Source organism: Neolamprologus multifasciatus, chromosome 23 (assembly GCF_963576455.1).
Source record: "Neolamprologus multifasciatus chromosome 23, fNeoMul1.2, whole genome shotgun sequence".
In the NCBI taxonomy this organism is placed as follows: Eukaryota; Metazoa; Chordata; class Actinopteri; order Cichliformes; family Cichlidae; genus Neolamprologus; species Neolamprologus multifasciatus.
In genome coordinates this window covers 31,328,414-31,400,502 of record NC_140460.1, presented here as the reverse complement: position 1 = coordinate 31,400,502, position 72,089 = coordinate 31,328,414, and the positions used below count along the sequence as shown (strand labels likewise).

The following is a 72,089-nucleotide window of genomic DNA, read 5'->3' as shown; positions in this document are numbered from 1 at the left end:
AAAAATAGTCCTCTACTACAATAGACCCACCAACAGTGGTGCCATGCAAACACCCCCACCCACTCATGGGTTATTTTCCATGCCCTACTATATAGAGAACTAGTATAAAGAAGTTAATCAGTAAAATTATCTATAAATTAATAAATGGTTTGGGACAGTTTATATGATTATGCACTGTTCCCACTTCTCTCCTCCATCAATATATTTTTTCAGCATTCGTACACAAACCTTGGGTACACACCACTGGTTGTACATTAGTCTTCATGAGGTATTTTGGGAGAATTTGAGTGAACTAGACGCTCGACTTTGGAAGTATTTCTACAAGGACACAGTTTTTGGAACTTTGCCTGTGTACACCAACACAGACCAAAGAAGATGTGAGTGAAGTGCCATATTTCGGCCGTAATTCAAGCAGAATCCTAATTAATGGTTACTGCTTAGGAATTACAAAAATTATTCCCTTTTTTCAGTGGCTCAAAATTAATTACACAATTTACAGGAAAGCGGTTTCTGTGGTCAGGTGAGGGCCGCTTCTTTTCACTCATGACGAAGCGACATGATTAAAAAAAAGTCTGCAGTTTTGAACTTGCATTTGGTAACTTTACCTTTACCTGGTACTCTCAGTTGTTGATGCAAGGAACAGAGGCCATCATTACACTGAAAAAACAAACTCAATCAGTCAGCAAAATAGCAAAAATTCAGCAATTTGGTGGATTTTTTGAAAGAAGGAATGCACTGGCTAACTCAGCAAGGTCTGAAATACCACAGAAGGCAACTGAACTGCTTCTTTCAATTGCTAAGTGTACAGTACAGTCTTGAGATGCTTTCATGAATGCAATGAGATTCCAGTTTACAACAAAGTACAAACCAATGGATGCACTGAAGAACAAGGAGGCCAGATTTTAAAAAGACAGAAAACATCAAAAAGAGTCTGCAGAAAAAGAAAGAAAGAAGATACAGAAAGATGGGAAGAGTTTTCGTCCCATCGTTATTTATCAAACAGTCCTGGCAATATGGGCATGGGCTGACATGGCTGCCAGTGGAACCAGGTAACTGGTCTTTGGAGTTTCTCAAGGCAAAGAAAAGAGATACTGATTAATGGTAAAATGGCCTGTATTTGTATAGCGCTTTATTAGTCCCTAAGGACCCCAAAGCGCTTTACACATTCAGTCATCCACCCATCCACACACACAGTCACACACACACACTGGTGATGGCAAGCTACATTGTAGCCACAGCCGCCTTGGGGCGCACTGACAGAGGCGAGGCTGCCGGACACTGGCGCCACCGGGCCCTCTGACCAAATTATTGTCCAGATTGGTCATTTTATGTGAACCCATTGGCAGAAAGATCCACAAACAAACAACAACTGAAGTTGGCTGCAAAAAAGGCCTAACATAGCATGTCAAAGGAGAAATCAGATCCTGGTGATGTCCATGGGATCTATACGGGAAAGTTATTGACTAGCACTCATGCTATTAGTTTAGGATTAGCTTACTGCATAGAAGCTTACTTCTATGTGTCCGCTCATATTTACATGAATCCTAATTAATAGTAACCCCCGCTGATGTTGCTGTATGACTGCGTTGTGTATAAAAAAAATAGTGATTCAGTGTTAGATATTATATCTGTATATTAGTTTCACAGTGCTTCAAATAGGAATGCTAAATTTACTTGCCATCTCTTCTATATTGTGATTCATCTTTCGCGGCCTCACTGTTTCGCAGATTTTTTTGTGTTAAATTTTGCATGTTTTTTTTGTTTGTTTGTTTTGTTTTTTTACAGCGCATTGTGTTCTGCGTCCTGATTGGCTGTAGACCATTGTCAGTCAATCTTGTGCCCTGTCTCCTGTGCAGTACAGAATGCGTTCAGCTTGTCAAATTTACATAAATCTTCGATTGGTAGCAGTGTGACTCTGAAGTGCTGTACTGTGTGTCGTCATCTGCGGGTGCCTTTGGTTTCATTCTATAATACTGGACTTGTTTTTCTACATGGTTTGAATTTTGAGAGTGTTTAAACAAGAGAGAAAAGTGTGAAAATGTCCATGCCTGTCTGAGAAAAGTGTATAAAGTGTTTAGTTAGGGGTTTTACAGCCTTAAAACATCTATAATAATTTATTAAGAGTTGGCTACTTCGTGGATTTCGGTTATCGCGGGTTATTTTTAGAACGTAACTCCCGCGATAAACAAGGGACCACTGTACCTAAAGTTGGATAGCTGGCATCACAGCTCATTATCATCACTCCATCAGACTCCATCCAAACTTCAGTGCTAACTTAACTACTTTACCTAACACGGTAAAATATCCTTTATTACTATTCTCCATTGTGTTACTGTTATTAAATGAAAATATGAGCTATCTGACAGTGCCACAATGGGGTGCAGCAATTATTATGTATTTTGGAGCCAATCTCCTTTATGTGCCTGAAGGCCAAAGTAGTTCATGATTGATCTGAGGTCAAATTAATTTTAGCACTGGAAGGAAATTAAGATTACATCAAGATTAATAATGTACCACCAGTGTTCCTTAGGAGAAATCTTACAATTGTAAGGACTGAAGAGTTTCAGTGAATGCACAGAAACACACTTCTATTAAAATACACAATAGATACACTGCCTTCATTTTCTACCAAAAAAACACAGCATTGAGGTTATGATTCATAAGAGCTGCTTGAGTCATAGATATGCAGAGAAGCTTTGTTTTTTTCATGCAGTCCTGGATTTTGTTCTTGTCTCTCTACAACAAACACTTCCATCTGCTCGCCGTGTTTCAGCTCACTGATTACAATCAATGTGTGTGGGTGCTGTGGGTTTTAAGTGTTTGCGCCCCCTCATTTCTCCATCCCTTGCAGGTAACTGGGTAGCTGACAGCCTCGGCTCGCCTTGGGCTTCCCACTTCTCACCAACCTTTATGCCGTCACACTGGCTGTGTGGGAAGAACACATTGATGTTGAAAAAGGTGCGTTGCTATAATTATGTGCCACAAAACAGCAAAAAAAATTCACATATTTCAAGCATGTCTCTGAACTTTTCAAACCTATTCCTCTGCTTTTTTGGAGACTTAATAGCAGTTGAGTTCTTGTTTTTTTCTTTACATTTTTTCCAGTTTACTCCAAGGAGTATAAAGTGACAGTAATTACCTGTGAGTAACAGCCAGTTTACATATTTTTATACAACCTTACATACACAACCTTTAGTTTCCTTTTCTTATCACATTTGACCTGTGATTTTACTTTTACAAGTATTGTCCAACAAAAGAGAGAATGATCTGCTTAGTTAGTTAGAAATATACTTAAGTAAATATATGATCGTGATCGTGGAATTCTTGCTGTGCTGCAACAGTGTTAAGCACCGTGCACCGTGCTCAATCCAGTTTAAATCAATTTTATTTACATAGCACCAAATTCAATTCAATTCAATTCAATTTTATTTATATAGCGCCAAATCCAGTGTTGGGAAGGTTACTTTTAAAATGTATTCCATTACAGATTACAGATTACATGCCCCAAAATGTATTCTGTAACGTATTCCGTTACGTTACTCAATGAGAGTAACGTATTCTGAATACTTTGGATTACTTAATGTATTATCATGCTGTTTACAACTACATGAATGTACTATTGCTGTGATTTATTACTGTTACTGAAGGTCCGCGGCTCCGAACCGTAGTAAAGGGACCTCTGACTAATACGGTGGGTTCTGTGTCGGCTCGTAGCTGAAAACTAGCTTAACTTTGTTGTCTGGGTCAACTTTGCTAGCGAGAGACAGAGAGAGGCGTTGAAAAGCTGCTCCAACGGGACTTATTGTTTTTGGAGGAAAACACGAACACGGTGTACAGTCGAGTCTTAATAGCTTACTTACAACTGGGCTCGTCAGGCACTCTTCTTGGCTGCAGTGGTTATTATTATATTAACATGCTTCCAGCTCCCGTTTTTGCTTGATGACAGCTCGTACTTTTCCTTTTTCTCCCTCCCTCGCTCACAGACACATAACGTGTATGACAGTCCATTCTCCCTGCAGCACGGACTACACTGCCTATGATGCTACATTCTTTAGAGCTATGCCGGTAACATTCTGCCTATTAGCTTAGCACAACAACAACAAAAAGGCCTCTCTCACCCAGGAAACACGCAGAGAGAGCGTCACCCTGTAACCATGGCAACCGTAACGCTGCCACCTGGAACAACAGAACGTAGCTGTCAAACAAAACCCAAACAGTCCTGGCTCGCCACAATATGAAACAGGGAAGTACCGCCGTGTAATCCATTTATTTCAACAAAGTAACTGTATTCTAAATACCACTTTTTTAAACGGTAACTGTAACGGAATACAGTTACTCATATTTTGTATTTTAAATACGTAACGGCGGTACATGTATTCCGTTACTCCCCAACACTGGCCAAATCACAACAACAGTTGCCTCAAGGTGCTTTATATTATTATAAAAACTCCCTCTTAACAGGAAGAAACCTCCAGAATCAGGGTGAGCGAGAGCCCATGTTTTATATTATGGTTTAAAGGGGATGTGGGTCAGACTTCTGTGCTCACAGATAGAGCTTTGTGTCTTGTGTCTTATGAGTGTATTTTTGAATCTAGTGACATTTCCACTCTATCTATCATTTGCTACTTTAAGAAAAACATTTGTACATTTAGAGGCAGAAACCTGCACCCTAGAAGACTTAATAATATATTGATTATCAAATACTGACTGATATGATATGCATGCGCATTTGGTTTGCTGCCATGCTAGTTTCTTGAAACAACATGTTGGCATATTTGGAAAAGAGGATGAAATTATCAGCCAAGGCTAGGACGCTTGACTAGCGAGCTGCATTCAGTTCACTTTGCTGAATAATCACAGCACAGTCTTCTCTGCCTGTAATGAATCCAGAGCTTTAGCAGATTTAAACTGCCTGATTCCCCGATGAAGGTTGTGTGTATGCTTCCTACTCAGCAGCTTTTTTTTGATCACTTAGAAAAAGTCGAGCTTCTGTGTTAAACTGGCTTGACTTTTGTGCCAAAGATCATCTGGGGTCTCTGGTTATGACTGACTCTAACTGAGAGGCCAAAACATACATTTTTACTAAAAGACCTCTTAAAAAAGAAAAAAAGGTAACTCAACTTGGTGGGTTTTTGTACATCCTGCCTCCTGCAAGCCAAACTAATGTCACACTGAAAAATCATCACTAGAACAAATTAAGTACAGCTTGTCATTTCAGCCTCCATCTGAGTGACCTTTACAGTGCATTTCTTGTTGAGCATCTTGATTGTGATTATACTGTTCTGCTTCTTAATGCAGAGATTTGCTTTCCCTGAGTAGGAGTTAGATGATGATGATGATAATATCTGATTTTAATTAACCAAGATGTCAAAGGCCTTCATTATGTGTCCACTCCGGGATTTTCAAGTGTCACTTTGCACAGTGTGTTGCTGTCCACACTAGCATATAGTTAGGGCTGGACCAGGTGACCCTGAATCCTCCCTTAGTTATGCTGCAATAGATGTAGGCTGCCGGGTGATTCCCATGATGCATTGAGTTTTTCCTTTCCAGTCACCTTTCTCACTCACTATGTATTAACAGACCTCTCTGCATTGAATCATATCTGTTATTAATCTCTGTCTCTCTTCCACAGCATGTCTTTATCCTGTCTTCCTTCTCTCACCCCAACCGGTCGCAGCAGATGGCCCCGCCCCTCCCTGAGCCTGGTTCTGCCGGAGGTTTCTTCCTGTTAAAAGGGAGTTTTTCCTTCCCACTGTCGCCAAAGTGCTTGCTCATAGGGGGTCACATGATTGTTGGGTTTTTCTCTGTATCTATGAAGCGCCTTGAGGCAACTTTTGTTGTGATTTGGCGCTATGTAAATAAAATTGAATTGAATTGAACTCCCAGTGTTAGGTGCACTGACCTCAGACGCATGTCAGAATCAGAGCTCCAAAGTCTGTGGAATGAGAAGCAAGGGAGATGTTGGGTGTGCATCAGGCCGTGAAACAATGTGGTTAGTATGTACTGAAGGAAAACAGGCCCCTGATAACAGTCCCCTATAGCTCAGCTATACGGCTTAATGTTTATGAATGATTCATGCAGTGAGAGGATCTAATAGCACAAAGGCAAGAAGCTAGAGGAGGTTTACGAAAAGTGATATCTGCTCAATGCTGGTTCAGCCGGGAACGTCTCACAAGCCATCTGGCAATTGTGACTTTTTACAGATTCTTGGACACAGGGGGGAAAAAAGAAGTGTGTGTGTGTGTGTGTGTGTGTGTGTGTGTGTGTGTGTGTGTGTGTTTTGGGTTTTGGGTTTATTTATGTCCATCCTACATTACTCACCTCTAATACTGTCAGTTTATTGAATGGAGATTCTTTGCATTGATCAGTTTGCTTCAGTAGCTTCTGCCAACACCTTAAAAAATATTTGTTTTCTGCTAAGGAAAGGCATCAGTTTGTGTGCCTTCTTTTTCCCAATGAAAGACAATTAATCACAGCCTGATTCCGTTTTTTTTTCTTTCCCCATGGTCAAAGAGCGTGACTATCAATAAGTGCAATAAATCCCACAGAAACCGCAGTAGCCTGAGTGTGAGAGTCTGTGAGACCCTGCAGCTGAGCCACAAACCACACCCTGCCACACTGAGATTACATAGACGAGATATTAACAAAACAAAACCCCTTTTTTGAATCAATTTTGGTAATATTGACTTACCTCTACTCCTTTTCCTACTTGTTTAAAATAAATAATCTGCACACTAATAGAATACTTGTGCAATGGTAAATTCAAAGCCTCACAGGACTGTTTAACTTAACATCTTCGATTAAGCATGTTATTCAGTAACATTGTGTTCAGAGTTTGATTCTTGCGAGAGTATAAAGTGGCTTTCAGGGTTTGTGTGGCCAAAAACAGTGTAAATATTTAGCTAGCAGCAGACCACCACAGCAAGGACTTCTGTGGAGACGAATGACTCCCAGCGTTCATGTTCAGGATTGTTGTTGAATTAAAACCAGTGTTTCTTTAACGAAATGTAACAGTTTCTGGTAAGCGCTACACACCACAACAGAAAACGTTCAACAAAATCCAGCCTGACTCTCCCCACATTTTCCAAAGCGTATGCATGAGAACAGCTTCATTCATGTCACTCTTTTGGTTGATGGCCAGGATGTTCGTTTGCGCCTTCCTACAGAGAGTGAGTACTCATGTGAGCAACAGGATACTGCCTGCAGTTCACTAATGACCATCTGTGGCATTTTTAACAAGAAGTTTCTGAACATTACTCTTAGATATTTTGCATTTATGTAGCTGCTTGCTGACAAGATTCAGAGATTAGAAGAAGACTTTTATGTGCTTTCATACAAGGAAACCAGCCAAGACAAAATGTGAAACACTTTTCTATGACCAAATGGTGGAGAGTCCCAGGTGTTTAAGCCCTAGTGGAAGTTATCTCTTAAGAGGGTTGTCGACCCAATATTGATCGTGTGCTGCATCACACGAGTCAAGGTGTGGAAAAGGGTTTGGGTCATTATCAGCAGAGGTTTCAGATCAAACCATTGTGAGACATTGCATCACCCTATCATGTAACCAATTGAGATCAACAGACTGTCAAGATGTGAGTGGGCGTTAAGGCGTCTGGGAATTCAATTTAGTTCAATTCAATTTTATTTAAACAGCGCCAAATCACAACAACTGTCGCCTCAAGGCGCTTTATACTGTAAGGTAGACCGTACAATAATACAGTCAGAGAAAAACCCATGACCTCCTATGAGCAAGGAAGAAACCTCCAGCAGAACCAGGCTCAGGGAGGGGCGGCCATCTGCCGCAACCGGGAAGAGATCTCAAAGGTGGATTTTAGCTGACAGAGAGTTGATGTCGTAATCTCTGTCCAAAATGTGGACATTGGTGTCCTCGAACGAGTGAGCTTTGTCCTTTAGATGAAGATGGACAGCCGGGTCTTGTCCCATCAAGGTGGCTCTTCTATGTTGTACCATGCGCTTATGAAGTGGTTGTTTGGTCTCTCCAATGTAGAGGTCTGAGTACTGAATGCAGCATACACTACGTTGTTTAGTTTGTGTTTGTGTTTTTAGTCCCTGGGATTCTGAGAGTATGATTGGATCTAAAGTACACTGGGATGCCGCGCTTGGAGAAGACTCTCCTGAGTTTTTCTGATAACTTGCCTAAGTGATGACAATGCTGCTTCATCTCTTATCCTGTTTCTTACTAGTTGGTGTCTGACCTTCTTTACTCCCTCCCACTAGGGCTTAAACACGTGGGACTCTCCACCATTTAGTCTTAGAACTGAAGAAGCTTCTCAGATGAGAGGTTTAGGAAACTTTAACAAGTCCAGTCGCTTTTCTTTCCATGACGTGGATGACTGAGAACCTACACAGACAAAAAAAATCACTAAACACTAAAGTGAAACACCAAAAACATTGACTATTTAACCTACATGAATTACTGATTGTTTTGTGGCAGTCCTTAAAAATAATGTACTGTAATTCAACAGTAAGAATGTGTCTTCAACACATGTTGAAAACTGTCAAACTTTGTGCATCAGCACGGATAAGTAGATACGAGTCTGGTCTACTGAACACTCGTGTTCTTGTAAACAGAAATAAAATTAACGTCAGGAAGCACAAACTATTAGATCACATGTCGCAACTTTTTAATAAACTCCCCTTCGCCTTTGCTGAAGACACATGAGCACCACAAGGCAATTCTTTAAACACAACAAAACACATGAAGAAACTCATATGACGGCATTAAAATTTAATGTGCTGTACAAGATAGAGTAGCTGCTCTTTCAACCAAGATTGAAAACACAATGGCTCCGGGAGCTTGTTCGACAAGAGTGCACAAGACAGATGGGATGTGACACGTGTGTCCCGAGGGCACGACGCGAGACTACAGAATCGGCAGACGTCAGCATTGCTGTGTTTGTGTAGCACCTTTTTTCCTTTGCTTTCCTTTCAGACAAAAAGATCATGTAAACACATTATTCTCTTTCACTCTGATGTCAAACTGACTAACTCCTCAAAGGAGAGCATGGCAGTCGTAGCACCAGCTGTTCTCCCTCAGGCACCTGCAGTAACAAATCCAGGAGTTTTTTAGTAACCTCGCCAACTTGCAGTCGCAGTGAGGCCTTTGATGCAGATGAGCCCAGGCGCTGGGCAGTCTATTGGGCACCGGCAGCTGAGGTGTCACGTTATTGAAGCGGCTAGGAATGAGCCTGGATGCCAGTTTCTTAAGTGAATAAACTGCGATTGGAAAAATGAGTGGGCAGCAAGAGGACAAGATGTGGGAGGGAGGCTGGCATCTCCGATTCATTTTGAGCATGTGACAGCGAGAACACAGACTGGGTTTTTTAGCGTTAGTGATGAGCTGCTCAAGAAAAACACACGTGCTCTATCTACTCACACAGAAAAGAGAAAGAACAATATTTGACTTACTATTTGTTCTTGTGTCTTCCACATGCACGTCTGTCAACTGTAGTGTTGAGATGAAAGGTATTTTTGAAATGCGCTTAGTAGTACAAAAGAGATATTATACTTGTGTAGATGAAAAGTCCCGCTTCAGTGAGAATCCACGGAAACAGTATTTGATATCAAAGAAAGGTTCTTTTACATGGGATTGTTTTTCTACAGGTGTATATTCCTCATACAGTTTTTGAGTAAATGAGACAATTTGAAAAAAGTGCCAGACTTCAACATACCAATAAGCATTTAACAATATGTAAATCACAATACAGAGTGCAATGTCACAACCCCGACCATATCTAGTGGTTGTGGAACTCTCACTTGGGTTAATGGTACTTCTTAAACACATATTTTTATCTACAAAAAAAGAAAAGGAATATTGTTGTAATTAACACTATAAGGTGGGACTGTAGTTACATTTTTATTTAGAAACAGCAGCCTGACAGTATTAGTGCAGAGTTTTTGTATCCCATGTTGTACCTAGAAGTAATTTAATGAAGTAGAGATCATGGGATATTGAACTATAACATCTGATCAAATAAATTTGGGGCATAATGCAGGAGAAATCAAAGCAAAGCAATGGTGTGAACAGTTAGCAAAGATAACTAAAAGGAAAAGAAAAAGTAATTTTTTTGACCCCTTAAATAGTATCAGAGGCTGTTTGAAAAAGTTTAAATTGTCTTAAATAGCTTAAATATATCTAAATATAGTTGCCTAATAAACGCATTAGCTAGTTAGCCAAAAAAAAAAGAGAAGAGGTTCTAATAGTTTTAGCCCAAATTGTCTATCGATGTACGCCATTGAACGCCTTCTCAAAATCAATGAAGTTGATCGAGAGCTTCTTTGGTGTTCCAGCGTCTGTTCGACGATGGTGCTCAGAGTAACGATCTGCTCCACGCCTGATCAACCACATCAAAATCCGCCCTGCTCGTCATGTAACATTTCGTTGACTGCCCGCTGTAATTGGTTCAGGAGGACTAGACAGAATACTTTCTCCAGGAACTGAAAGCATTGTGATTCCTCGTCACTTGCTATAGTCGCCTAGATCACCCTTCCTCGGGAGCTTAATTAATCCTAATTGAAATAGCTAAAAACAATTGGAGATGGTTTAAATATATATCAAAACAACAACAGTTAGAATGATAGTAAGAATATTTACAATGGTCTGCAACAGTTAGCTAAAGGATCTGTAAATAAGCTCCTGAGATAGCTAATAAATTATAGTTAGAAAAATCTAGCTGCATATTGGCTTAAGAGATTAAATATGTTATATAATCAGAACATTCATGTTATTTATGCAGTAGGTAAAAGACTTATCTGTCAAGCAAAACATAGAACAAAACATAGAATCCCCCCTTTGTTTTAAACTCAGCTCTCTGTCTTTTATGATGTCTCTAATAGCATTAAATTAACCTAAAATGACCAATGTTGTTGATCAAAGGGTGCTTGTCATAGATTTGGAGAGACTTCCTCCTGAGGTCTCGTGCCATACCACCATAAACATGCCTGACTTTGTCCTATCTTGGAAGCTAAGTAGGGTTGGGCCTGGTTAGTCCTTGGATGAGAGATAGCCTGGGAATACCAGGTGCACTAAGCTTTCCTCCCTGAATCTGTTTTGGCCAGAGGCTTCGTTGTGTTAAAAGGGAGTTTTCATCATTAAGTGCTTTCTTATAGGGGAATATCTGATTGTTGGGATTTTCTTTCTATTATTGTAGAGTCATACACTCTTCTAACCTGTAATACTGTCCAGAGTTCATGCATGAACAGTTCACTTTTTTATCTGCAGCTTTTTGCAGATTAGGCTCTGAACAGCAGGCAAACCAGAAGAATTTCTCTGTGTAGCCAACGTTAGCTGAGATGTAACAGATGGATTTAAAATTATTTTTAACTTTATTATGCAAAATCCTTGACTTTAATAGAAACACTTGCTTGGCAAGCAAGTGTTGGGGTCAGTCACTCGATTCAGGTCATACTGCATTACTTTAAGCCCATTTACCAGATTTGGTCATTCTAACTGCCAGAGACGAGGATTATCCAGGGTTGGTGGCTAATGACTTGTGAAAAGTCATTAGCCACCGAGCGTGCGGATCAGAGGAAGTGAGATCCCTTCCTTCACCTATCTCATCTGGTTTCAAAACACTAAAGATGGCGATGGTGAAAATGCTCATCACAGGCCAATGGATAATCTCATGGTGGCTAAGTCCACAGCAGCTGTAGTATTTATGACTTTAGCAACCTATTTTGAATTGCATCAATTATGCATTTTATACATTGAAGAAACAAGTACACAAATTTCTTGATAAGATTCAACAGGAGCTCAAAGCTCAAGAAGTCTATCCTCTTTTCCCCCGCTTCTGTATGAATGTCTTCCTACCTGGGCAGTAGATCTGACCCCATGAGAAGGGGAAATGTCAGTTGACATGTGGTTCAGAGGGAAAAAATGAGTGGGAGTTAAGAGCATTGCTGTGGGAGAACACATGAAAAGGCTAAGGAAGAAAAATGGCCTGAAACGTCAACAACAGTCAGACCTGCTGCTGGAATCATCTGTTTGAATAAGGAAGTGAGCTACAGTAAAGATGAAGTAGCAGCTTTTATATCATGTCGTTATGTACAGTATGTACAGTAGATACTTGATGTAGACACACTATTCCTTGTGTTTCCTTTTTTTATGTGGGATGCTTTATCTTACATCTTCAAATTCTGTGATGCATCACTTGGATTCTTTTGGATTCTAGTTTTTCACCTATTTCATAATATTTAACACATATTTCATTATTCTGTTACAGTATTTTTCCAATTTCACACATTGCAATGCTTGATAATGACTAAACTCTGCTAAGCAGTTCACTGACAGCTGCTCATTTAACTTGGTGCTATGGTTCCCCCTTGTGGCTAATACAGGGTAATACATGCATAATGCAATGTGAATCTCCCAGTGCTTTCTCAAAGTGACTCTTGGACTGGTGTTGAATTACCAGTGAGACTGTGTACTCTTCCGTTCCATCCCTCTTTAAAATGTCTGTATGACCCAAACACAGAGAGCTGAGAGAGTTCATTTAAGTTCTTTATTGTTTCTTTTCTCAGTGGGCTGTTTTTTTGTTGTTGTTGTTTTGTTTGTTTTTTTTTGGGGGGGGGGGGGGCAGGGCGGTGTTTTTTTGTAAAGCCTGCCAATATCATGACGTAATTTAAATTTATCTCAGATATTTTGCCTGTGAATAATGGCTTCATTAAATTTAATAAAACCCACAAGTGAGAAACCTGTTTCTGACACTCTAGTGGAAAAATTGGAATTTTACACTTGATGTTACACTGAGGGGGAGAAAATGCCCCCGTACTCAAAGGTAGACTGAAGAATAGAAAATTTCATCAGAACAAGTGGAAGTAAAACGTAACTGATGCTCAGGTTGAGGTGTGACGAGGCATACAGTAGGTTCAAGATGGCGTTCACTGTGGCGTGATACTTCCAAATGTGAAGCTGTACTCCCCTCTACTGATCAGTCTGAGAAACTGTCCCAGTTATCCCTGCAACCATATTATCAATAAAGCAACATTTTTATACAACACAAAACAATACAGGAAATTACTGAATCTCAATTAGTTTTATTGTATAACCCTTGGTCACAAACTCCCTACTTGGCAACTACTTTGAGCCAGTTTGTGACAAATATTACATGCTCAACATGTCCAGGTGCTACCACAATTAACCCGTAAGCTACTTCCACTCAGTTAGTTAACAGCCTTCTGTTTCTGACTCCATCAACTAGAGGCTGCTGTAACTAAACATGGAAGCTTAGCAAGGCTCACATAATACCACCATGCTAGGCAGGACAAAAACTTTTTATTTCATTCGGGGTAAGAGTTTTAGTAAAAGTATGCATGATCTGGTTACACTTTTTTACACTTTGATTCCAAAGATGCTTTTCAGAGAAAAGCAGAAAACCCATTGTAACCCAGTTCCTAAAATCACCTCAAACAAAAAAGAAGAAAAAGTAAAACATTTTATATTCATTGTTTCTGTTCTTACTGTCCTGAAAGTGAAATTAATATATTTACTTAAACAAAAAAAGGGACACATATTTATATATTTGTTCTGGTTAAACAAGGGTTAGGTTTCTCCGAGGATTGATGAGCTCTGATGAGAGCCTATTGTTTTACTCCGCTCCTCGCGTGTCAGCCAATCGGTGAAGCTCTAGGCAGCTCTTGTCCCTCCTTAGTACCAGCTCCCAAGTTTTCAGTCTCTTGCTTTTACAGCCGAACAGAGCAGCCGGGCTAAAACTTTGTTATTAATCTCTTGTTAAATTAATCTCTAACAAGTTTTTTTTTTTTTTTTTTTTTTTTTTTTTAAAAACACCTTTAAACTGATATTGTTCACAAAGTATGGTTTTGCACTTGTAGAGGACAGAGCGAAGCCGGAAGGTTTACTGAGCTGTGCTTCACGTAAACGCTGAGCATCCACTCGACAGCGGTAAGCTAAACGTGGTTAATTAGACACGTGATGTATCGAGTGCGGTTACAGTTGTTGTCTCTGAAACGCACTGTTGTTGTGCTAGTTATATCGTTAACCAAGTCATTAACATGTGAAAAGCTGTAAATGGTTAAAGCAGCTGAAAATAAGTTTATGAGAGATATTGTAAGCAGACTTCATGCTGCTTCCTGCTTAATTTTTTGATGTCAATCAGTTATATTACAATGCTCAGTATTGAATACTTGGAGGTAATTTTTAGTGTATTCCCACTTGTACTAGTAGGCCTATGGTACAAGCGGGATTAAACACATCTATTTTAATACTCCTATTCGTGGACTGAGTCCTTGTGTTTACATGTTATTGAAATTATTTGCACTTTGTTCAGTTCTGATAAGCATTTGTGTATTGCTCTATCTCTTAAAAGGGGTAATATACTTATTTATTTGTGATTTTATATATATGCAGTGAGTTTATATCTGATGGATGTAATGAATGTTTACCATGAAAAGTGAATTATATGGTGACTATAATTCCTGAATGTTTGAAGCCTTGTAGATAATTTTTAATGTTACTGCAGGTTACAAATAAGTATTGAACCTTGATACAGAGAAATTTTGAACATTGATACTTTGAACCTTGATATTTTAATGTTGCACAACATGACTGAACTGATGATGATGATTGAATTGATGACAGCTGATCTGAATAGTACTCACTGCAATGTGACACTACTTTAGTTTAATTTGTGAGAGTTGCTCTTAAATTGTTCGTGACATATATTTGACCATTGTTTATAGGTCAGATTTTTATATGGGACGAATCCAAAGACCAGGTCAGCGATTCCAGATCCCAGAGTGTTCCAGTGTTCACTGGACGGCGAGCCAACCCAAGATCCTAGGAGACGATATACATACACACGCACATTCATTCGCACATTGATGGACTACAATCATCTACTGTACAAGTAGTGCGGCAGGACAGACAATCACACACACACACTCCTCATTGGACGGACTCTATTGCAATACACCCGTTTGTCATGGGCCCCACCGGTACCATTTGGACCAAGACTAATTCTTTACTAGTGCACAATTTTCTTTTATTTTATTCTTCTTTTTTTTTTGCTACTTTGGGGCAACATTTTTTACTTGAAGTTCTGTTAAAACCTGTTGCAATTCTGTGTTGTTTAGTGATGTTAAACCTTTTAAAATAATTTTTTAAAGTACTTTTAAGCCACACAACTGTGTTTGTCTGGTTCCTCTGCCATTCATGTACCAGAGCTCTAAGAGTCGTTCTTAATCTTCTGATACTAGCCCAAATTACTCATTACCTTGGTTATTATCCATTGGTACTGTAAAAACATTCAACATAAATATATAAAATATAACTATTTACAGAGAGACTGTAGACGCGATACGTGCAAATGCACAAAATGCACCACATAAAGTTTGTGTGGTGCATTTTTTTTTTTTTTTTTTTTTTTTAACTTGATAAAAAAAACCTCTTTTTATCAATAACTTACCAGAAGTCTGTCCAAATATATTTGCTCAAATGTATGCAGATGATGCAGTTATATATACGCAAGCAAATAGTGTCCAGCAGGTGGCAAAAGATCTTACAGCTGCTTTAGCATTAATGCATAGCTGGCTGGAGGACTCATGCCTAATGTTGAACACCTCAAAAACTGTCTGCATGTATTTTTCAAAACGCCCCTTAAACTTGAAGCAATCAAACATATTCCTGGATGGAGTAGAGCTTGAATTAGCTCCAGAATTTAAATATCTTGGGGTCATTCTAGACCCAACATTATCCTTTAAGAGTCACATAAATAAAGTGTCCCAGGTACTTAAATTTAATAATCAAAATTTTAATCATATACGTAATAATGTTAATATGAATGTTGCAAAAACGTATTTTTACTCAATGATCGTCTCTCATATGGACTATTGTTTGGCGTCCTGGTCACTTGCTTGTCCAACAACACTTAAAACTATTGAAAACATTTATAAAAGAAGTTTAAAAGTACTTGACAAAAAACCGACTTCCCACCACCACTGTCATGCATTAAAAAAACGTAAATTACTGAACTTCAATAACTTAGTGAAACTTAAAAAAGTGTGTTTAATATATAAAGTCTTACACTCCCTTGCTCCACCACCACTAAAGCAGTTCATTAGGCATAAAGAAAGCTCAGACAGGACCAGTCGAGCTACAACCCGAGGAGACTTGTTTATACCCCACAAACGGACAGCATTTGGGCAGAACGTCCTTTCTGTCCAGGGTGGCTATCTGTGGAATAGTCGTCCTCAATCCATTAGAGAATGCTCGACAACTTGTTTAAGGCACAGGTTAAAAACTGGTTATGGACAAATCAAGTGTGTGATCATGTATGAGTTGTATAGTTTTAATGTTTTATTTGGAAATAGAATGGTGTGTGTGTGAGTTTGGTGATGGAGTTTTTATTATAAATGAATTATGAATTTTTTTTATGAATTATTATGTCTATTTTTTAATGTTTTATGGACAACAGATGGAAATTAGCCCTTGGCTATAATCTGGAATGTTTACATTCATGTAATTTATTTTACATTTATGTTCATTAACATGCACTGTCCTAAAATAAATAAATAAATAAACACGCCAGACGCGCTACTTTGACGCGTTTTCGTGACGCAAATCTGCTTCTGAATTTTCGCGGGACCCGCAATCGCGCGTCATCGCGCTTCTCCATTGACTGTACATGTAAACCTGATGCTCTGGTCGTGTCTATCGCGTTCGGTGTGAACACACTGTAAGAGTCGTTCTTAATCTTCTGATACTAGCCCAAATTACTCATTACCTTGGTAATTATCCGCTGGTACTGTATATAACTCCACGTAAGTGCTACACCATAATGGGCAGAGTCCCGTTATCAACAATTTATACTTGGCCTAGCCAACGAGCACTGATATCAGTGATGTTGCAGTATCAAAGCGGCTAAACGTAGCCGTTACACCCATACCCAGAGGGCATGGGTACCTTTGGTATCTTCAAAAGTTTGATGAGCTGATCCAGTGTTCCCTTACCAAGGGGAAAAACATCTTGCATGGTTTCTCCTGAATCTGAGATTAAAGGGCAGATCTCCTCTCCAGTACTTGCCCAGCTAAAATGAGGAGTGCGATTTCCCTTGTTGTCAGTCACCATCCAGTCCCTCTTCTGAACTTCACAACTAGCAGATGTGTTATTTATTTTTGACATATCAAAATGAAAATATTCAACAGAAAACCTACAAACTATAAGGCCCATTAAAATCGAGGGTGAGGAGGTGGAAACACTGGACAGCTACAGGATCACCTGAATGACAGCCGGGACTGGAGGACCAACAGTCATGAGCTTTTTGAGAAAGTTCAGATCCTTTAATGCATGCAGCAAAAAGTTAGAGATTTTCTAACAGTCTGTGATAGCGAGATCATCCAAGTTGCTGTCGTCTACTGGGAGAGGCAGCATCAGTGCCAGAGATGCCTGCAGGATCAACTAACTGATTCACAAGGCGGGAACCATCATTGGCCAGAATTTGGAGGCGTTGGAGTCATCAAGAGGCAGGAAGTCAAACTGAACAAACTACTCTCCATCACAACCCATCTAACCCTGCTCCAACAGAGCAACAGAGCTCCTTCTCTCTCAGACTGATCCAACCTTGGTGCCATAAAGAACACTAGAGCCTATCCCAGCTATGATAGGGCGATAGTCAGGGAACAACCTGGTCAGGTTGCCAGTCATGTCTTTAGACTGTGCAGTTAGTGGGCGGAAACCAGAGTACCTGGAAAGAATCCAAACTCCACACAGAAGGGCCCAGCCAAGTGGTGGAATTGAACTCAGGACCTTCCTGCTATGAGGCAACAGTGATAATCACCGTAACGTAAACTCTGTAAACTCTTTGCACTGTCTCACAGTCCTCACTCTGAGCCTGTGGCACTTTACTTTACGTCTGTTGTTTACTTATTGGTAATAAAGGTAGTATTGTGACTCTATAATTTCCCTCTTGGGATCAATAAAGAATCTATTTATCCGACCAAAATACATGAAAACACTTATTTTGAAAGGTAACAACTTCTAGTTTGTTAAAGGCATAGTGGACGTTAAAAGGGGGAACCACGGCCCCAATTTACAGTCCAGAGGCACTGTACCCAACCTTGGTTTGATGTTGCAGAGGTACGTCAGCTGGGACCACCACACAACATCCAGAACCTTGAGGGACTCAGGACAAATCCATCAATCCAGAGGGCTTTGGGCATCAAGGAGTGTTTTTTTTAACTACCTCAGTGACCTCTGCTCCACTGATAGGCAAGCTGCTTCCGTTGTCGGATGCAGCACTTCATCCCCACCGTATACAGTTTGTACAAAGCATTGCTTCACTGTCCTACCAAACATCTCCCATACCCCAGTTTTTGCTTAAACCACTCCTCTTGGTTCCTCTCATTACTAAATGCTTTGCAGCTCTTCAATAATCAATGATACAGACACTGGAAAAAAGCACAAACAGCAGTAATGTTTAACATAATTTATATTTATTTTCTTTTGAACAAAATGTTAATAAATGTATTTGTTTTACGTCCAAAAAAGGTCATGACTCGTGGGACGCATTTTATAAATAATTTCATCCAAGTCTTTTGTAGAAAAAAAAGAAAGTAAATTAGCAAACTAAAGCATCTCTAGTATGACAATATGACAACTTTATCAGATTTTTTTCCTCTATATTTGAACCCTTTCTCAATCCAAGCTTCATTTTTTGTATATTTTCCTTTAAGACCTCTTTCATCTCCTCAACTCACACCACAGCTTTAGACAACAGAAAAATGCAGCAAAGGTCTCAAAAAACAGACAAAAACCAAGGAGCCAAACAGAAAACACAGTGAGATTCCAACAGTGGGGGAAGTAGGGAGAGGTTAGAGAAGATATTTGGGATTCCACATCCTCAGGACATATTTACAACATAAAGGACAAGGAGCCGGTGGATGGGTTGGTGTGGGGGCGGTGCTGGAAGGTGGTATGTTGATTCGGGGTGGGGTTCATCTGCATAGATCCACAGGACTCATATCATGAACAGCTAGAGATTGAAGGAAGGAGGGAGCACAAAGTGTGGGTCTATTACATCCACTGCTGTCTTCAAGGGAATGTAAGTTCTTGTCAACAGAGTTTGTCAAGGAAATCAAAACAAATCTCAAAAAAATAAATAAAAAATAGAGCCAATGTGGAATGGTTGTGGCGGTGGTAGACGTAGGGGCAAAACTATGGACATCTTAAAAACCTGACTTACTTTTGGACTTTATCGTTTCGCTCTGACATGTGAGCGAAGAGCAAATCGATGGGTGGTAAATAATGTGAGGCTGTAAATGAGGAAAAAGCCAATCTGGAAACAAAGTTCACCATCAGCAAGACAAGAATGTCTTCATTTAGATTTGGTGTACTTAGTGTAAGTTTTTTGTCAGTATTTGCTCACGGGTGGTTCAAATCCCTATTTCTGCTGCCTAATAGGCGAGTTCAAACTAATCTTAATCCCTGCATGATCCATCCTCATGTAAATGTGCACTTTACTAGCAGCAGCCATGCAAAAAAAAAAAAAAGGAAAAAAACAAAAACAAAAAAAATCACACGGATCAGCCCTTGAAAACTCCTCACACTCCTCACACGCTGACAGTAACACAGCCCTTTGCTAGTCTGTGAAAGATAGCGGTTGATCAGCTTGTCTAAGGGTGATGTAAGAGTCAACGGTTTGATAGATTGGGTGGCTGGCTAGTCACATGCACCAACTCTGTGATACTGACAAGCTGAGCCATCAGTAGTGAAGATGTCACAAAGTAGGACACTAACCCCAGCTGTTTGTTTTTTCCCTCCTATATTGCACTTTTGCCTCATTAGATTTATGCAGCAGAGGCACTCAAAGATCTCGGGGCCTCATTTATCAGAACTAAAAATGACGTTGTGTGGGATGCATGGAATGGGGCCTGCAGCACTGAGAGTTGTAGGCACGTTAGTGTTTTCTGTAGTAATTTAATAGACAACTAACTTGAAAATCAGAAAGGAGACATTTGCTCACTCGCCATATTGTTGTTGGTTAATACTGACAATGATCAATAATGCAATGTGTTTAAATGCTTTCAGCGCTTCCATTTTTTCAACATCTTTCTTGCACATTGAAGTCTGAAGAATGATATCAGATCTAAATTACTCGGACCATCCGAGGACCATGTCAATGTGGAGAAAAAAGATTTTAGAACCAATTGACTGAAGATTTTTGTGAACATTTTGGGGCATTTGACACTGTTGAACTTTTGTACACTTTGCTTGTCATTTTAATTTTCTGTTTTCCAGCTAGCTAGTAACATCAGTGCCATTCTCCTTGATTTTTAGCTAGTATTTATTAAGACGGTTGCCATCCTCAGTCGTCTGGTGAAGTGAACACTGACTTGTTATAAAAACGGTAATCTTTTTTCCCACAATGGGTGTCGCAATAACCATGAACTGTTTACACCGATATTTCACAAGTAAACGTTGGTATTGTACGGTGGCCCTGCAACTTAAGGAAACAGCATAACAGAAAAATTATGTGTCAGGAATTTACTTTTTATCTTTAAATTACACATTTGTGCTTTGTGTAGGGTGTGGCGCAGGACCCACATGCATGTGAAGTCATTGTGAGGCTGCCGTGGAAAGTTACTAGACTGCATAGCAACAGGGAGATAGGAAGGAGTTTTCCTTTACAGGAAGAAGACCTGTGATTGGAGCAGAGATGAAGCATGAGCCGGACACCAGACCAAATACAGGAAAGAGGGATGCCTATGGCGCCATCTGTAACTTGAACCTTCAACCATTTAATAAATTTTAAAAACTTATCATTTGAATTTGTTCATGTTCTCTCAAAAAAAGAACACAGCAGCTGCAAAATCTCACAAAAACCAATGAAGTTAAATTAAAAAAACAATGTAAATAGAAAAAAAGAGACGGAACAGTGGCGGAAGTGACAAGCTAACATTAAACAGCAAAAATGTAGCTACAGCATTATATGACTCACGATTAAAATGCTTCATCTGCATCTTTTTCTTCCTCACAACACTGATGAACCCTCAACATCTTTGAAGTGTATCTCTTTTTTAAAGTGTTATTTTTGTACTTTAGTTGTACTTTGTGTGCCTCTGCAGTGTCTCTCTATTTCTATTTCTCTCAAAAGTTGATTTGCATTTGACCACTCGGGGCCACCGTAGTGTTTGTGTCCACAATGCACGTATAATATTACTGTAGCTACCTGTCATAACTGTAACTGTAAGTGCAATGGCAGAAATAATGCTACATAACAATTCTGACAGTGAAATTTCTGTTTCTATTTTTTTAATGACTTTTTAGGAGGTACTGAGATAAAACGGAACTTTTTTGGGGTCATGATTAATGACAAGAAACCCAAACATCCTGGAGAAAAGCTTGATGCCTATTAGAATAGAGCCTGCTGCTGGCCTCACAAACAACCGTGTGCAGTAAAAGTGACATCAAAACTGCCGGCGTGCGCTACACTTTGGTGTTTCAGATTGTCGTGTACTTCTTGATTTTTGTAACCTGCTGTACGAGCGGGTCGCTTCCATGATATATCAGTGGAATAGTGCTGTGATTCCGAGATTACAAAGACGGAGACTACTACAGCTGGAAACGGCGAGACTTTCCACAAAACAAAGTCTGCAATCTTTTTGATTCCAGTTTGAATTTCTTGTAATCTCACCAGCACTGATATGCTTTCTTTGTTTTTCCCTGAGAGGCAACATCTGCCGCTCAGGAGAATATTACAGTGAGTCTGGCGTGCCTTGAGCATCAGTAAATGGATACAGGGCAGTTTATGATGTCCATAGGCTAAGCTTAAGTGCAGTCATGTTGTTATGTAGTCCCTCATTAAGGTTAGCACTAAGGTCTTGACAAGTGTAACTGATAATTTGATAGCTTACGCGTGGCTGATAAATGAGGCCCCTGGTGTTTTGGCTTCATGCAACTGTCCTCTAGTGTCCCTGGGTTGTCCCTGCAAGTCTAAGTACTCGCCGTGCTGCCTGTCTGCAACACCAACACCACTGTATGAGGTAAACTGAACACTTTAGAAACCAGAAAACACCATTTCCCCCCGCCCAGGAGCGCTACACGGTGACTAATCTGAGCTTACTGTTCCTGCAACACCATGCAATCGTGAGCTGAGTTGTCACTACCTTTTCTTTTTTTTTTTGTAACCACTCCACCTCTCCTAACTTGCTTAACAACCCAACAAGCTAGAGGAGAAAGTGAGCCAGTCTCAGAGCACTTAAGGTCCTAAAATATGTAGGCATGTACTGTCATAAGGGGTTGAGGAAAGGTCCGGTCTGACAGAAACACAAGCTGAACATCAGAATACAGAATCACATACATTTTGTTTTCTGGGAAACAAGATCCACAAGTGATAGATGGAGCTGGTCCCAGCAGGCCCTCGAGCAACATCACATACAAGGTAGTAAAGAAGATCCGTCTAAGGTGATGGAGAGCAGGAAGTGGGAAACAGCTGATATGTCAAAAACATTCTGGCACCTGAAAGAAAGTGCAGCAAAAATCTAAAAGTAACGAATGAGAGTGCACACCTCATCGATGTCCATTTTTTCCTCTGACATGCTATCCGTACACACACATCGAAAACAGACGGAGGAGGGCGGAGAGAAGGGGGGGGGGACAATATGCTAGAAAACATTTGGATGGAATAGAAACAATGAGCAGGTTTCAAGTGGCAAGAGGTCAGTTCTTTTAGGGGTGGTGGTTCTCAAACATCTCTCTTCAGTTGATGTCCAATTCCAGCACCCTCCGCTCCAATTAAAACCTTCCCACTTCCTGTGGTTGGCGGTTCATCGGCAGCAAGCTTGTGGAGGCATTTCCAGCACATCTCACCAGCTGTGTCCCTGGCAGCCATGACAAGCCTTCGTCTTCCTCCCTGTCAACAATCGCTCTACGCAAGCTCCAGCCCTGATTCAACCCCAAGGTTCACTCCTCATTAGAAGCACTTTCCTCTGGCGAGAAAATGGCAGCCACGCCCACCAACGAAGAATTATGGGAGGCTGAAATGATAATGACAGTGTGTAGGAGGACAAGGGCCAGCAGGCAGATCTTCAGTCGCCCGCTGCACAGTCTCGGGGTGGCGGCGGAGGTGACCGAAGCCCCCACGGGCTGGCAGGAAGAAGCAGTTCTTTTTAGCGTGCCGCCTGAAGGGTTGTCCATTTTGGAGTCCCATCGGACGTCGCAGCACTCCGCCTCACTGTCTGATGGATGGTCTCCCAAGAGACCTGAGAAAGAGAAGACACTGGATGAAAAAGCTGAAGTTCCCCTGCTGTGCACTTGTATTTATAACAGGGGGTCACTGGTAGTTTGGTGTTCTCACAGCAGATATTACAGATATACCAACTGTGTTCTGTATTCCACTGTTTTGCTGCACAATCAGCTGTTCACACGCTCATATGGAAGGCCAGAAGGAACCAAACCAAAAATAAGAAATGGCTCATAAATACATAAATATGCCATTAAATGTAAAAGTGCATTCAGTGCTTTGCAAACTTTGAAACACAAGAAACTAAAGTCGTGACACCATAATTGCTTCAAGATGTGACACTAACACATTTTAACATCATTAATGTGACTTTTAAACATTTAAGCTAACCGGTGCGTTCAGGTCTCACGCCGTCTTGTAGCCTGGTGAAGGAGTTAGTTTCTTTCCAAATCAAAAACAATGAATTACGCTGATTGATTTTTCTTGGTGATAAATGAGCTGACAAAATGGACAATTTTGTTTGCTGTTATTCCAACTGTGCAAAACGGATGGCAACAACATATTTACGCATTTGCGGCTTATTGTAGGGCTCCTGCAATAAAAGTAATGTGCTCAAGTTATAATGAACCAGCCAATGTAAAAGGGGGTCAAATTTGTGCATTAGGGTCAGCATACCTCACTAATCCATTAATATCTGCGATTTTCCAACAGCAGCCAGTGATATCAGACAGTTCAGCTTCACCCATCAATACTGGATCCGTGAAGAAAAACCAACGTAACAACAAGATGCAAAAAAAGTTTTTTTAGCTGAGAAGGACATGAACTGAAATTTTTATTGATTGCTCAAGGATGCAAAGAAAGTCCTCAGCATGTTTTGGTTATTTTTAGAGGCTGTAGGTAATGTTATCAGTATGTGTCAAACTTTTAGCTAAATCTGATACATCTCTATGGTGTCTTTCTGTGAAGTTGCTTAATAATAATAATTTTAAAAAGTTGAAAAAATAACCTTACAGGCAATAAACAGCTGACATGGAGCACAAACGACAATGATCTGTCTAACACCAGCCACCTTGTTGCTCATCTGCTGCCTCGGTAAACGGATCAAACGCACTAGACCTCAGTGTGTGGCTCTAATCACAACCAGACACGGTGACCCTCAAATGAACTCCAATTAGAGCTCACCACGGCACAGAGGGAGCGCATTGCTGCATCAGTTGATGGTTCTGGAAGTTTTAACTTGCCAGCATGTTTATAAAAAAAAAGAAAAGAAAGACCAAAAACACCATGGCTGCTGTGATCATCTGCACGGGGAAGCTTAAACTGCAGAGAGAGAAGCTCACTTAGTTCTAACTAAAGCAAAGCATAAGTAGAGAGCATGTGATTGATGATGAGATGAGATGGAGGACTGATGAAACTGCTGGATTAGACCCCTTCTCTGTGTGGACTGACACCTCACCTGACTCGTCTGTTGCACCTGTGACAAGTGAGATGATTTACCCTTTTATCATCTTTAAGAGACATTATGAAAACGATTAGGTTTGAGTTTGCTGTTGAATCTTAAATTGGTATGACTCATTTCCACCTGCAACCCTTCCAACCTGAGGTATCGACCCTTCCTACGTCGATATTCCACTAATGTAAGAGCCCATGCTGCTTTTGTTGCCATGCTGGTAGTGTAGGTAAAATATTTAAAGTGTACCACAAGTAGCATTTTGTCACTTTGAACTGGGGGATTATGTTTTTGGATCTGCTCCCATGGTGCATTGAAAGATGCAGACTGGATTATGGTGGATTCACATAGATTTGTGCCATAAAGTGAGCCCTATTTGTTGTTGCAAAGAGCACTGCCAATTTGATTTTAGCAGCTCCTGGTTGCAATGCGCCAATAAGTTTATGGACGACTACACTAAATTGCCAATTCACTCACCCATCCAAATCATTTAAATCAGGTGATCCGATCCCTTCCATGGCCATAGATGTATAAAATCAAGCACCTAGCCATGCAGACTGCTTCTACAAACATACATAAATGAATGGGTCGCTCTCAGGAGCTCAGTGAATTAGGATTAGGCCATGATAGGATATGACTGCACACCCGTAGACAGAGGAAGGTCCACAAAGACATGGATGAGTCCGTTTCAGGTAGAAGAACTTGACTGGCCTGCACAGAATCCTGACCTCAACCCGACAGGACACATTTGGAACAAAACAGAGTGGAAACTGAGCCAGGTCAACATCAGTATCTGACCTCACAAATATGCTTCTGGGAAAATGGTCAAAAATTCTTATAACAGTCCTAAACTTTATAGAAAACCTTTCCAGAATAGTTGAAGCTGGGTGACATCATATTAAACTGGGATGTCACTCAAGTTCATATGCGTTTGATGGCAGACAAGTGAGTACTTTTGGCAATATAGTGTAGCGCTGGATTAGTTCAACACTGAAGACGGCTTAAAAATGTAATAATATCTAGATTGTAGCTACGAAGGAGTTCTAGGATAATGATATGTTTGAATAGTGCAAGCCACACTAAAAATGTGAGTATCACCGCTGGGTGTTTACATTTAGCTGAGTTGTTAAAGCAGTTTTTTTAAAGCAAAACATGGAAGGGCAGGCAAAGAGGATTGGAAGTCGCTTAATTGGCTCCAAAAGCTGAGCGCCGCAGACAGCCGTGTTGCTGAAACTGCTGACTGTTACCGACAGAAATCAGGCGCTAAACTAGCATGACTAACTTCCTGTTGATTCTAGAACACCTGCGCGCACCTGCCCCTTTCTCTTCACAAAGTATCTTTGGCTCACAGTTTGCTTACAGCAGCCATTAATATTTTTGATGGCATATTTTTAAATTTATGGCAAACTAACTTATTATAACTATTAGGAAATCTTTAATTCATTCACATTAACCTAACATGCATGTCTTTGAACTTTGGAAATCCACGGAGACTCACAGGAGGGAACACAGTCAAGCAGGACGTCAAACGTTCCTGCTCAGAGGTGAGAGTGCTAATGCCCAAATGGTTTTTTTAAAAAATAGTTGGAAAGGAACACCAAAAGGGCAGGAAAAGCTTTGTAAAACCAAAAATAATTCACATCACAGTTTTCCTCAGTAACCTTTTTTTTATAACAGAAACAAGACGATTCCAACTATTTTGGAATCTGGTTGTAGTTGACCCAACAGTCTTATTTAGCACTGCAGGAATTGTTTTCAGCTGTTTAACCCCATCATACTTTCATAGAATCATCACACAGCGAAAGTTGAAAATCAAAATTTGAGGTGACTAAAAATAAAATCATGACATCCGTTATAAGCATGCACAAACCTCTAAGCCTTTAGGTGTTGAAATGTTTTATGTTGCCAGTCTCATCCAGGTAACCTGTGAAGCTGACCTTTATGATTACAGAAATAAAATCTGCAGCAGATACTGAGAGGACTAAAGACTTAAATGTGTTGTTAAAACGTCCTTGCATGAGGACTGCAGTGCTCACAAACACCACTAGATGTCATCAGAAAGCCTTTAGAACCACTTCACTGTTTTGATGAGACACCCTTCAGTCAATACAGAGAAACACACACTGGATGCTTTATTACTGTCTGTCCTTTTGCAAAATGCTACTCACCAGCTATTCACTAGCATAAATTAAATTAGAAGGTTTTTCTGTGAAGAGGATACAAGGCCCCATGAACACCCACGCATGCAAACACACAATCTGCACTCATCTCCAGGATACAGGAAGTGGCACTAGCAGCAAGTGGGTATTAACCTGTGCAGATGAAGCTGGGGCTGCCACCGTGGATCAGGTCATCGTTATCGGGCAGGATAAACGGACAGCTCTGCTGGACCTCCAGGCAGTACTGGTGGCACGGCACCTTCTTCTGGCAGGACTGCTGGGTGGTGGGGAAATACTGAGCACACAGCCAGGGCTTATAGGCCGCCTGAGGAGGAGAAGGAGGAGGAGGAAGAAGAATAAAGCAAGAAAATTACATAAATAGATGCAGGTTCATGGTCCACTAGAGGATTGGAGGAAGTTACTGCATTTGTCTCTGCTGGGTACTGGCCCTCCCCTTGGTTTAAAGAGCTTTCTTCACAATAACAAATAAATATCTAGAGGTCCACTAAGCGTCACTTATGTTTTTTCCACCAAAATAGAACAGCAACACTTCACACATCAATCTAACAGCCACTGGGATATTAGAGGTTACTGTTCAAAGATTAGCTAATCAAAGCTACGCCAAATACAGAGTAATCATTGGCAGGCAGGACTTTTTTTTCCAATAAAGCCATTAAAGGCACTAAATATCTTAATATCCACAATGTCATCAGTGACTCATCTAGGTTTAGGGGCAGGGTTTGGTTAACATCTGCCCCCCTTCTGAGGGACTGCGTGTTTGAAACAGCCAAATGGAAAATCATTTAACAGGGAAAAAAACCAAAACAGTCATGACAAAAATGTACGAGACTTTATTTCAAAGCAAAGGGGTGTTTTTAATCTGCTGTGGTGTGTTTGGCTGCTTGCTGCATGCCAGTGCAATCAAAACCAAATGGCACAAAATAAACTCACCACATTTCATCCTGCGTCTTCTTCCAAGTTAAATTTGCTTTAGTTCACTGTGAGGCAGGATGTAATACAAAACGCACAGACTTATGTGCATAAGGAGACAGATGGTGACATGTAATAGCCAAAGCCTCGAGCTTGGAAAGCTTAGCAAAACTAAATGAACCAAGGGCATACCACAGTCTGGATTCATTCTCATTCTTAGCCATTTCTTTGTGTGTTTTTATCGGGATTAACACAGGAGAGGGGAAAGAGCACAGACGATATCAAGCAGAGACTGAAATCAGATTTGTTTAGGACCCCACCGCCTACTGCGCCACTGCGACCAAAGATCACTGTAAGTTCGATAAGTGCCCTCTAACACAGTCTTTAAAGGTGGACAGGCACTTTCCCCCCATCCCATCTACCTTTGTAGCTAGCTGGGATGGGGAGAACACTTGTTGAACCTTTAAGCTGAATAAACCTATGGCTCAAAAACAAGAGTTAGCATGATGGGACACACACACCGGATGCCTTTGTTTCCTTGGACTGCTTACATTGTTACATGCTTCCTATGAGCCAGCTTTCTTCGCTCTACCTGGAGTTGGCAACACAATTTTTCAATTATTGTCTCACAGAAGCCACAAAGACACGCAATGAAAAGCTGTGTCAGTTAAATAACAGCAGAAATGTGCTGCTATTAAGGGATGAAAGCCACTAAAAGAGTCATTAGGCTGCCTGACACATTTAAGCAATAGAGGTACAACAGCAATTTTCAAGTGATGAATCAAAGACAAAACAAACCATTACCAACAGTCATGTAATTACCAAATAGTACAATGCTAAAATCTTGCCATGAGCAAAGTTTTGCACTTACTAATGAATGTTGCAATAATGCAATCTGAGTTTTAAGGGGAACACCACCAATGTTCCACATTAGTATGAAGCCTTTTAAAGTTGCAAAAATGAAAATGGTAAATGGTAAATGGCCTGTATTTATATAGCGCTTTACTAGTCCCTAAGGACCCCAAAGCGCTTTACATATCCAGTCATCCACCCATTCACACACACATTCACACACTAAAAGCTAAACTAAAATAAAAGCCCATCTTGGGCGTGGTGGAGCCTGTGATATGCTATTTTTTTTTTTTATCTTTAATGTTGCTTCACACTTCTCCCTTTCCTGGTAAACTGTCGCTATATTCCCCGTTCCAACCCACTTCTCAACCAATCAGCATTTGACCTATGCCCATTCTAGCTACACGATGTTGCGTTTTTGGAGGACTGCACGGGAACATGGTTGTGCATGCTGAAAACCCCGCTTCGTAGGCAAACAAAATAAAACTCTATTATGCAATATGTGAATACAATCCATCTTCACTGAGCCAACACTCATTTAAAATGGATTAATGCAAAGCAAAAAAACACCCTGTGGCCTGACAAACTGGATGTTGACCATCCAGCTTGTCATTGGCACACACTTAAAAAGCCTGTGTCGCTGAATGCATGGGGGGCGGGGGGTAGCATTAGTGCCTATGGAATTGAATAGTATATACACGTTTTAGAGGAACATATGATCCCATCCAAATGAAATCTTTTTCAAGGGAGACCATGTCAAACCACATACTGCATCTGTTACAAAAGCATGGCTTGGTAGTGGAAGAGTCCAGGTGGTGAACTGGCCTTCATGCATTTCAGGCCATTTACCTGTTGAAAACATTTGGAGCATCATGAAACAAAAACTATGACAAAGAAGACTCAGGACTGCTGAGCAGCGGCTTTACTGCTGTTAAAAGAAGAGGTGATACTACACAGTGTTAAACATGGGCCTGCCCCAACTTCTCTGAAGTGTGTTTCTGGCATCGTATATTTTTCTTCAAATTGTACATTTTGTCAGTTAATAAGATTTGCAAATCACTGCATTCTTCTTTTATTTCTATTTTAATCGTTTTTTAAAATTTGGTTTTATATTTTTAGCACTAAAACTATTCTTTATTGTTAACCTTAAAACTGTCAGTTACCATGTAGATGCTCACCAGTATCAATACAATCTAATAATATGGCAGTGTTATATATTGATTTTTGCGCCATCATCTTTTGAATTTACGAAATGATTTTTAATCTAGAATTGATCCCTTGATACGTGTGATAATGTAAGCCTGTGCCTGTCTCTTTAAGGCCTTCCCCCTCCTCCATTATGATTGGCTAGTTTCCAGAAGCATCCACCTTAAGACTTTAAATAACAAAGTAGCAAACTTTAGCTTTTTGTCTTCTTCTTTTCAAAAATTAAACTTACTTAAACTCAATTTAATCATGAAAATGAATCTGATTTTAAATATTTAAGTGAAAAACTAAGTAAACAACTTCAACAATTTAGGCAAACTAAATAAATACAAAACTGTTCAAAAGTAAACAAAAGTGATGGGGCCTTTAAATAATAGATGTAAATAAAATCAAAAAGTTTGTATGTGTAAAGTCATAAACCCCCAAAATGAAACAAACAAAACTAACAAAAAACTCCAAAGGGAAAGACAAAACGGTGCAGGCACAGTTAATTATCCCTCCGTGTTATTTAACCACACAGAGACATCCATGCTTTGGAGGCGGGGCTGTCATTGTGGTTCGACTCCTCATGGTTTTAGATGTTTGTTTAAATTGCACCCAGGTAAATCTTCACCTCTAGCACTGGCCTCCCACATGTGCGTCTCATTTCCTATTTATGCCAATATACAAAGATAACAAACAGTGCACAGGCAATTATATTAATTATAATAATCTGATTAGGATGATGGGAATCATAATGATGAGAACAATGTGCTTTGTAAAATCTAATATATTCCAGACACGTATGACTTCATGTTCACTCTACATGCATCTGCAACATACTGTACTGTTGGGCTTATTTCCAGGAAATACACTCATCCGTCAAAGCAAAAGGAGAGGGGAAAAAAAGTCAATGCTGTTTGGGATTTAGAGGAAAATCTGTCTCTGTTTAAATCCAAGCTCACACTTGCAAAAAACAACAACAACAAACTGCTGTGGACTATAGTGACTACACCTCTTTGTTTGTTGGAGGGTAATTTAGATAAACCACACCAACAGTGTAATTCCCATGATTCTCTGTTTTTGGTAAAAGCGTTGTTACAGTGAAGTGGCTCAACAGCTGAACGTACAGAGGAAAAAACAAGCTCAGGGCCAAGATAAAAATCAGACAGATCAATGAATGGGGGTTTATCTTTCAAGAGTTTGTTGGAGTGTGACGTGTTAAATCCGTGACTGAGGATTTTCACTGTGTCGGCTTCTTGTCTGCGCATATGCTGCTGTTTAATTTGCGATCATTTTATATAAATTCTCACCGCTGTGAGATAATCCGTCTAGGGATACCGCGGCTATCAAAAGAGAGCCAAAACAATACGATCGCAGTGAGACAGGAAATCTGGGTCCTCCTGAAGATGTATGCTGGCAGTTGCCAAGGAAACGGCTTTTTCTGCTTTTCATTAGAGCTCAATGGGTACTGCCCCACTCTCTGTCGGTTTGTCTGTTTGTGTGCACATGTTTAAGCGTGCAAGCAGGTCTGTGTGAGTCTGCGTGTGTGTAAATGTGTGCGTGCGTATGCTCAGCGTGAAAAGGGAAACGTACAAGAGCAAATTGAGTTAGTCAGGAAGCAGGCCTGGAGTCTGATTTGATCAGTCTAATGTGTGATCAGTGTGAATGGGAACCTGGCACTCAAAAAGCCTCTGTCGCCATGCAGCTTAGTCTGCTTCGTACAATTTACTGAAGCCCAGAGACACAGACAGGAAAGACACCAAGCTGGCAACTGCTTCCACCAGGGCTTTACTCCCTGCAGCTGATTTCAGCAAAAGCCCATCTATTTGCACAAAGAGCTTCAGTCCTGTTTAGATGCCACACCTGACAACACATCACGTGTCGGTTAGTCGCCGTGTTTTGGGTATTGACTCTAGAAATTTAAGTAATTTTCTCCCAAGCCAATTATTTAAAGTTGAAGAATAAATAAGAATAAAAATCCCATTTAAGTGCTAATGTTCTGCCAGATAAGTGTCAGCAGTGATGACTATTATATGAGACAAGTTGAGGTTTAATGCTAGAACAACCAATGGTTGTTTACAGTATGCAGTGCATTAATTGTTTTTAAACTTCACAGCTTAGTATAGCTTGTTAACTATTACACAAGACACTTAACTTCTATAGCACTGACTACCGTGGGTTTGGTCTTTTGCTGTTTAAAAAAGTAAGGCCACCTGCCCATTTTCATGGTGCACATTCACTTGGGAAAAGCTAGTTAGCTTTTCTTTCTTTCTTTAAGGATGACTTAGGTGGTAGAATGGGCAGTCTAAAAATAGGATTTTCATTTTTTTTAAGGTCTTTTCATACCTGTGGTGTTTAGTCCATTGCAATCAAGCTCGGTGCGGTTTGTTTGTGCAGGTGTGAATACAGTAATCGCTGAAATGCAGACCAAAAGAACCACACCGAGACCACCTCCTCCAAAGAGTCTCGGTGCAGTTGTTTTCGTTGATTTCAACTCCAGAGCGGTTTGTTTATGGTGTGAATGTGATCCGACCTTGATCCTAACTTACTACGAGGTCTATGTTACAAGTCTGAGCTAAAAAAAAAGAAAAGAAAAAAAGAGGTCTCGTAACCACATATGCTTTGTATTCTGGGATGCGGCAAGTTATGATAAGTGCAAGGGTCGGTATGGGTAAGCACTAGCTGTGAAATGAACATAAATTCTCAACACATTTTGGTTCACTTGGACTTGACTTGGATTTTTCTCTGTGCTAAAACAAACCAAACCACAGGAAAAAGCTACAAATTCATCAACTTACTCGGACCAGAGGAAACAAACTATATTTGGGAAAACGTCCTTACAGTCTATGTATTGAAGTGTCCTTGGGAAAGATACTGAACCCTGAATTGTTCCAGATGTATCAATCAGAGTGTTATTGAGAGCATGAATGCTAGATCAAAGCGTACAAAGGTACAGATAAAAGCATTACATAAATCTGTGTGATTGGGTAAATGAGACTCAATGCATAAGTACTATTTTATCTACTATTTCTGGGTAAAGGCTCCTAATTGCAAAGTACAGATCAACTATTTTTAGGGGTCACACGGGTTTAGAGAGCAGCCATCGACCATCTGGCAACCATCAGTCACTGAAAAGCTGGCATGTCTGCAGCCACTTGCCAACTGCTCTCCAAGTTGTAGTGAAACTTGAAAAACTGTAATGCAGGCAACAGAAAACACAGACAATGGGCAGCAGGATGATGAAGAAGTGTTCATGTCTGTTACTGACTAACCAGCATTTTACAACCTAACAATGACAGAACTTCATTGTGGAGTCCTGACCTCACAACCATCAAGACTGTAGATGTGTTAAAGGCATTTAATAGCCGAGGAGCTAACTGTCGTAATGCAGGGATGCATTTACTACTGAATAATTACAAACAACTGGCATCTACAAACGCAACTAACAAACACAAACCTAATGGCCCGAGCTTGGTTCTTCCAAGCGAGAGAGCTCTTCCTTCCCACTGTTGCCAAAGCACTTGCTCATAGAGGTCATTTGATTGTTGGTGTTTTCACTGTTTTCTCAGCCTTATTGTAAAGTTTTTACCTTACAATATAAAGTGGTAGGGCTGGGCGATATGACCCAAAATTCATATCTCGATATTTGTTAGCTGGATGGCGATATAAGATATATATCTCGATATTTTTTTAAAGCCACAAGGTAAGAACAAAAAGAGAGTTCTTAGTGAAAGCATGACACGAAAAGCATGAAAAAAACTACTCAAAAATAAATTATGAGCATTTATTAAATAATAATGCTCCATAAATAAAAGAAAACTATGTTGTTTTTGTGCATAACAAAGAGCTCACAATTGTGCAGTCAAAATGTAAACTAAAAGACGCTGAGCATAATAACAAGGGCAGATTTCACAGCTGCTCTGTTCCCAACTTCTACTGTGTGACTGACAGCCTGGAGTTTGAAATCCTCTTTGTAACTATGTCTCTTAACAGGTGCCATTTATGGTCCTTATACACACACAATAAGGTAATATTACGTTGAAGCACAGTACGTATCACTCCGCGAGGCTCCTCGGTAGCCGTAATGCTCCGACAATCCATCAAGCCGGTGCAGCTCCGTAGCTTACCAAAGTCGTACTAAAACATTTTTTGACAGATTGCTGAGCGCCGTGTACCACATAAAATCGGTTCGCGGTCATCAAGCACAACCAGAATTCATACATAAGGCGCGCTGTCAATTTTTGAGAGAATGAAAGGATTTTAGGCCGTACATGGCGTTAGCGTGGTTAGCTCGTTAGCGTGGTTAGCTCGTTAACACGTTGACGCCGTCCAGCCCCACGCACGGGGCGATGCGCAGTACCTCGTTAACGGAGATTTGCCGTGTCCATCTTGTCGCTGCCTGCAGGTGAAGCAATGGGGGAGGGAGGGGGAGTTGTGTTCAGTGAAGGAGAGGCGAGGCCGAGTAACGTTGCGTAAAGACAAAAGTGGACAAATGAGAGGCAAACTTGTGGCCCCACCACTATAATTATAACGTAACATAGACAATATATCGATATAAAAGATATTGTCACATCTTATATCTCATATAAAAATATATCGATATTTTTAAAAAACTCGATATATCGCCCAGCCCTATAAAGTGGCTTGATGTAACTATTGCTGCGATTTGGCACTATATAAATAAAATCAAATTGAATTGAATGGAATTCAAAGTCAAGGGAGAATATAATGTATTTTAATTGTAAATTCAATTTGACTTTAATGATTTTAGTTCTCATGCTTTTGTTTTCCACATGAAATAATTGGCAGGTTGGAAAAAAGTGCATCTGATGCCTTCAGGGGAGGTTTTCTGCCTGTGTGCTGTCATGTAGCATCAATCAATCGGATAGCAAAAAACACTCTCAAATCAAACAGCGGAGCAACTCTGTCTCTGCAGGGAATGCGTGTGGGGAGGTGGTCACTCTATTCCATAATGTACTGGTTTTGCACCCAGCATGTAGCATTACAACTGTGCTGTATATTGAAAGATAAAGATTAACGGAGCTATTCTGGTGCTACATGCTGCAAACGTTAGCAGCCAGAAAGGAAAAAAGTCACATTTACGATGTAATAAAAAGACCCTACAAATAACTTCTCTCTGCTTGGCTAAAAGGGGATCCACTCCTCAGCTCAAATGGATATCACACACTCCTGGTGACTTCTGTATTGTAAAAATGGGTCAGTTTTTGGTCATTCCACCAAAACCAAGAGCTGTTCACAAGAAGCGGCTCTCAGGTTGACAGCTCCTGTAAATCTGACATGCAAAGCAGCTCATCCTCCATTCTGCTTTTCCGGGCTGCAGGGCTTCCCCTCACCATTCCCAATCGCATGCCTGTCATCTAACATAGAGAGGACTGTGGGAGAGCTTGTCTGCAGACAAGAGGAGCTGCTGAATTGCAGACACATGTAATTGTTTGCTCGGTACTCATTTGGTAGCATAGCACAAAAATCAACAATATATAAACACGTTCAACATCAAACTAGCACTCGTAAAAAAAAACCACTGTGCCTTTATTTTCTACTTTCAAGTGCAGACCAACAAGAGGAAAAAAATGGGGCAGATGACTGCCCAAAGATATTGTGTGGAGCTACATTATGATGATCTAAAGAAATAAATGGCTGTACGTATTCTTTGTCAAATATAGAAGACACTAAATTCTGCTTCTTTATGATGAAAGAAAATCTGACTATTAGGGAACTAAATTGTTGTCATGTTTATCCATTGCTATTGTTAATTTCTTAATCCGTAATTAGTAATTTTAATTAGGCCGATAAGTTGTTGTCAGAGAAACTTGTTGCAAACAAACATATTATGTAAGATGTCCAAAACCTTAGCACGTAACCATAACCAATAATAATCTAACATTATTATTTAATAATGAAGTACGCAGACACTGTGACAGTGGTGTTGACATCACAGACATTGTCAGACAGTGACCAACACAGCTATTATGGTGTGCAAAATAAAAAAGAATAAAAAAGAATTATTGATGTATTTTTTTATTATTTATAATTTGTTTATTATGTATTATTATACAATACTATTAACGTGAAGAAAGTGTCAAAAAATTCCAGGTACTGGTAATAGTTCAAACATGAAAGGTAGCTAACATTTAGCGTCCCCTCCCTGTGTCCTAGCTTTTATGCTAATGCTAAGCTAATCTAGCTTCATATTTAATTTAGAGACATGAAATAAATTGTGTTAATATTGTTAAATTCAGAAAAATTAAAACTAGATTCCCCCCCTTTTGTGTTTCATATGCTAACATAATCTAACTTCACATTTATCTTAGAAAGATGAAGAATATTGTTTTAATTTTGTTAAAAGAAGCCAAGCTAGCACGCTTCACTTCCAGCTGTGATGCTAAACTAAGCTAAATTACTATTTATGTTACAGAATTGACTTAAACTGTTAATTTTCTTCTTTCCAAAAAATCCCCCAAAAAAACAAGAGAACTGCTTTTTAGATTTTATGATAAGCTAATGTAGCTTCATGTTTGAATAGTCAATTATGTTACATTTGAAAAGAATCAAGCTAGCTGTTTTATAAATAATCTATTTATTTTGTTCCTGAGCAGCAGCCTGTTACAGCAGCCCCCATATGCACTGCTGTTTTTCAACTACTCTAATTCATTCTTAATAACTAACAACTTATTTACCAATTTACTAAAGAACTGACCAAATACCGGATGTCTTGTATCATGTTTTATCCCATACCCTTTAGTTCTTGTTAAGAGTCAAGCTAGCCCCTTCTCCTGTTTCAGGTTTTTATGCTATGCTACTATGTGTATATATGTGGAGATATTATGTGTTAATTTTTTTTATCTTTTCAACTCTTGTTGAAGTGAATGAGTGTGTTTTCTAAAATGGGGCTCATAAAACAGTAAAATGGCTGCTTTTGAGTAGGAAGCTCCAAACATTACTCATTAAGTGTGCATATTTTTTTATTAGCCTTAATATAATACTAAACACAGGCCATGAAATGATGTCTTGAGCCACAACGAGTGTATCCCCAAGTTCTGGCTTCATAAATGAAGTGCCACGTTAACTGTACTCATATTGGCTTAAAGCTCCCGGGTATGTAAAAAACTTTAACTCAACATGCTGTGAAGTATCAACACTCTGTTTCTTTCCCAGCAGGACGGTGTTGTCACACACACACACACACACACGGCGGCTATAAAGTGGAATGACAGAGACGGCTATAAAAAGCATATGAGTCAGCAGCAGAGTGAGATCCCAGTTAGAAGCTGAATGACACAGATCATTACCACTCACACAAATCATGGCTGCGTTAGAACAGGAAGGGGCTCTTACACTACCTGTGCTATTTTCTGCTGTGTTTCGCGGTTTGACAAGTCTTTTTTTAAGTACCGTACAGTACTGAGTGTGCAAAATAGGGCTAGATTCACGATACTGAAGAGCTCACATTTAAAGTGGAAATCAACAAGCCAATATGATCTGTTTCATTCAGGAAAAAGAATTGTATAAACCACACAGAGCAGGACATAAAAAAAGACACCATCAATACTGGCAAAATTTTGTTGATAGGACTTTGATCATTCACAGCTTATATCTCAGTGGTCGCCTTGGGTCAATGATGCAACACTTGGATAATCCAGCAGGACAGGCAAACACACGGTTGCCTGTTTTCCTGCATTGATGTGTGCACTTATTGCATCCCATCCTCTGGTGATGTAACACATCCAGGCAGCGCTTCTGTGTGTGACACTGAGGCAGGGCACTCTCACCAAATTAGATGGTTTGCAATTTCAGTGTGACCCTTGTTCCTACCTTGACCGTGTCAGCCTCTACCGACAAGCGCTCACTTGGGAAAAATCGAGTGAACAAAGAAAAAATTTTTTTAACCACATAAAGACTAAACACTTACCTCCATTACTTTTCAATAACAATATGCTAGCAGTTAATGTCATAGAGGAGAAATTAAGCCCAAGACACCATCACACCAAGATGACAGCAAGTAAGGACTTAAAAAAGAATAAAAGCATAAAAATAAATACACAGCAATTCAGATATATTTAAAGAACCTTAATTTCCTAATGAGACTTTCAGAGGACGTCATCACTGTTAGGACTGTGTTGATTATTGTAACTATTTAACGTGTGTCTTTCAGTCTTCTTTAGCCTGACTTCAACTGGTCCAGAAGGCAGTAGGAGCATCTAGGCTGCCAATAAGAACTAGCAGACATCCGCATATCTCCCCGATTCTTGCTTCCCTTCATTACCTTTGAGTGAAATTCAGAATTAAAATTCTATTAACTTACATAGATACATGGCTCTGCTTATATAGCAGAAATACTAATAACTTGTAACAGCAGCCAGCCTCTCCGATCATCAGGTCTCCTAACATTCCTACATCCTTATTTTAAAACCAGAGGTGATCTTGTTTTTATAAAGCCTTCTCAGCCTATGTGATCAGCTGGACCCAAGCAGTATGTTGATTGTGTCTGTATTTAATGTGTGGCTTCTATAACTGTGAGAAACTTTACTACTGTGTGTTTTAAAAAGTGCTATACAAAAAAAAGTTATTACTAGTATCTCAAACGGGTCTAGGTCACATATATTTCTTAGATCCTGTGTCAGGTCTGTGCTGAATTATGTCAAGATATGCCAAATTTTCAGCTAATAGCTCTTTGGCAATCACCTCGGTATTGCAAAAATACTATTTATGCCTGTCAAACTATGTTACCATTGACATTTTTGGTGGATTGAACCAAAGAAGCGGAAACAAATTATGTGTTTCTGTTACAGGCTGCCCATAACAAAGCCATAAAATATAAGGAAATGAAGGTTGGCTCACAACATTTGCTCAGTACTGTCTATTTTTATACAATCATTTCAACTGTTCAACAAATAAAACATTTTAAAAAATCTACGAAAAATTTGATTTTAATCTATTTTATTATTTTTGAAATGTCAACATTTATCAGTAAAGCAGCTCTGATAAACCTCTGAACTGAAACCGAGTGTAAATGCTGACAAATTGCCGGTTTTCCAGTTTCTCAGAAGTAAACAAGCCCAAAAGAACAATGTTTAAAGGTGAAAACATTAAACACGGCCCTGCTTTAAAGATCAATCATATTGACAGGCTTCTAGAAATCTTGACCCTTTTAGCTGGAAAGCCTCTCTAGAGGACACAGCTTTATGAGACGTCTGACCCATTAGGCTTGACTGACACAAACGGGAAGATTTTTACAATCCGACTCGATGCTATCTGCTCCTGCTTTGCGCCCAATGCTGCAAGATTGGATCCACTTATCAGGACGTAGATGCAAACATAGCATCATTTCCCTGAACTGTGTTTTGTTCGTCATTTCTGAGAAAACATGATCATGAATGTGCATGGCGGGATTTGTTTTCAGCCTGGCTCCATTTACAAAGCAGGCAGGTCTAACAATTGGCATTCAGCCCATGTAAAAATGCTATCTGCTGTGAAAAACAAACCTAATTTCTTTAGGCATGAGGTTGTTTCCCAGGTTTGGTTTTCACAGTGAGTAGATTAAGCCGCGCTCTGGTCGCAGAATCCCTCTTGGCTTGGAGCCAGCTCTGCAGCTCTCCTCTCCCAAGTTTTAAAGAAATCATTTTCAGCTGGATCAGAGAACAGCGAGGCTGCTGAATAGGTCAGTGTGGCTCTGCTTTCTTCATCGATGCAGACCCTGCTGACTGCAGGTGGCTTGACATAAGCCTGGGACATATCGACTGAACCATCCAACCCCCGAGATGGCGCTCCATGATAAACACAGCGGGATAAATGCTGAGTAGGGACCTTGTCGCTGTGACACACAGGAACCACAAAACTGAGCTCGGCTACATCACTCTTATCAGCAATGAAACATGACGTCTAAAACACCTGGTTGTTTATATGTACGCTAACATGAGGATGAAAAAACTGGAGTCCAGGTAAGTACTAACATGACAGGACTCTAGAAAAAGACAAGGTTCAAAGGTGGGAATACTGGAAAGAAACAAAGGGACAGACATATCTATAAATATCCAGACAGCTAATACAAGTTGGCAACATTAATCTCTGGATTCCATCCATTTCTATGCTGTGACTACACACTGATTTTTTGAGGTCTGCAGAAAATAAATTCAAGGCGACTGACGTCATCACAGATGATTGCTTTTCAAGGTAGAAAATGTAAACGGTGATCATCACATCCGAGTGTTGGGAATAATGACAGAGAGGGATTGAGAAGGAAGGGCCAGTGTGCGAGAGGAGAGCAATCAGCATATAGATGTTAAAACTGGAAAAAAAAGTATTACTCCTTTAGGGGTAAATTGCTTATTTTTGACCCTTGTAGTTTCTTTTTTCTACAACAAAGCAACAAAAATAGATTTTTTTAAGAAAAGGTGTAAAGTTGGTTCATTTCTGTTTTTATTACCTATCCCATGTCTGTAAGAAGATTCTAACCTCTGCCTAGTAAACCCCTAAAATCTAAGAAAAATAAGAAACAGTGCAAATATGTTCCTTTTACTGTTTGCGCACACTGTATGCTTTAGGGCATAGGTGTCATTTGGCCCGCGAAGCCATACCAAATTACTATTAGAGCTGGCCTACTGGTATTATACAGCTAATATATATATATATTGTTTAGTATTAAGCTTTGCTTGTTCCATATTCAGTTTTTCAACAAAACTTCTTTGAGTCCATAAGAAAAGATTCATTCGTATAATCTAGAGGAAGATTTTTCTTTCCATAAATATTTATGTTAGCCCGCGACTTTGTTTCAGTTTTGAATTTTGGCCCACTGTGTATTTGAGTTTGACACCCCTGCTTTAGGGCCTCAAGAAGAAACAGTTACCTTGAGATCAATGATCAGCTGTGAGGGTTATATTTATGTAGAGTGCAGCTGCAGAGAAATGGACTGCACCCCTACTTTGGAGAATGTAACAATGTCAGTGTGAGCCTTCACTCAGTCAGTGCCTCAGAATAAGTGAGGGATTGCAAGTGCAAAGAAAGAAAAAGAAAACAAAATAAAGATTCATCATAGAATAAATTTCCCACAGTCTGTCGTCACACTGCCCACTTTTTATGGCTCGATTCAGACAGAGTACAGATTTAGACTAAACGCTAGCATGTTCACAAAGTTGTTGAAGTTGATGATCAGTTAGTGTGGTTTGCTGCCCTTTGCGCTATATTGAGATGCAACAATTCCAATTTACTTTGCATTTCCAATTTATTAAATCCAGTTTTTAAGATCACCAATTTTAATTTTGTCCAACTTTCTAAGAATTTCAACTAACAACACAAACAATAAGTGTTGTATTGTTGATATGTAATTACATTTCTACATAGGTAAACTTTAATAACAGGTAAATGTACCAACTTACTCCAGCCAACAACCAACCCACTGGTATATCTTGAGTCTCCAGAGCTAATTTTTCCTGTTTTTCGCTACTGAACCTTAAGACGCCATTTAATATCACAGTGAATTATGGACACACCTCGTTAACCAAGCTAGCAAGCCGCAGATAAAGTTAACTTTCAAAAAAAAAAAAAGCTTACTAGGCTAACATTAACTTTTAACTCCCTGCTATTAGCCAAAAGACATGTATTTTTGAATTAAAAAACAGAACTAATTGTAACTATATAAATGCTTGTCTATTACACACACACACACACACACACACACTATAGTTACATAATATAATGTGATTAGTTTATCAGATGGATAGCTTTTTGCTGTTATCATGCTATTGTCCTTTCCTCTTCTAAGACATTTAATAATTTAAAAAAACCTTTGTAACTAGAACATGAATACCAAAAGCCATTCTAAGAGCTCTTCGATGTAGTATGTAGACATGGTGATGTGTTGCACTAAAAGCTAATGCTAGTAGAGCAGCATCCTCGCAGTATTATCACAGGATTATGACATTAACAGAGACAAGATCTTCTGGTTATTTTCAAGCCTCTTAAGAGTAGAAGACATTGTTATGAATGCATTATAAAGTTAAGTGTGTGTTAACTGTGTTACTGTTCTAATCTCCCAGAGACCTCAGAGAAAAGTGAAGACATACACGTCTCTTAAGTAACTAGAAATCAGATAACTGATGCAAAGTATTGTAGGCATAGAATTTATAAGGAAAAATAAAAGAATCCACCTGCTGATCAAAAAATAAGATGATCTTCATAAAGTTAAAAATGAGTGCTTACAGACCTTTGGTATAGCACACACAGAAATGTCACTAAAGGTATGCACTGTATGTGTGTTTATTAGTGTATATAACAACTAAATGGAAGCTAAACGTCCAAGAGGCCTCCGTTCATACACCCCCTCCTCCTGCCATCTCTGCAGCCTTGAGAGCTAACTGCGAAAGAAATTTGTTAATATCTCTGGGACATATTACAGTAGCAGTCGAGTGTGAAAGAGCATCTATTAGAAATGAGACAAAGCTGAGGAGCGCGATTTCCCATTTAACATCTATTGTTCTAACAGAGCTGAACACTGCTGAAGAGGTGGGAGAGGGTCTCCACAGCAGTGTGCAGCTCCTCGAAACGCACCAAAGTGGCTCTCAACTCAGGTGGCCACTTAGCAGTTTAGATGAGGGGAGGATTTGGAGGGGAGGTCACGTGGGAACGGCATCGGGACTGTGGGTGTACCAGGTGCCTCTGATAATGGCTTGACATTCTCTCTATTCGTGCATGATCTGCGCTGATCTATCGCCAGACAAGGATGCTCAAACTGGAGCAGTCTGCAAAATCCTGCAATACTTTGAAAAATAAAGTTTGAAACTCCCTTGCTAATGATATGGTTAGGATTACAGCTAAATGAGAAATAATATTGAAAAATTAGAAATATGATCAAATGTATTGCTTTAAGTTTTTTGTATGCAAATTTACATGGATGCAACTTGTTTCAACATCAAGGAGGAAGCCCGAGTTGGGTTTATGTTGCAGTGCATTCGTTTGTCTTTAGTGCCTTTCTAATATTCATTAATGAGCATGATGTAGCGGTTAACATATTTCACCCTACATGTGAAAGATTCCTGGTTTGTGGGAGGAGACACAAACCCAGCCCCAACAGGTAAACAGGTGTTTACACGTAGACAGGCAGGTAGCTATTTAGGTGGTTAACAATGGTGCATTTTTCTTAAATATATTTTTAGGGGGAAAATCCCAAAGGGGTAAAAAAAAAAGTGCTTTGTACAGTCCAGATCAAAAGTTTAAAAGGTGAAAAATGGCAAAAAATCATATTTTGCATGGTTGGATCTTAACAAGGTTCCACGTAGAGCTTCGACATGCAACAAGAAGAAATGGGAGTGAGACAAAACATTTTTGGAGCATGCAATTTATTGAAAACAGCGCTTAAACTGATACAAGCTGTTTACAGCTGATCAAAAGTTTAGGACCTCATGCCTTTAAAAGTCTGTGCAAAAATGTGGATTCATTGTCATTTTCTGTCAGGAAGTTACACTGACCTTGTGATGGCAAAGTCAAAACAACGTTCCCTGAATGTGATTGGGTTGTTGAACTGCATAAGCAGGGTTTCTCGCAGCACGCCATCACTGCTGAGGTGGGACGCAGAAAAACAATCATTTGGAATTTCTTAAATGATCCTGAGTGTTATGGGAAAAAAAGTCAAGTGGAAGACCCAAGAAATGTCACCAGCACTGAGCTGGAGGATCCAATTGGCTGTCTGTCGAGACACTGGACGATCCTCGACCCAAATGAAGGCCGTTACTGGTGCCGACTGCAGCCCTGTAACCATCAGATGGCATCTGAGACTGAAGGGCTTCAAAAACAAAAAATGTCTTCAAAGGCCTCGTCTGCTTGAGTGCCACAGAACTGACCGCTTGGACTTTGAACATGGGACATTGAAAGGTGGAAGAAAATTTTATTCTCAGATGAGAAAAAACGTAACCTTGATGGTCCTGATGGTTTCCAACGTTACTGGCATAACAAGCAGATTCCACCTAAAATGTTTTCTACACGCCACAGTGGAGGGGGCGCCATAATGGTCTGGGGTGCTTTTTCCTTCAGTGGAACGATGGAGCTTCAGGAGGTGCAGGGGCGTCAAACGGCCACTGGCTGTGTCCAGATGTTGCTGACAGCGTCCCTCATGACTGAGGGCCCTCATCTGTGTGGTAACGACTGGGTTTTTCAACAGGACAGCACTGCAGTACACAATGCCTGCAGGACAAAGGAATTCTTCCAGGAGAATAACATCACACTTTTGGACCATCCTGTGTCTTCCCCTGATCTAAATCCAACTGAGGACCCTTTGGGATGGATGGCAAGGGAAGTTTACAACAGTGGACAACAGTTCTAGACAGTAGATGCCCTTCATGCGGCCGGCTGTTCCCACTCACCTCATGGAAATATCAAGCAACGAATTTTTGAAGTGATCAACAATAACAGTGGAGCTACTCAATACTGAGAAACAAAAACTGTTTTGTCTCACTCCCATTTCTTCTTGTTGCATGTTAAAGTCCTACTTGGAACTTTGTTAAGATCCAATCATGCAAAATATGATTTGTTGCCATTTTTCAAGTGCTCTTAAACTTTTGATCTGGACTGTATCCAGCTATAGCTATTTCCCTTTGATAATGACGGTCTAAGGGGGCAGTATTGGGGTTCATTTTAAAATAACACAGTGGCTATTGGGATACATTTTCAGGAAGTTTCAATACACGAAAAGGATGAAAAATACTAGAAAACAAATATCATAATTAGCTGAGATTTAGTGACATCATCCTGCATCACCAGCTCATTGCTCAAGGCAATGAGGGAAAATCAGATTCTGGTGACTGACAGCAGGACTGTCTGAGTTTTAATACTTCCCATGTATATTTATGGTCTCTGGTGACACCAACCGCTCCCAAAAAAGTAAAAATAAAAACTGACAATGAGGATTATTAGTGGGTTATTACTGTAGGCTGTTATTCTGTGCCTTGAATACTAATGAAAAACAGGTAGAGACTGTGGGATTGCTCTGTGTTTTTACTGGACTTAATGAAGTGAGAAAGTCAATGGAGGCTACAAACTGCAGCTTCAACTGTTTGTGACTTACCGGAATAAAATCCCTGTACTCACATGATTTACATTCACACTGCTTATGCCACAGGTCTTTACTCAGTAAAGAATACCCATTAATTCATAGTCTTGGTGTGTATCTGAGGGCAGATGTTATTTTTGCCGTTAGTAATTACAGCAGCACATGTTAATCTTTCAGCAAATAAAATATAAATAAAATATTTTCTGCTTTGCTCTAAGGCTAGTGAGTAGGCAGCACAAGGTCATGAAGGGATTTATATGAGACCTGTATTTGTAGGTGTATATAGCATAGATCTGTGAAAAGAAAAAGAAAAGCATGAATAATTTTTATGTGAAAACAACACATTTTGGCCCTTGAGACATGAGTTTAAACAGATAATTAATGACACTCCTTCCTGAACAGTTTGCAAAAAAATACATCCATTAGTGCTTATGCTTTTAAACTCGAGCTAAAAATCAACAACCCGACTGAAAAAAAACAATTTAACACCACTGACTAAAATATCTTTAGTGTTAAATGAACACAAAAATTCAAACGACACGCTTTCTTACTTTAAATATAATCATTTAACTGCTTTCAAAGTTGGTGTGTTCCATTTCTCTTAACTTCTCTATTTCCGCAGCAGATGGATCTCATGGTCGATTTGGCAAGATTTTATGACGGATGCCCTTCCTGATAAAACCCTCCTAATTACGCATGTTTGGGACCACACTACACTAGCTTATGACCCCCTGAGGAAGAGTTTGCAGCTATCACGTAATTGCTAAGAGTTAAGCAGTTAACATTAATGTATTATAAACTTTATTTATAACAGTTTAATGTTTCAGTGTTATTGAACCAAAATTCAGTGACGTGAGTGTCAACTACTTTAGTCTGTAGTGATGGGAAGGGCTGTGTGCCAGACTCTCTGCAGCAGTGCTGTATGAAGTTGTGCATGAGTTGGAAGAGGCACAAACAGCACCGTTTGCATCAGTACTACTGCAAATGACTTTCTAATCGGATATTAGTTTTGATTAGTACCTGAGTATTGAAAACCCTATTCAAGACCATCTGCTGAAGTTCAAATCAAGCACCAGATTCATGAAGAAAGGTGATGTAAAGTAACTCTGAATGTAGCCAGGTACTGGTGCTGTGCCAGATGGGCTGGTCTGAGTATTTCTGATCTGTGGTATTTCTATTTGCTGGGATTTTGCATCAAAGCCTTGTTTAAGGTTTACAGAGATCTGTTCTGGTCAAACCGAGAAAAACTTCCCAGTTCTCAAAAAAAAAAAAAAAAAAAAAAAAAAAAAAAAAAAAAAACACAGGAGCTTGGAAAACCTGCCAGGTCTGATGATTGGTGATTTCTGCGACATGGATCTATCCATTCTGCCTTGCATCAATGATTCAATGACCGTGTCCACCCCTTCGTGACCTGTGTACTCATCTTTTGACGGCTGCTCCCAGGATAATGCACCATGTCGCAAAGCTCAGCTTATCTTAAAGTACTTTTTCTTTAACAATGCAATGAGTTCACTGTTACCAAATGGGATGCACGGTCACCACATTTCAGTGCTACTGAGAACCTTTGGGATGTGGTGGAACATTAGATTCGTATCATGCACAAATCTGCTGTAACTCTGTGATGCTATCATTGGACCAAAATCTCAGAATTAGAGTTTTAACAGTGGAATTTGCAGACATTTTTAACTTTTTGACATTATGGTGAACTTCAAGTCAAAATGTAGTATTTCTAACCAGAAATTGAATGTTAAAGCTGTTATTAACCATCCATAACGAATAACTCTCTATTTCTCTCAGACAGATTAACTATTAGCGCACAGAAACACAGATTAACAGAATTATCAATGGAATTTGTACTTCTTAACAACTATACTGAATTTTTATAGCAAATTACATTTACCTGAATGATAGATGTAAAGTCAGAGGAGACACTGGTTGGCCTATATTACCTATATTACGTATACCTATATACGACACAGCCATCATGGGGTGTATCTGGGATGACCAGGAAGAGGAGTACAGAAGTCTGGTGAGGAACTTTGTCGCATGGAGTCACACAAACCACCTGCAACTCAACACCTCAAAGACTAAGGAACTGGTTGTGGACTTTGGGAGGTCCAGAGCAGGTCCACTGCCGGTTCAGATAGAGGGGGAGGAGGTGGTCAACAAGTACAAGTACCTCGGGCTGTGGGTGGACAATAAACTGGACTGGTCATGCAACACAGAGCACCTGTACAAAAAAGCCCAAAGCCGACTGTACTTCCTCAGGAGGCTGAGGTCTTTTAACATCTGCAGGAAGCTCCTGAGGATGTTTTACCAGTCGGTGGTTGCTGGCATAGTGTGTCCACGGACACACTATGCCACGGTGCACCAACTACCCATGCACCCTTTGCAGCAAACTCCAAGTAGACTTGAAAAAGTATACATGATAAAAGGACTCTGGCCAGTTGCTCATGCCCACATCCACCAATTTCTACCAAAGCGTTTTTTTCCCCTCTGTCACTTCCTGTTTTGTGTTTTCCCCGCCTCTCCTTGGCTTTTCTGCCACCTTTTGTACTGTGCATAATATAGTTCATTTCGGAGCAGCGAGGGAAGCTGATGAAATCACCACTGCAGCAAATCCTGAATGAAAAGCTGCTGGTTCTTCCAAACATGGCATGTGCCGTCACTGCAGATAGTAAAGCTAAGTAAATTAGGTTTCACTGTATCCTACAGGGCTGCATTTTTAAAAACACAAAAACCATTATGCAATCCTATAACTCACAGGCTGGCAGTGTACTCTGTGATACTGTAAATCACCTTACTGTAAAAAAGAAAAAAAAGAAACTGTTGCTCACTGTCACACTATGCTCTAATAAACAAAACTCATGTCCAGAGACTGACAATTCATTTACTGGGACAGACATGATCCTCAATCATCCTAATGGGCCACACAGAGCTTAACAGAGCCTTTTACCCAGTTCACTGTACTGTATATACATGCACACCTGGCTTTAACAAAAAAAAAAAAAAAGGGGGGGGGGGGCAGCTAAAGAGAGCAGTACCTGACTAAAGGGAAAGGCAGATAATTCCATTAGTGCCAAGTGGTGGGGAACTTAAGATGTGATCATCTGAAGGCAGCACTCAGGATCGCTTGTCATCAGTCTTCATATATGACACCACCACAGAAAACACAGCTGAGTGCTTCATAAACAAGGGCACCACCACCCCCACCACCCTGCACCAAACAGGCATTTTCCAGATTAGTTAAATACCATAATGTAATATAGCACAAAGGGACTGGGATATGCATTCAGGCTTATATCAGCCCCTGTAAAAATAATCCATTTAAATACCTATGCAGACAATAGCTCTGTTAGACTAATTGATGCCATGCGCTTAAATGAATGGAGGCATTTGCCTGACCCTTAGGTGTTTCACAGGAAAAGAACATCCTGCTTGAAATGTCTTCATTTTCTCATAATTACGTAGCCAAACTAATGAATGTTTTTACTATAATTAAATTTTGGTTGTTCCATTATTGCTTAATCAGGAGAACAGCTTGGCAAGTAAATGCAATCCATCTCCAGGGAGGATTTTTGATGTGTCACTATAACGCATCTGTCTTTTCTTTGGGGCATACACTTTTTTTTATCTTTAAACTGGAAGTAGCAGATCATTTTCACATTGAATAACTCCAAAGCTATAAGAATATTATTAAGTGTCCATCTGATCCGGACTTGACTATGACCAAACTACTAGGGCTCCAGGTCATCTGGTCAATTGTTGGCCAATAAGTGCATTCTTATTTAGTAGAATACAGGAGAAAACCATTACATTAATAACTTTCCAAGTTTTAGTCTTTTTTTTTCCGCAGTGGGAGGAAGAGACCTGTTACAACCCCCCCCCCCCCCCCCCCCCCCCCCCGTACACACACACACACACACATATTCCCATACCTTTAAATTAACCCTACCTTATGGGGACTGCAGGGTCTAACTTCTAACTTAAAGCTTTGCACGGTTGGCTCAAAATTCACTGACACCATATCAGAAAAGTTGCTGGTTGCATCTTGTTAAAACAGACAACCGAAAAATATCAAGTCTAAACTTTGCAAAAAAAAACACCAGTTTGTGTATCAGGGCATCAAACACCAACATATCATCTAAAAACAGACTAGCATCGCTAGGATGTTCAGACAACTTGGTGCTTGGGACTTTGAATGGTTTGTAGGTGTGATCTGCAAATGTAACATGGATGTTAAAGCTGAGCAGAGAAAATATCAGCTTTTTTGTTAAACTGACCTGACTGGTGGATTTGCTCGTCAGATCAGGAGAGCGACCAGGCAGATGTTTTCCACATTTATGAGGTTGTGCACTGTGAATTTCTCTTGCACAGATCATCCAAGTGCCAAGGCATCTTAGTGACCATTGTGCCGCTGTGACCCAGCACATGTTGAACTTTAAATGGGTTTTGCAGCCACAAAAACAAAATTCCATCCCTTTTGATGTTTTGACACACTGGGAGAAATCCAACAAGTGGAAAGGTGCAAGTGGAAACAGGCAAAATGGGATTTGAACAGGAGCAGCACTGAAATCAACCCAGAGGTGCATGGGAAGATGACTCTAAAGGGGACGTTGGCCCAATTTAAAATGAAGCTGCCTCTGTGGGTAGGTGCACTCTCGTCTCTTCAGTCTGTCATTTGATTACATTATAAATAAGCTAACTGAAGCTAATAGGCTAGCATGCAGTGTTCATTTAGTGCACTGTGGCTGCTGTGGTTCCTTCCTTGAATATTTACATTTATATTTACTTTTAATTAAATAAATAAAAAGGTTAGATCTGTTTTGTTTTTTTCAAACTATCATTCCAAAAACCTCATATTCTCTTTCCCCTCACCCCCCAACCGCTCACAGCAGATCACCATCCCTTCCTGTTAAACGGGAGTTCTTCCTTCCCGCCATTGCCAAATGCATGCTCATAGATGATTATCTGATTGTTGGACTCCAAATTGTAGGTGTTGCCCTTGAAATAAAAAGTGCCTTGAGGAGGACTTTCAGATTATTATGCATCATGTTGAGTCTCTCTTTGAAAGTCGAAACAAAGATGGCGACCTGCCCACAGTCAAAACAGAAAACACAAGCAGCAAAAGAAACTTTTTACCTTTTGTTATCTTTGCACTAAAATAGACCAGGGGTGTCAAATACGAGGCCCCAGGGCCAGAATCAGACCTCCGGGGCCTTGTATGGAAAATATGGCGGACATAGATTTTGGACTTTTAACTATATTTTCACAAGTTTTACAGTGTTTCGTACTGATAAAGACCTCCACCATTACCATTCATTCTACACCAAAACAATTAAGTAACAGATAAACAAAAACAATGGAATCACAGGAAAGTTCCTGTTTCTACTTTAGAAATTTCTGCTTTTTAGAGAAAAAGAACATTTTCTGGGCAGTAAACTACCAGAACTTTATCTGTAGTTTAATACAGGTATTTATTTACTTATGACAGATTTTTTGCACTTACTACAGCAGCATTTACTGAGATGTACTGCTGAAATTGCACTTCTTTTTATATTAAATGGGATTAAATGCGTAGTTAAACATCTTTACACCGACAGAAAGGGGACTTTCTTTGGTTCGGCCCACTTAAGATCAAAGTGGGCTGCATGAGGCCCACAATGTAAAATGAGCATCAATGAGACTGACAAAAGACTGTTAACCCTTTTTTATTTTTAAGCTACTGACCATGGGCGGACGGCTCATTTTACAAGCACTCTTTAACTGGCACTAACTCCAGGACTGTTTGTGCTAGAGTCAAAAATTAAAGGTTTGGGGGAAAAAGACAAGGCGAGCTTTACAGGGATATTCGGTGTATCATGGTAGCACAAAGCATTCACAAGGTATGTTTATCTGAACAGATAAACGGAAAAATCAGCTCTGCCTAGATTTTACCATGTGTGTCTCAGATTACTGTAACTCCTCAACTCTTTTGAGAGAAAATTCTAATTGTTCCTGAAAGATCAGAATTATTTTGTAATTTTACAGCCAAAATTACAAAAAATTCAAATACATTTAAAACAGTAACGGGGATCTGTAAGAGACCTGGGTGATGCCTTCAGAACAACAGTAAATATTTACAACACCCTTTAGGTTTATTAGAACCCAGGTGTTGTTCAAAGACCCTTTTAAATGCCAGGGGTCCAAACTGGGGCTAGAGCCGGTGTAACGAGAACTGGTGTTATAGTAAATTTATAGTGCTCCAAACCAAAGCACTGAAATATTTAAATTTCCACTCCCGTAATCAAACATGATCTAGCTATGATTACTTTAAGCCTTTGCCCTTGATTTGACAACATTAGGTTATGTCAGAGAAATGACTCCATGTGTCATATCTAATTGAAATGCCACAGAGGTTGAATGAGGCCTATTGAGTGGGTAATCCACGTGAGCCCCGTTTAGCCCAGTGCAGTTTCTCCTCTTTCCCAGCCCTGCCGCTATCTCCTGTGATCTCATCGGATCTGCTCCCTGGACACTCAAAAACAATATGGAAGCGCCGCCGTGCACTGCAGCAGCTGGCCTCCCCTCTCTCCTCTCCCTGGCTCATTAGCATTCTGCTCAGGGATCAGCCCATTCATAAAAGGGGGCGTCGTGGAGTGGGCCAGGCATCTTGAAGGGACAAAACCTCTCCAAGGTCAGCATTCACAACCACCGCAGGAAGGCACAATGGTGGAAATCACTCGTGAGCGCTTCCATCCGTGGCTTTAGTGCAACCTAGACAGGCGAACAATGCAATGCACTGCAACAGTCTATCATTCGTCAATGCACAGGAGGCTCAGTGAGACTGTAACAGACTCACACGCACCGTGTTGGCTAATATGAATAATAAATAAAGGCTAACAAAGGGGGGGAAAAGCATGTGTGATCACAGGATATTCATGCAGATGAGTTAAAGCACATTAACACTGCAACATAAGGGAGAGATCTGTGGATGAGAGAGTCTGTATCTATGTCTTGCTGTCAAGTAGGAGGCACTGTGGGCTGAGCGAGAGAGCGAGTCAGAGCTGCAGCAGCACCCGTATGTGAGCCACTTCCACTCCGAGAGCCGTCATAATCACTGCTGGTTTGATGTATACGCACAGAGTCACCGCTACACAAAGAATCCATCTGTAAGCTGATTTCAAAATAAAGCCAACACAGTAAGGGATCTGCACAGTGATACTGGCCCTTACCTGATGAAAGGATAACGACTTTAGGTGACAGGTGATGCAGTGTCTGGCTGGAGTTTGCCCCCTTTTTCCCATATTTCTGTAAAATCTTATTTTGTACAAAATAAGACAATTCAAGAGACAGCCTCAATTACTGAGAAACTGTATCAGACATTTTATCACATTTATTAAAGACTAAATGAGTAATTCATTAGAAGAGAAAATAATAAGCACAGTAAAGAATAGTTCCTTTTTTCCCACAGATGTCTTGGTGTCCCAGCCATCCTCGGAAAGGTAGCAATGCATCTTTTTTGCCAGTTCCAGAGGTCATTTGTTCAAAAAAGGCTCCACTTTGCACAGTAAAATGCAGCAAATAAATACATCAAATTCCACTGAAATGTTAGTTACTCTAAATAATAAATGCCAACGGGAACAAAACAAATAATTTAAACTTGTATTTGCAGTTTCTACCTACTTTATTTGCCCCAGTTTCGCTTCAGCTCAGTGTGAGAGTCTTAACTTTGCATGCTGCTGTCGTTTAGGCAAGCTAGTTTGTCTTGTCTGTGCTTTCACACAGATGCACAAATGCCACTCAACAACATGTGAGTGAGGCAGAGTAAGAGAAGTCAATGGTAGAGGCACCGACGGAGCCTTTCATTCATGCCAACTCACATGACCACATTTAGCGGTTAAGTCAGATTCTGCTGCAAACATACAACGATCCTCTGCTTTGCCTTCACTATACAATGCTAGTGCTAGTGCTAGCAATCCGTTATCACCCATATTGAGATTTCTGGATTGGGATCAGAATATCCTTTCCAAATATCAGCATTCTTAGTCCATGTGTCCATTTGTCCACCAGTTATCCAACTAAAGCAGAGGCAGTAGTCAGTCAACATTGTTGCTTTGCTGTCACCATCTTCTTATTTTGAAACCGGACAGGACAACTGAGAGGATCTGACTGCGAAGCTCAGAGGCAAGTTGTTGGCTATTCAGCATAACATTAATAACCCTCCATTCTGACTCTGAGGATTTAGAAAACAAATCAAGTTTTATCCAACATGACCTGAAACCAGCGACTGAGCACTAGGGAAGGGAATATTTGGATCGCCCCTGTTCACCATTAAAAAGTATGCTGTCTTTAAAGACTCCCACGATGGCTTCACTTTCAGAACAGGAATCTACATCCATCTGTTACACTGTATCGATCCCGATCGATATAGGATTTTTAATCCCAATTTTGGGATTAAAAATTAGATATGTCAATATATTGGCTAACATTTGTTTTTCTTTCAGATGCACAAAAAATAAAAAGATTTCCCTGCATATAAATGTAATTATTTATATACTCATTTACGCTCTGCCTGGATCAGCTGGTTGCGTTTGTCCAAACATATGTGTTGCTAACAGGAGTGCCTCTGGTGGACAAACTATGCAAAGTCAATACTCATAACATAGTTGAAGGGTGCTTATCCTGTCACGTCTTTAATTTTCATGTATTCACCGGTGTAAATGCAGATACCAATAAACTGGTAAATAGCTAAGATCAGCTAATATTATTGGCCTGCAGAGAAATTGGTCTTGTTTTGCTGTCTAAGGGCTAACACAGGGACACAGCTGACCAGATACTTTTACAACCATGCCTGCAATCAAGAGAAATAATATGATAAATTACATGCAATATGGATCATTCTCAATTGAGCAAGGTGATTATGAAAAACAACAGCTAAGATAGGTGGGACAGTCTTTACAGGACAATTTCATCTTAAAATCAGATGACTGTGTGAAAGGAGAAGTCCATCCAACATATAGTAAAGTAAAAGTATCACACTGGTTTTAATGTATATTCAACTGTGATGAGATTTTGCTGATTTCTTCTTCAAAATGTAGCGCATAAGCCTTTTCCAAACCCTAACAGGAAAACACATTACTTCACTGAGCTCCGTCTGTGTTTAGGTTTAGTTTCAAGGCCCCCCATCTGAGAGCTGATATCCTTGTTGTTACACATCATTTGCTGCACAATTGCATAGCTGTCCATGTTGCAGGTTGAGAGATAACAGATGAGGCGGCTGATACTCTAACACCGGTCTCTTTATAAACTGTACATGCCCTCCTCTGAAACACACGTTTGTTCCCAGGTCGAATGGCACAATCAGACAGGTTCAGATAATAACGTGATGTCTTCACTGAGCTCAGCAGCTGCCCTATTTTGGTCAGAGGAGCTGCCCACTATCAAATGAAGGACGTGTGAACATGCAGCGCTAGGCTCAAATCAATAGGGATCAACCTCTTGATATCGCTGCCACCCGTCCCTGAGATCAATGCAGATGTGTGCGGTTGACAAGGATGTAAAGAGGGAGGATGCTGTGGATGCTGTCCTCCTTTCCATTTGCACACAACACCGGCTAAGATTAGACTTTCAATCGGACCTGAAGGGAGGGGCGGAGGAGATGAATTTGTGGAAGGACAAAAAGCAGCCAAATAACCAGCAGCAAAAGAGCAATAACAGAAACACAAGTACAAGCAGGAAAAGTTTTTTACTTCCACAGACTCTGTGATTACTTTCCATGCAGGTGCCGAGAGTTCTGCTTTCAAATCCACAAATGAGTAAAATTACCCAGGAGGAACAACGGTGCAGACACCTGTGCCGTTAATTCATTATTCTTCCCGAAGCATATTTCCCAGCGATTCAGTAAAAAACAGCAGATACTTTTGTGTCGTTGCGTCAAGAACTGAGGAAATTTTGAAGATGCAGAGGTCCAAATTAAGATGAGATTTTTTATTGAGGGCCTCTTCAAGAAAATTTTATTTCATTTATCACTTACACATTTTTGCATCTTTTTGGATGATTATGATTACAGTAATAATAAAAAACACAAACAGACTACTGAGTGGGTGTAACTACCAAGCTGACTGAGTTATTATTGTGAGCTGATAAGGCTCAATAATAAAAGATAATAAAAACTTTTCCACTGCAGATGTGTGAAGTGCATGACTTTATGGTATTCAGGTAAAAACATCTGTTAACATTTAGAAAGGCTTCAAAAAGTAACACATCACACCACAATCTGAAGAAGCTGAGGAACAAAGTGTGTGACATCTATCAGTCTGGAAAGGGTTACAAAGCCACTTCTAAGGCTTTGGGACTCGAGCAAACCACAGATGGAGCCACAAATCCACAAATGGAATAAACTTTGATTATTGGCGAACTTTTTCAGGAGTGACCGATCCCCAATTACTCCAAGGACTCTGTGACGACTCATCTACAAGGTCACAAAAGAACCCAGGACAACATCTAAAGGACTGCAAAGTGAAAACCACTGCTGACCAAAAAGCAACGCAAAGGCTCGTCTCACATTTTAGACATTCGGGGAAAATATTCCATAAACTGATGAGACAAAAGCTGAGCTTTTTGGAAGGTTTGATTCCCGTTGCATCTGGTAAAAAGCTAACACAGCATTAAAAAGAACATCAGACTAACAGTCAAACATGGTGGTTGCTTTGCTACTTCAGGACTTGGAGGACTTAGTTTAACTAATGGAATGGAACTATTTATTCTGCACTCTACCAGAAACTCAAGGAGAAAGTCCAGCCATCAGTTTGCTCCCTGAAGCTCTTCCTCTTCTTCTTTTCAGGGTCATGGGGTGGCTGGAACCTATTCCAGCTATCTTAGGGTGAGAGGCAGGGTACACGTCACCAGTCTGTCACAGCGCTAACACAGAGACAGACAGCCATTCGCATTCAGATTCACACCTCTGGGCAGTTTTAAATGACCAGTTAACCTAACCCCACTACCTGCTTGCCTTTAGTCTGTGGGAGGAAATCAAAGTACCTAGAGAAAACTCACGCAATGACGGGGAGAACGTGCAAAGTCCACACAGAAAGACCCCGGCCTCATGGTGGAGCACTGGTTTAGCTTCAGCTCAATGAGATGAGCAGGTGTTCTAAGAGAAGGGGGCGTGAGTTTGAATCTTACCCGTGGCAACATATTTTTGGGGCAGAGATAGCTCTGTAGGTAGAGTGTTTGCCCCAGGGTGGAAGGTTGGGGGTTCAAATCCACTAAACGGCTACCCTGAGGTACCCCTAAACAAAGTACTGTCTCTACACACTGCTCCCTGGGCACTGGATTGGTGGCAGCTCACTGAGTGAATGGGGTTAATGCAGAGGACTAACCCCCTATGGGATTAATAAAGTATACCTTATTCTTATTATGAATTGAACTCAGGACCTTCTTGTTGTGAGGCAACAGTGCTAACCACCGTGCCACCACCATGCTGCCCGGTGGATCTATCATTATGGTTCATAATTGCTTTCACTTCCAGCACTGTTCAACATAATACATTAAAACTACCTGAAAAGCAGTATTTAATTGTATTAAAGAATTCTTAATGGAGCATTATTTGGGTGAATACAACGCATCCTTTTACTTAAGTTTCTGGCTTAAACTATGCACTTGGATGCAGGCTCATCATTTCTGGTGGGAGATCGCAGAATCAAAGATTAAAAACATGTATAAAAGCTGGAGATGAAGATAATAGAGCCCTTCTGAGAGGTGTGCGGCCCCACTGGGATCCTTCCTATTTTGCTCAGTTGGATTACCTTTCAATACAAACAACAAAACATCAGGATTCTGAATCAAACCATGCATCCTATCATTATGTTAGTATATTTTAAGCAAAAATGCCAACATTTACTGTTTAAAGTCCCAGTTTAACGTCCCCTGTGTGGCTATAAAGGTGAAAAACAACTTCTAAACACGTCTAAGGCAAACCACAGCCAGCTCTGTACCAGTCACTACAGTAAACTTCTCCACAGTACTGCAAACTAACCTGCACAAAACTGCGGTACACTATATCCATGCAACCTTTGCAAAACTCCAGCTTAGTATGAGTTTGTATAATAATTCCACAACACATCTGAATTGAAAATCTCCAAAGTGAAATAATACGTCGCTTGTAAGCTTTTATTTTCCAGTTTATCAAACTTCACTTGCTGTGACTCCATAAGCTTTGAAAGTAATCTCCTCTTCCTCTCCTGTCCTGGCTTTCTTGCATCTTTATCTCTTAGAGTGGAGCACATTAACGTTTTGAGCAGACACACTGCGCAGAAAGAGTTTGTGTGTTTGGTGATTTATTTGTTGAGCTGTTTGAAATGTTACATTTGAAATGACCTGCCACTTAAGAAAACACTAATCCATTAATGCTTGCTCCTCTTCTATATTCCAGGCTACATGCGGAATACCACAACTCCAGCTTTATTTACATCTGCCCCATGAAGGCATCGCAGAGATGAGAAGGGGGGAAAAGTGTGTAACCATGCTGTGGGTATCATTTTCTTATTACTGAGCAAGTAACTCCATACAACTGGAAATAAGGCCAGGCTCATTAAAATGAACGCATTCAACAGTAATTTGCACGTCTTTAACATTCGAGCCAGCTTTAGCCTCTGGATCAAGGCCTGAAAAGTGAAGCCATTGTGAAAGTGCCTAAAAAAGCCATCAATTTCCACTGTGAACGACTATCTTTGAACAGAGGAGGTGGCTTGCGACACCAACTGTCTGCCATCTATAAGCTAGTTTTGAGATCCCTTCCCAGACACCTTAACAGCCACTCACATCCTGGGCTATTTGACCTCACATGATAGGGTGGGGCTAGGTTTCACAATGGGTTCACCCGAAACCTTGGCTGATTGTGACCTACACCTGTTTTCACAACCTGGCTCGTGTGATTAGGCAGATGATCAAAATCGGGGAGTCTCTACCAGTTGCTCTTAGAACTGAAGAAGCTTCTCAGATGAAACATCTTCAAGAAACTTAAATGCTTTGCTTTCCAAGCTCCTTAAATGCCTAAAACCAGCATTCTTATTACAAAAAGCTGTATAGATGTTTACAGTGAAATGTTTATGGGCTCAGACAGACGTTTGCAGTCTTACTGAATCCAGCATGATGCTTGTTAGGACAGTGTAAGGAGAATTCAAATTTGATTATAGGGCAGCGCAATATGGCCAAAAATATTTATCACGATATATATTTGCAAATTTGCGATAACGATATAACTGACGCAAGACAAAATACTTTACAACTTCACAACTTTATTAGTGCAAAAAAATCCCATCAATGTATTTTCACTTAAACAAGCAGCTGTTTTTATGTGCATTAAAGCTATATACAAATTTAACAGTGCAAATGCAAACTCCTTGCTGATAATTTAACCAAAAGACATTTCCAGGGGAAATGGGTCATCATATCCTGAGCATATCCTAACCATGTATAATATCCACAAAACTTAAAAAGAAGTTCTACACACACAATACGGTAATATTATGTTGAAGCACAGTACGTATCACTCCGCGAGGCTCCCGACTACGGTAGCAGTAATGCTCCGACAATCCATCAAGTGGTGCGGCTTTGTAGCTTATGAAAGTCGTACTAAAACATTTTTGACAGATTTTTACCACATAAAATTGATTCGGGGTCAGTAAACACAACCAGAATTACATAAATAAGGAACTCGGGATTATAAGGGGCACTGTCGATTTTTCAGAAAATCAAAGGATTGATTTTAAGTGCGCCGTATTTTCCAAACAACACTGTAATAACGACGGCCTGCTAGCATGCTCTACCAAAAATACTGCTTTGTTGTGTATCTGACGGAAGAAAGCAAAACCAGTTCCACACCACTGAAGTCGCAGCATTTTGACAAACCAATTCTGGTTCATCTGTTTCATTCAACGATCCACTTTCGCCCTTCTCATTATCCGTCGCCGCCATGCTTTTTCCGCCATGTGCGTATGAAAAAAAAGGCACTGCGCATGCGCGTTTTACCCATATTCTATCGCGATATTTCATTTTCTTATCATTGCCCAACAATATTACCGTGAACGGTATGAAATCCAGCCGTATTTGATTAAACAAACAACGTAATTGGCCATAACTGGTGAAGCCAGAACCCGAAATATCTCTAATCCATGAAAGATATTTGGAGCTTCTGAGCCTCTAAAGCAATGCCAATACAGAAGTGTTGCTAACCTGCAATTTTTTAAAAGATCAAAAGTAAGAATGATGGCTGAAGATGAAATTCCTCAATGTGAACAAAAGCAAAACACAAACTTGGAGGAAACACTCAAAGCCGATTACTGTCATCCGGTTGCAAGGAACCTTGTTGTGATTTTTTACAGTGTAAAGATTAGCTCTCTTGTTAAGATCAGCTTCTTTCAACTAATGCATGAATTATGCTTTAAATGGAAACTGTACTGTAATTGTGACATAACGGGAAACTCCTTTTAACCCCACGCTGTAAACTTCCAAATAACCTCACGTGCACTTCCTGAGAAAGATGTTGATTTCCTGCAGAAGTCTATATCAAGTTCAGGCTCCTCGGTGAGGTTACCTTTACCTACGTCGTGCCACATGATTTTGAGAGAATAATCCAGTCATTATCACCTCCAAGCAGCAGCTCACCTATACTGGCCTCCTTCCTCTGGCTTCCAGTCCATTTCAGGATCCAGTTTAAAATTTTATTGCTTGTTTTTAAGGATCTCAGTAGTTTGGCGCTCCCTCACTTAACAGAACTTTTGAAGGCATACAATCCTGCAGTAGCACTGAGGTCTGTGCTCTTTCTAGATGCAGGCTTGAAAGCAAAGGCGAGAGAGCCTTTCCGGTGGTGGCTCCTAATCTTTGGAACAACTTATCTTTTCACATAAGAGCTGCCAAGTCTCTTAATCGTTTTAAAACACTTTTAAAAAACCATTTGTTCTCACTTGCTTTCAGGTGTAGTTGAGCAGATTACTCTGGCTCTTCTTATGCAAACTGTTTTATTTACTTATTTTGTTTGACTTACAGTGTATCTTTATGGTTGCTTTGATGACTGTCATATATATATATTTACAGTGTATATTCTGTATAGCTTTTACAGCACTTTGGTCAATTGAGGTAATTTAAAATATCCCACACAGATGAACTTTCTTGAGAATTCCTCTGGTTTCAATAAGAAGTCTGGTTCTATAGAGATCTATGGTTACAATGAGTCTCTGGCTCCCTCAAATTGTGACCTCAGTAAAGATTTTTCTGACGAGTTCACAGAGTCAATCTCTAGTTTCAACTCTTACTGAACTTAGCATGATGTTCTTTTTTAAATACTGTCCAGAATCGAGTTGCGAGGAGGCTGGAGCGTGTCCCAGCACTGGGAGGGAAGGAGACAGGGTACACCCTGGACAGGTCAGTCTCACAGGGCTAACACAGAGACAGACAACCGGTCTTCTCATTTTCCCAGCTTTTACAAAACTTACTGAACACCACTTTAAAAACAAGGCTCATAGCAAACCGTGAGTTTTGTGCACCTGCTTCCAGAGTAGGGAACACCCTAATTAATGTGACCCCTTGCCTTTGTTAGCTAACAGTCATTTTCCAGTCAAATGCTTTCTGGAGAGCTTCACTGTTTCCTGTAAAACTGAGTGAGTCTGACATTTTGGTTCACGCTCGAGATGAAAAAAAAAGAAAAAAACAAAAGCTGGAAAATACCGCTGCTCAGTGCATCTGCCCCGGTTTGTATGTTCTAAGCCTGCCCTGCTGTCAGGATGAATGGTGGGTTTTCACAGAGTCCGATGATGGAGGATCCCATTGTGAGGAACAGCACACTGGCCGTGTCTGCTGTGTGATGTTTCACCTCAGGCGAGAGGAATCAAAGCACCACCTGCGGACCACTGGAGACACTCCTGCACAACAAACGCGACTCTCAAATATCCTCGCTCGAAATGTCAGAGACTGTCCTGCAGCAAACGCCTGCTGTACCTGTCTGCACTGTTAACCGTGCACCAGACAGTGATTCAGGCCTCTGTTTGTTTAATGTTTTCACACTTTTCCGTCTGAGCGGGCACACAAGTTGAACCACTAGGTTTCTCCGAGGCAGGTAGCCATTAACGCAACAAGAGCTCGATATTATCCTTTGAGTCATGCTGCTCTTTCCGTACCATACGGAGGACTTGGGCAACCCTATAATCTAGAAGGTGACTGAGAAGGGTCATTGTTAAAGAAATTAGCAGCTTGACTAAATGACTGTTTTCTCTTCAAATGCCAAGAGGTGAGTGTGAAGATTGGGCCTGAAGACTGGCAGTGGCTAAAACATGAAATCATGAGCAGGGCTTGAGTTCAGCAGGGGAGAAGAAAGAATGTCAGACATGGCGGCTGGAGTAAAACGCACAGCCGTCTCACACTTATGGCAGGAAACTTCAATATTCCAGCAAGATCAGCTGTTTATTTTCCTTTACACTGTGACTCAACATTCTTATTTTCTCCAGATATCATTTAGTCCAACTCGTGGACCTAACAACCTCCTTAACACTCGTATTATCAACGATACCCGCAGCCTGGCTGATGAAGCAAATATGGCAGACTAGTCAACTAGCCTTTATACTCAGATACGATTTTGCTAGTGACATACAGTGAGCTGTAACTTATCTACACTGCACAAATCTGGTGATAGTTGGTTAGTAACATTAAACTCATAAAAATATAGTGAAAAATGGACAGCCAAGATGCCAGATCAGCCCTGGGTGTTTGGATAAAACAGCTAGCTTTGTCCACTCAAGACAGTATTTTTCCATGTGAGCACACTAGCTTTAGCTAACATTAGTCTGAAAAACAACAGCACTGAGTCGGTTCTGAGCCGAGAGAGAGAAAAAAATTCTATGTGAATGAAACACACTGCTGATGTTGCTGTTGGCTTAGCCGGGTTTAGTCGGTTAGGCCAAACCGGTTTTGGTAGATAAAACTGGCTTTAGCTAATATTAGATCACTAGGGATAATCCTGGCAATTAATCTTTTACTTGAAAAAAATCAATTAGGCTAAACGACTAGTCTTACACTAAGAAACACTCAGATATAAAGTTCAATTTGAGGATAATTTAATGTCAAAAACGGTTTAAACAAAGGCATTTGAATCCATTAATATATGACTTCTTCAATAATGAACTATGCGACGTAACTGGCCCATTATGAGTGTTATACATAATACTCCAAACAGACAGGGAAGAAGAAAAACACATAAAATAAGCTGATGTTAAATATGATATGAAAAGATATTACTACAAAAGATGCTCGTGTATTACTGAAATATTTTTCAAAAAGTCAGGAAGCAACAGCCTCAGCTGGCTCCTTTCAATGTGGAGGACTACTCTGCTCTACTCTGAGCATCTCCCGATTGACTGAACTCCTTACCCCATCGCTGAGGGAGAGCCCAGACACCCTTCGGAAAAAGCTCATTTTCACTGCTTGTATCTGTGATCTCTAATACTGTTGACAAAAAGATCCATTCATGGTGTTTCTTAAATTCAGTGCTCTATCTGGTGGCAGCTGGCTGCATAACATTTAGGACTGGGCATCAATTCAAATGTTAACAATTAGATTTAACGACTAGTACGTCTGGTCCCGACTACTGACAACAGCAACCATTAGTCGCTTAGTCAACTAGTTTTGCACATCCCTGTAGCTAACATTAGCTTGACTGCTAACACAGACTTGATACCCAACTTAGCAACTGATACTGTCAGTAGCACTTTGAAGCCAATTGTTGGCTGAGTCAGCCATTTGTCACTCAGGTTAGTGGACTCTTTCTACGCTACTATTAGCTAGTAGAGGTGGGAATCACCATACATCCCACGATACGATATTATCACAATACTTAACGCACGATACGATATTATTGCAATTTTTTAAAATATTTTGCGATATTCAGATTCTGAACATAAAGGTAAACTTTATCAATATTCATTTTATCTAATATCAAAGTCTCACACTCAGTCTTTCTCTCATTTCAGTTTGATTGTTGACAAACTGAACGGTTTGTATTACAGTCTAGTCCAACTTAACTGAATCAACCATCTGGTACAATTATAGCTATTCTGAACTATGCAGTTTATGAAAACTATGCAGCCCCTTCAGCAACTGAAGAATTTGAAAGTAAATTAAAACAAAATATAATTTTACATTAATTAAAAAAGTTTTAAACTTAATTAAAATAAAACATGTCTTAAATTAAAATAAGTAAACTGTCATGTTTATTGCTGCCAAAAAAAAAAGGTTAAACACATTTGGACAGTGAAGGAATGTCAGGATTCTTGCTCAGAAAAAGGATCAATATGCTCTGAAGTCAGAGCATGTTCCAGTCCACGAAAACTTTTTTTGTAACAAAATATCGATTTCTGCTGTCCCTGTATCGATACATTATTAGCAAACAGAATATCACGATACTACACAGTATCGATTTTTTCCCCCACCCCTATTAGCTAGTAACGCTCACTGTTGATGCTGGCATCAACAAAGAGGCAGTGCAGCAGGGCACTTAGTAATGAGCATAAGTTTTGCATCCTTTGGAAGTTCGACCTGAATCCTTTGTAGAAAAGTCACTTCACTGGCTGTTAAGAGTCAAGAACAGTATAATTTTACATAACTAAGTTATTACCCATGTGTGAATGGTTAAATTTTCACACATTGTAAAATTTTCAGTGTACCCTGGTACATTTACTTAACATACATACAGAAATAGAAATAGTGGTTACAATTACTCCTAAAAGTGGTGGGAATGCAGACAGATTACTGTTAAAAAGAAGAGCATTTTGGATTCATACACTAGAAATTGAAGAATTGAAGAATGAATGTTGAGCTGCTTCCTGTAGCCTATTATAATAACCACCTAGTGGGATTTTCATTTTATGGATGCCCATTTCACAGATTAAATTTGATGCCATTCAATTTAAACATTGTGCATTTTGCTCACTTGTATAGACTCGGTTGGCTGCACAGGGTCAGAATGTTATTCTGTATATGATTTTGCATTTATTGCACATTTGTACATCTGTTTATACAAACTGCTCAAATATATTTTAACTGCATCACATTCCAGTGTGGTTAACCTCGAGAAGCTTGTTGTCACACAATTGTGTGTAGCCTTTGTTGATCCTCGCGTGCACTAAAAATGCATAAATTTTGTCCAGCTAAAAATACTAAGCAGAACAATAAATCCATTCAGTTTGTTCTTATATTGTCATAAACTAGCCTCTGATACAGGCTTTGAGACTTGGAATTGATCTCTGTGCTACTTGTGTCTTTTATCCAAAAAACACCCAAAGTGTCTTTAAGTGTCTTGCTCAGCAAAAAAAATCTATCAGATGCATTTTTTGTATGTATTTTTGTAGCTAATCCAAATATGTATCGAGATCACACAAATACTCCAAATATAAAGAGACTTGTAACAGCAGACTGAATATGGAGCCTGGCTTTAAACACTGACAGCAAAACTGTCAAGAAAGAAAATAAATCATGATCCACTGTTGTGCAGGAGATAAATTCAAGAGCAGCTTCCTCCAGCGCCTTTCTGCACTCAAAGAATCAGAGTGTTTATATGCAACAATATGCATTATCGTACCTAAAAAAGGCTGCTGTCTTTACCAGCATTAAGACATTCAATAGAACAGAGACATAAAGAAGAAAGTGAATCATAGTTTGCTGACTGCAAATGCACACAAAAGGGATTTGGTTTGCCTTTTCACATTTCCTTCCCCTAGATCCTAGCTACTTTTTCCAAACTAGGCCCCGCTCCTGTGCATGCCACACATCGGGTCTGTATAAGCAGGCAGATGGCCTGGTTAGATTTTTCACTTGACACCTGTGCTTGTGTCTCTGCCGCTGGTTGGGTGAATGGAGGCCATCTGGGATTGGCCAGGGCTTCTGTGAATGGAGCTGGGGAGCGCCATTCAGCACTGTGGACAGCTCCATGGTGCTGAACCGACTGACTGTCAGAAGCAGCTCTTAACCGGGCACCCATTACAGCCCACATTAACCTCGCCGTGCTCTGTCAGGAGATGGTAAACGATCAAACAGTGGAGCCAATGCGAGGCCGTTTGTGTGTGTGTGTGTGTGTGTGTGTGTGTGTGTGTGTGTGTGTGTGTGTGTGTGTGTGTGTGTGTGTGTGTGTGTGTGTGTGTGTGTGCGCGTGCGGATATGGAGATAAGCAAACAGCAGCGGGAAGGAGACTTCCGGCACATTAGGCAGGGAAACCACCTCTTGACTGTAATGAAACACTCTTGATATGGAGTGGGGCAGTGGTGGTGAACACCTGGCAGACTGCAGCAACACACAAACACACACACGGGGATCCTAGAGTTGTTTGCATAAGGTGGCTGCCTCATTCCTGATCATTAAACTGTTAGAAGGCCATAAAACTGGAGTGTCAAGCATGTGGCACAGTGGCCAAAAAAGGGCCGAGGAAGGGTCTGATCTGGCCCTGCTTGATGGCTGGTACATAATTACTCCAATTTTTTGGTCAAATGAGCTGCTAAACATGCTGGCAGCATCTGGAAATTTAAAGCACTTCTAGACTTCAAGTAGTAAAATACTGCTGTGTAGTTCCAAAGACGCATGCGATTTTGATTTCAACTGATTAACAGAACAGACAAAGACAACCTGGGCTGTTAGAAAACACAGGACTCATTAAATGTGTGTTTCCTGGGGGGGAGCCAATAAGGGAGACCAGAAGACAACGATCAGCAGCGGACTGAGCCACCTGCTCAACCAGGTGAGCTACAAGGGCACCTGTACATTTAAAGAGCAGACACTTTTTTTTGGAGGGGTGGGTAAATTGGACCACTGCATTAAATTATCCAGTGGTCTTACTTAACCATATGCGTTCTCCGGTATTATGAAGTGCACAAGCTTGTAAAAGGGAGGACTGTGGGGATGGGGCGCGCACACATGAGTAGGGCCTCCATCTGCACATTAGCATGGGGCCTAAACACGATGAGGAGATGAATGAACATGAGGCCCGGAGCCGGGAGTCTCCTTGAATCTGTCATCCGTCTCCATGGCGACAAGAGGAGGAGGAGGAGGAGGAGGACCACAAAACTGGCATCTATCCGGGCCCAAATCAACAGATGGCCACCACCACATCACCCCCCTCTCCCCAACACCCTCCCACCCCATCCCTTTTGTTTGTTTGTTTTTTCATCTCTTTTCTTGCAGGTTTTATTTGTTTGTTTGCAGCCTACCTTGCACTGCTCCATGCACGTCCTGACCGAATATGCCCCCGGCTCGTATTTTTGACTGAGGAGCTCAAAGTCCTCGTATTTCTCCTGGGCGTGCTGGTCGTAGCGCTGGTACGCCTGGACGCACAGACTGCAGCGGTTCGCGTCGCCGTCGCCGAGCGCGTCGAGGCTGCAGTTCAAATTGTCCGGACTCGTCGAGCCGTACAACAAATCCAGCAGGGAGTAGGAGTTACAAAAGGAAAGGTACAAATTGCTCATATTTACAGCCCGCGTCCCCTCTCTGGCCCTGCACAACTCGTCGGCATCCAAGAAAGTAAAGCAGTCGTTAGATAAACTATCCCGGTGGCAAGTTTCGAGCCGCCACAAATGTTTGGTAGAGTTTCCTATAAAAATATCATCTGGGTTTCCTCTGAGGCTGCTGTGTGCTGAGTATGTCTGAGGTGACAAAGGGTGGGTGGATGCGAACTTGTCCCGGGTCCGGGCCAGCGTGGCCTCGGCGCAGAACCACAGGTGATCAGAGAGGAGGATGGTTAAGAACAAGAGGGATGCCAAGGACAGTCGCCATCTCTGCGCCCTCTCTGAGTCGGTGAATGGCTTTTGGTTGTCGCGGGGGGGCTCTAGCCAGATTTGGAAGCCGTCGTCATCTTCTTGCTGCCAACACGTCCCAGCACCCCTGGTCATATTTTGGGAACCGGCCGACTCCACCGTGGGGGCTCCTCTGCCGCAACAGTCATTGACGTCGGGTCCGCTTCGCGTTTTCCTCCCCTCAAGTGTCGGGCGGTGGGTTGTCCCGGCTTGCCTTTGCTATCAGCGGTAATTCCCATTAAAAGGAGCGTGGGTCGGTTGGGAAATCAAACGCTGGCGACCACGGGCCGCATCCTCCATGGCTGACCGGTGAAGCCGCTGTCCTCCCGCCCGCCCGCCCCGAGCTCTCCTCCGCGCCGCGCCGCTCCGCTCCTCTGCGTAGCCTCGACTCCGTTTTTAGAAACACTTCCCGACGCGTTTACGTTTCCCCCGGCCTCGGTCGTGCAGGGACAAAGGCGCTATCCTCTTCCAACATGGCGAAGCTGTATGCCTTTGTGTCGGCGGATGGGCCTACAGCCTGTGACAGACCTCTTTTTTCTTTTTCAAGCCCTCACCATCCTCAGCTCGCTGCCGTTGTCAAGTTGCCGCCATGTTCGCCAAGAGATGCTGTGTGTTTGCTGGAAGCTGGGTGAAGGCGGCGACGATAACGGGCGGCATTTCCGGTCACGCCGCTCAAAATAAATGCTAGTTTTAGTCGTTCCTAGTGATTCGTTTTAACAGCTTTCCCGCTTTTTAGACATTCATGACACGCGATGCTTCCAAAATGAGAGATTTTTGTTTTGTTTTTAAGGCTACTGAATTTTTTTTAAAGAAAATGTTTATAAATCAACACAACTTAAAAAAAATCAAACAATAAATTAATTAATAAATTAAAACAAGAAATAAAGAAGTAAAATTAATTTAAAAATAAAGTCTTCTGCCTGGAAGCCTTCAACCACACATTCGATCGTGGGCGATCGTGGCTCAAGAGTTGGCAGTTCGTCTTGTAATCAGAAGGTTGCCGGTTCGAGCCCCGGCTCGGACAGTTTCGGTCGTTGTGTGCTTGGGCAAGAGACGTCACCTGCCTCCTACTGGTGATGGTCAGAGGGGCCGATGGCGCTTCTGTCAGTCTGCCCCAGTGCAGCTGTGGCTACAACTGTAGCTGCCTCCACCAGTGTGTGTGAATGTGGAATTGCTAACAATTCCACTGTTCATTCGAATGAATAGTGGAATTGTAAAAGTGCTTTGAGGGTTTCGAAAAGCACTATATAAATGCAATCCGTTATTATTATTCATAACCATCAGAAAATGTTAAACTACCAATACCCAACTTCTTTATTTAAATGAAATGAAGCAGGAAAAGAATGTTTCAAGCAAAATAATGAAAGTCAGAAAAATAACACAATAATTTGAAAAGTTTAGCATTATGTAACAAACCAAGGCACAATCATATTATTATTATCATTATTATTATTAGTACATTACAAATACAGAATATCACATTTAAACGTTGAAACCTAGCATGTGTTTTATTTTGTCGGTCATTTCGATTAACATCCGGTCTGGTGCTACTTAATTAACGCGATTTGACTAAACATCTTCAGCTCTGACGTTATGCGCGCGCACCACAGTCGCCGCATCTCTCTGTGCAAGGGCGCATCAAGTCAAACAGACCGTGCCAAAATTTCACCAGAAATATTCGAAGTGTGACTTCAGAATTAAAGCTCTGAAATGAAACTCTTTAAAGAAAAGAATATTGCTGGGCATAAAATTCATAGAAATGTAACTAATTAAATATAAGTATAGGGACTTAGCATTTTATGTGTGAGTGTTCTGTATCAATTATAAGTCGTTCAGAAGCTTTTCTGAAAACTATTTTATTTGTTATTGTTATTGGACATTTCAGACAGGTTGGTCACGTGGTTTTATCCTCTGACAAGAAACCGCTTAAGGCTAAACTGCCAACAAACAACTCTAAAGCCTACTAAAACACACAGTAAACAAATAATGAAAAAAGCTAACTGAACTTGGTTGTAGCTTTTAATTCAGAACACATTAATAACTGATCTTTTTTGTCTAAACCTCTAACTTATTGATGACTTATTGGTGCCTTTGTTCTCAGTATGTTTATGCTCTACTTCACTTTGCATGATTAAGCGTCAAAGCACGTGGTTCATCTAATGTCTTGTAGCTACTCTCATGTAAGCCAACTTTCTTCTTTTTTTAAAAAATTATTTTATTTTTTGCTTTTAAATTAAACACAGCATGTTTCTACAGATTCAACTGAGGACAATTACTACATTTAGCAGTTGTGAACTTATAAGCATGGAAAAAAGAAGAAGAAAGGAGAAAAAAAGAGGAAGAAAAAAATTATAGCAATATTAACTAAATAAAGAGTAAAATAAAATAAAATAAAATAAGAAAATTCATGCGGGGTGTGAGGCATGATTTTGATCAGTTAATTTTTAAGAATTCTAGAAATGGCTGCCAAATCGTACAAAAACTCGCCAGTTTCCCCTTTCTATCAAATCTTATCTGTTCCCCCTGGCCACAGACACCATCTCATTAAGCCACCTTTTAAAACACGGGGCCGAAGAAGACCGCCACTGTAAAAGAATACGTTTCTTTGCCACCAGCATACCCATTGTAATTATCTGTTTTTGTGTAAAGGAAAAAGATTCGATTTATGCAAATGATCCAAGTATAGCCAGTGTACCATGAAGTGGTACTTTTTTCCTAAATTGGTTTGAAAACCACGTAAAAATTTGGCTCCAAAAAGTTTTCAAGACAGGGCAATGCCAAAATAGATGTGCAAGGGAACCTTCACGGATATTACATCTATCACATGAGGAAGATACAGAATTATAGATCTGGTTAAATTTAAGTTTAGAAAAATGTAATCTGTGAATGACTTTAAACTGGATTAATTTATATCTGGCATTTATTGAGCCTTTCTGAATATTGGACAAACAGTTTGACCATTGGTCCTCAGACAGAGGAACACCGAGGTCAGCCCATGTACTCTTAATTCGATCAGAATCAACTGGGATTGTAAAGCACTTGACAAACTGAGATATCAGATGTTTAAAATCTGCTTTCCGAATCATATCAAAGTAAGTATAACTTAGTGGCTTCAGTGGAAAGTCTAAAAAGTTTCGTCAAACAAAATTCCTTATTTGAAGATAACAAAAAAAATGTGATTGAGGTAACTGAAACTTTTGTTGAAGTTGAAGGAAAGACACAAATTTGTTGTCTATATATAAGTCCTCAATGCATTCCAATCCCTTGCCAACTTTCTTCTGATTGGCCAATTCTTGCAAACAGCAGGTCAGAACCATAGACTGGCCATCGGCCCACCGGGCAAATGGTGATTTTTCGTTTTTATGGGCCGATGATTTTTGATTTTTTTTTTTTTGTAGTAACGGTATAAACAATGAAAGGTGGTGGATTGGCCAGATGCTGGCAGATGTGTAAAAATAACTCAATTGTTTGGTGGTGGCTATGGCGGAGCTTCAACAGAGGCCAGCAGGTGGATGAGAGAAAGGGGAGGCAGGAGGAGGAGAGATCCGAGGCGGCTGCAAGTGTCAGGTGAACTGAACTTCAGGTAAGAAGTTATGACCTGCAGTCTATCTGGGTCAGATATAAACCAAGTTTAGGTGGAGTTTATTTTCATTGTCCTGACTTTTTACAGTCAGTTACAATAACTCTTACTGCGTGCTAGCTAGCATGACAGAGTTTATATAGAGCTGCTGGGTGGGTGCAATGATGTTACTGATAGTGAACTTTATTTCATTCATAAGGTTAGTTAGTAGAGTTTCCAACCGTCCCTTAAAAAACTGAATCGTCCCGCATTCAGAGAAAATATTACGCGGTTCGTAATGAGGTGAAAAGGAACACAGTTTGTCCCGGACTTCAGCTAGAATGGAAAAAAGACACAAAGCTGGATTTATTCTGCGTCTACGCTGTCAGCTGTTTCTTCTTCTCTCATTCTCTCCCCCTCTCTCTCCTGTTTCTACTTCAATCATGAAACTGATCAATGATCAGCTGATCGGCTTTTCTCTCTTTTTCGTTTATCACCCACTTTGCGCCAGAAACAGGAAACCAGCGGATGTCGTGCTAAACAACAGCAGCACGTTTAAGCTTGATCAGCTGTTGTTAGAGTTTATTTAATATTAATTTCTAGTATCAGCTGATGTTTGCTGGAGCCACAGCTGTAAAGCTGCTGGTCATTATGTCGGTTTGGATATGTGGTGAGAGGGAAACATGAAGATGAAACCAGGAGATGTCCTTACTGAATCATCAGAGCTGTGATGGAGAAACAGGTTTACCTTTTAGGTGACATGAATGAGTTGAAGGGAAGTTATGAACTGTTTCTGAGAGACGAATAACACCAGGATCCTTTTCTAAGTAGCTGACAGCTGATAGCTGTGCAGGGGCGGGTCTAGCAAAGTTCTGTCAGGGGGCCAGGTAGGGCATTAACAGGGAAAGGGGGGCACAAAGAAATACTTTTCTTTCTTATTCTCATTTAAAATATCTAGCTTTTATTAAATAACTATCTGAATCTTACAACCAAAGTTTTTATCTGACATAAAATGTATAGAAATCATACATATACCAACAAGACAGTGTACATGACTGTCACAACAGCGTTAGTTTTCATTCAAAGGCTTTATGGCTTTACCTATAATATTCCTGGTGGGCCGGTCTCTAGTCAAAATGCCCGGGCCGATTTTTTGTCCCAGTCCAGCCCTGGTCAGAACAGCAAACCGTCTGTGCTCACAGCTGTATGTGTGCTTGACCTGACCATATTAGGGATCTGCTTTCTATGACATCATACGCATGTGTCTAAATTTTTTTTCTTCTTAATCAAACCACACATTACTCTGTGGTCTATAGTTTGTATTTACCCAAACCCATTTTGGCTGCTCCCTTATTCACAGGGATTCACCACAGTGCACATTTGATTGGGCAGACTTTTACACTGGATGCCTTGTCCAGACACAAGGCATTTGTGTCTCCTAATTTACCTACTAGGAGTCAAATGCCATCCTTAGGAAGCGCCAACCAGAGCTTGATTTACTGCCGTGTTTGGCTGTTACTTTCACTGAGGGCAGGCCGTACTAATTGCAGACTCATACAAACCCTCCCTGCAGCCGTGAACCTGTGTTTGGTCTTATTACTAGCTCATTTACTTCTCCTGAGTGCGTGCAGTACTGGTGGTCCAGGAGTTGCTTCCAAACCATTTGTCTTCTGCTTCTGTCCTGGGTGCTGCTGCTGGTAGCAGCTCTCCAAAAGCTGCAGCCAGCCTAATGAGAGCATTTATCCCATTAGGGACATCATATTTCAGCAATGCTGGATTTACAGCAGATGTTTGCATCTCCAGATCGTCGGGACTGATAATCTGCTCCTGTGAGTCCTTTTAGGGGACCAACGGCAGCACTTCGTACTCAC

The 72,089-nt window shown here is 40.5% G+C and overlaps 1 protein-coding gene across 1 annotated transcript; it reads right to left on the bottom strand.

Moving 5' to 3' along the window:
- Nucleotides 1-16,168: 16,168 nt before the first annotated feature.
- nalf1a (NALCN channel auxiliary factor 1a) lies at nucleotides 16,169-67,464 on the bottom strand. Its single transcript, XM_085151126.1, has 3 exons — nucleotides 66,078-67,464; nucleotides 26,976-27,147; nucleotides 16,169-23,232 (listed from the first exon to the last, which is right to left on the bottom strand). Exons 1-3 carry the CDS (start codon nucleotides 66,753-66,755, stop codon nucleotides 22,934-22,936), a joined length of 1,149 nt encoding a protein of 382 aa, XP_085007252.1. The 5' UTR covers nucleotides 66,756-67,464; the 3' UTR covers nucleotides 16,169-22,933.
- Nucleotides 67,465-72,089: the final 4,625 nt, after the last annotated feature.

What these genes read in the sequence shown, in the direction of transcription:
- nalf1a (XM_085151126.1), bottom strand. Translation starts at nt 66,755, where the DNA reads ATGACCAGGGGTGCTGGGACGTGTTGGCAGCAAGAAGATGACGACGGC. An exon ending in CGTGCATGGAGCAGTGCAAG is followed by an intron (nt 27,148 to 66,077) that starts GTAGGCTGCAAA and finishes TCTCCTCCTCAG; the next exon opens with GCGGCCTATAAGCCCTGGCT. An exon ending in CCCCAGCTTCATCTGCACAG is followed by an intron (nt 23,233 to 26,975) that starts GTTAATACCCAC and finishes TCTCTTTCTCAG; the next exon opens with GTCTCTTGGGAGACCATCCA.